Raw genomic sequence first — 72,089 nt, forward strand, 5'->3', positions numbered from 1 at the left:
ACTAAAATGTCAATGTTAAAATCACCACAAATAATTAATTTTTTATTACATTTTGAGGTAACATGAGGTATTGAGATTTCTACTAGCGAAAGCTATTGGTCGTCTATCGTTGTTACATAAAACAGTGCCTAAAGCATATCCTGAGGCATCCGTCTGTAATATGAACTCGTTATTTTCTGAAAAATCGGGATATTGAAGTATGGGGGTTGTCGTCATACAGTTTTTCAAAGTTTCAAAAGCTTTCTGGCACTCACTATCCCAAACAAATTTTGTATTTTTCTTACATAACAGATTTAAAGGATAAGATATTTGTGCAAATTTATCAATAAATTTTCTATAGTAGTTAGCGAATGCGACGAATCGTCTTGTTTCATCGGCATTTTTTTGGTACGGGATAACTTTTAATAATTTAATTTTTTTCTGGGTCTGGCAATACACCGTCACTCGATACGATATGTCCTAGATACAATAATTCTTTTTTTAGAAAATTACATTTAGCGGGATTTAATTTTAAGTTTGCGTGCCTCAGTCTATCGAAAACAAGTAAAAGATTTTTATTATGATCAATTAAATTTTTTCCCATTATTATCAAATCGTCAAGGTATACTAAACATTTTTCGTAAGATAAACCTGCCATTGCCATGGTCATCATACGAGAAAATGAACTGGGACTGGTTTTCAATCCCATGGGCATTCTCCGCATTTGAAATTGAGAGCCTGCGCAAAAAGATGTAAATTTTCTACTGTCTTTCTCAAGATCCACATTAAAAAATCCTTGATTTAAGTCTAAATGACTGAAATATATACAGCCGTTAAGCGAATCTAATATTTCCGTTATATTTGGAAGTGGAAATTTATCATCTTGGATACAGTTGTTCAATTTCCGATAGTCTATGACCAAGCGCCACTTCTTTTCCCCACTTGAGTCAGATTTTTTAGGGACCAGCAAAACTGGACTGGACCACTCGCTACTGCAAGGTTCTATAATGCCTTGCTCCAATAAATCATTAACTTGTTTTTTTTGGCTAGGCTAGGCTTTGTATACACTGGAGTAACACCGGGTTTTAAAGTTATTTTATGTTCGTATAATTTAGTCGTAGTCAATTTATCGCCTGAAAGAAAATATCGGAATATTTAGCACAAATTGATTCAATTGAGTTGCGCTCTTCTTTATTCAAGTTATTAAGATTTATCGCGTTTAATAATTTTTTAACACGTTCCGCTTTAGTACTAGTTTCCTGAAATATACACATCTCGTAATCACTGGCTTTAAGTAAGGTGGGAAATACTTCTTTTAAATTTAAATCCGATTCAGTAGTGTTTAAAATGCGAATAGGTATTTTTCCATTAGTAGGTTTTACTAAAGAACTCGCAATAAAGATCCCATCTTGCAGTTCTGTCGCACTAACCACACATTCCTCAGTTTCACACGTATCGATAAAATGTATAGACTCAGATCTTGAAGGAACAGAAATATTTGTGTTGTACATAATTATAGGTAATGATAAATTAATGTTGTTATTCAACAATAGTAAGGTACGATTACCGAAATTCAATACCGATTTATACTTGCTTAAAAAGTCTTGTCTTAGAATTCCATGCGCTGTAAATGGCAAGTTATCAAAAACATAGAACTTGTGTGTCAGTGTTTGGTTTCCAATTTGCAACTGCAAGAATGCGTATCCAATTGATTGAATCTTGCCTCCAATTCCGTTGACTAAGATATTCTCGTTATGGATTGGAATATTTTGTTCCAAAACATGTTTATGTTTGATTGCAGAAATGGAAGCTCCGGTATCAAGTAATAAAAGATATGGATAAGAAGTTCGTGACTGAATAATAACATAACATACATTTTTATTATTAAAAGACAAAATATAATTTTTAGTCACGAAAAAAGTTTAAAGAAGAATCATTAACTATTTCTGATTCCTGGCTAGGTTGCGAATCTGACAAAATATGTATGCGCTGGTTATTTGGGTACTGCTTCCTGTAGGAAAAATTGTTATTGTTGTACCTACCTCTACCTCTGTGAAATGACCTGGGTGTTGACCTGACATGCTGGGCACCTCTCGAGTACTGTCCATCACGTTGGGGTTGTCGCCCCGGTTGGGAGCCCCATGACCTGCCTGTCAAGTACCGACCTCTTCCTGCAACGCGGCGAAAGGGTCTGCCTCTAAAATTCATAGTTAAAATATCATTTGACGGTGGAGATGATGCAACCTCCTCGTCGACTGCCGCCTGAACAGCGTCCTTAAGGGATGAATAATTTCTCGCTGTAATGATGGTGCTGAGCCTGCGATTCCGTAATCCGTCGGAAAAACATTTAACTGCCTGCTTTTCATTGAGTGGCTTTAAAACTTCAAATTTTGAATCATTGCCTTCGGATTGCGCAGTCGTCAGCTGGACAAACATTTCAGTGATTTCCTTCCCGAAATCGTCAACTGATAAGTTATTTTGTCTAAAAGTTTGTAACTTGCGCTGAATAGCGGAGGCCGATTTTTTCGGTAATAAATGCAATTTTAAATCAGCAATAAAATCATCAAAACTGCTATATGTTTTGGATAGTTTTAGTTTAGATGCTTGAGAAAGCCTGTTTTTTAATACAAAATTCATCAATTTAATGTGGGAAGACTCCTCCAATTCAGACCTATAATATTCTATCCCATCTATCAACTGTCTTATACTGGATTCATCGTCAGAAGAAACTGGTAATAAGTGTAAAGCCGTTTTTAAATCGAATTTAGAGGTTCCTGCCATATTTGAGACTTTAGGTATTTCACAATCTTTTTCAGAACACAAGTCTAATATTTGATCATATAAATTATTAAATTCACAACAAAGTTCCTCTATTTGGGTACATACACTACTCTCAAGTGTGCTTTTTAACCCAGAATATTTATTTAAAAATGTATTGTACTCTTCTACTAATTCGTCAGCCTCTTTTATCTTTGACACAATGATATGGCCTTTTCTACGACTTGGGCCTATTTTAATAAGATATTTTCTTATTTGTTGAAGGCTGGAATACAATAATCTTAAATTGTCTAATTCTGCCATAAAAAATATTTAAAAATATTACAATACATACCCTTAACTGCTTATATAACTATACCGCGATTATATATTATTTTTTTTATATACGAGTAGATACATTACACACGCAAAACACGAATACGCGCACTTTATTCACTGTTTCACCACTTTTATACCATCTCGTCTTCTTCTTTCTTTCCCGCTAGGCTACGTCTATCAGCCAGTCTCGTCCTCTGCCGGAATAATGATCTCCTCACAGCATCTCGATTTAACTCATTGAGAATTAATCTCTTGTGGTATTTTCGATATATTTTGAAAATGCAGTAAATAAAAGTCAGGGCAGCTAGAGACAACAAAATGAGCAGTATAATATTCGTTGCGCTCATATGAAATGCCAATTGCCGAATATCTGCATTGTTTGCACCTGCTGCTGCGTTTTGAGCAAGGATGACCTCTTCCTTAGTGTTTGTAGAGCCCATTATCATATATAAATTAAAAAAAATAAGTGAATAATTCGGCACAATTAGAACACCGCACGGGGATAGGCAAAGTCCACGAATACACATTGTGAATGTAATGTTCACTTCCAGTCCCTATATGGTTAAAGGAATTTAAACACTGTCACGGTCGCCATGTGAGGTTCGGGTGTAGGGTGGCTAAGTGATACAACGAGTGTTGAGTTAATACTGACATTTATTCAATAGCCTCATCTTATAAATATGTTACATTCATAATCTTAGCTCCACTACACCAGGTTTCCTTTGTTTTATTGGGAGCATTACTTATTTTGTGTTTAATGTACAAAGATTTTGCTTGTACATAGATATACTTTTTTGAAAATTTTCAAATCGATACTGTTTTTGGGCATATAAATCGTACAAAGTCTTTCTACTTTTGTAGATGCCAACAGTAGCCCATTCATTGAATTTAAAGTTATTATCGCATTTCCATTTCTTTTGTATAAATGTTTTAGAGTACGCGTCTGAAATCGTTGTAAATAACTTATTATAATGACCATTAGGATCGCTGCCCGTGTAAGTTACTGCGCAAATCCTATTTTCTAAAGAACTTTAGGTCTGCCCTTAATTGATTCATCTCATGTACTATTTTTAGTGGTAAAGGTAACAAATTTATCACAGTGATCAGAGGGTAATTTACTCAATACTTTTTTATTATTTGGTTTTTGTTCACTAAAAACATTACATTTAGCAGATGTGGCAGTGAAGCAGGTTGGTTCCAAGAACGCATTATCTTGGTTAAAATATTTAAATAGGTTAAGGACCTGTGTTGTCACTGTGAAGCTAACTAATTGGTCGATGTTAAAATCACCGCAAACAATTACTTTCTTATTACTTTTTGCAGCTACTCTTAGAACTTATTCCATTAAATTCAGGAAATTCATAATATTACTATTGGGTGGACTATAAATACAAATAATAATGTGTTCCACAAACTCGGTACAAGATACCTCAACACAGCGCTCAAGGGAAAGTCTGACTATGTCGTGGCGCTTCTTAAAGCGATGACCATTCTTTACATATATTACACAACCTTATTGCCGACCCTGTCCTGAAGCAGCTCACCGCATCAAAATTGTTAAGACTGGGCATCAGCTCACTCTCCAGGATCCAATGCTCAATCAAACGCACCATATTTACATCCATTTTTTCATTAAATAGATCAATAATAAGTTTTTGCCAGGAAGGCCCTGTATATTTTGGTGTACAATTTTTAATTCATTTGTCCATCCTGTTATCCTAGGGTAAGGTTTAAACCACATGTTGCGTCCATCATCATCATCAATCATCAAATTTTTGTTATGATGATTCTGTGAACGCAACATATGGTTTAAACTAAACCCTAGGATAACAGGAAGGACTTTCATTATTCTTCTTCTTCTTAATATACCCCATTTTTGTAGAATATGTCAAAAATTATTTAAAAAAGTTGGCAGGCAAGCCAAGTCTTTTCACATTAGTAGAAAAATAAACAACGCACCAAATAAAATTAAAGAAACATGGAACGTTTTTAATAAAGAATCTGGCATAATCAAAGTTAGAGACAGTATTAACCAAATAGCATCCGGTAGCAAAAATATTTTTGAAACTAGTACTGGACATAGTAAATGCTTTTGATAATTTCTTAACAAAAATCCCTGTAGAGCTAACTTCTGACGTTTACTCTAGTCCAGTCTTTCCCAAAGTGGGCGATAACGCTCCCTTGTGGGCGCTGCAGGTCTCAAGGGGGGGTAAGAGACCCAGAAAGAAAATGGGGGCGTTGTGTAGAGGCGGGGGGAAGTGATTTGTTATTTTATTTAGCTAGGAGGCCTCTTAAACAACGACGAGTCTCGTTTGGACATCGGACGAAGACGGTCGTGCCGAACACAATAGATCCCATCACATCTGTTGACCACTCGCACCGCCTAAACGTCACCCGGGCCGAGCCTCATACGATAAGTTTAGTCGCGAAATTAAGAGACTTTTTTAGTTTTAGATTCCTTAAACCATACATAGTGCAAATTGTGTCGTGTTTTCAAGTGTTTTGTGTTGGTGCAGCGTAACAATTGCGATATTTATATGTGCTCGTGCTGCAGAAAACCCGGTGAGATCGTTTCTATATACTTTAACACCTGCGGTACCAGAGCTCCCAAGAAAGAAAACTATGATAAGAATACGTCATTTTAACCCAAACAGAACAGTCCCTACATTCAATTATTTATAACTAATAAAATTAAAAGTAAATACCAATTCTGCTAACAATTTGTCAACAATATATGGCAAGCTCAATTCTGTGTAAAAGTTAAATGACACAAATCAAGTAAACAACACAATAGGGCCTAAGAAACTTCAAACATTTAAACACATCGAGATCAATCCAATAACAACCCCAACTACATTTTAAACTATAACAACAAATAACATCATTAAATTCACGTAGGTTTTCTTTAACAACCACTAACACCCCAGTATCGTAGCTCCCGCTATTATTATCAAAAAAGGTCAAACATCTCAAAGCCAATTAATATACCAAACCATATGAACCAGCTAATGTAAGTAATTCATATATGTTAACAAAATTAAGGAACCTCAATGACCAGACCTAATAAACCTTGTCCATTTAACAATTATTCTATCTTCAAAATACACAAAAACTCTAAAAAAGAGAAAAAACCTAAACAGGGCCATCCGTAATAAATAAATAAAACCATCGGCGTCAATGACAGCGCAACACTATAAAATAATCCTCCTACAAAACTTTCTCGAAAGTCAATGCCGAACATGTGCGAGCATTGCGCAATAAACAAAAATTTTAAAAAGAAATAACAAAAAGAGGGACCCTAAAGAAACAACAATTTCAATGAATCCGACAATAAAAGCCAAAGAACGCACATCTGGCCAAAACGTATTACCAACCTAAAAAACAAAACCCTGCAAATACACATACTAAACCATAAACTATTATAATACTTAATAATGAACCATTCTCTCCACAGCGATTCTAGATATTAAGTTCTTTTTACAGCTAAAAATACATTGCAAGAACAAACACAAAAATCATATCGATAAAGGAAATAATTCGAGATGGCAACTGCATATACAGAGCAATCACTCAAAAGCAAAGCTTACCAAATAAATGACTTATTAGGCCTAACATTCGATCACTGTGCGATTCGTCGAGACCTTGCAAAATATACGGAAGAAAACCAACACGACAAAAAACATACGCCAAGAAATTATAAGCAACCTGAACCATCAAACAGATATTTCAGATTTAGAAACACAAATCAAGAAATACACAAAATCCCAATTCACGGAAGGCGTATGAGGTGGAACCGACATTCTAATAGCTGCCGCCGAATACGACATCATCCACGTCAAAGTATTTCTCGGCACCCTCTTAACCTCCTGAGTTCCAAACATATTTTTTTTTAAATTATGTTTTAAGACTTTGAGAATGTATTCATTGGGTGATATCATATATAGGAAAAATGAGGAAAAAATTTTTTTTTTCTTGAAAACGGATTTTCACTATGTTCTACATATAGGACATCAGATAATTACCATCATGAGCTATGTATAGGACATATATGGGGAACATTCTACGTTATTTTTATTTTCAATAAAACAAAGACACTTTTTCACCAAGTAATAGTTTAATATATTATTAGACTCAAAATCAACAAAAACATATTCTTACCACTACTAATAAATCTTGATAAACCAAATATCTTTTAAAAGAAAAAAATGAGATTGACGATTTTGTTGATGGCATCCATTAAGCACACGATCAAACAGCGGTTGAATTTTCCAAATCTTTTGTATTTTTTGTTCCGGCGTCACATCAGGGTCATAAACACATTTTAGTCTTAGTCTGATAAAAAAGAATCTATTACGAGTCATAGCTTTTACAATCACAGGATTTTTCCATTTTTCAGACCAATAATAGGAAATTTTTGGATACTATAAGGCTGACATGATCATTGTAATTCCAATATACACTTTAAGTTCTTTTAGAGTCAACCCCATCGATTTTCCAGTTTCTAAAACATGTGTTCTGTTGGTACAGTCTACGATTGTGTTCAGAATATCGTCATCTATATATTGATCATAAAATTGGTGCCATTCCCAATTTTCAGTATATTTATTTATATATGATGGCTGCATCAAATCGTTTATAACTGTATCCAACTTCTCATGTATCCAAGTATCTTGAACGTCAGTATTATTTTGCCTATTTCTTATAGCGATTTGTCGTGTAGACACGGATTGCGACCTGGCGGCTCGACCACGGTTGCGACAACGAGATGTTCCTCTGGCTCTTCCTCTTGGTCTTGCTTGTGTGGACGATACTTCTGCCAAGCTATTCAAATCATCCGAAAACGCTGGTGAAGCTGTTTGAGGAGTAAATATACTGGTGTCATCATCTGAGCTACTGGAATCACTATTGCGACGATCTTGCTTTGTCTCTTCTAAATTTGGTGGCAGAAACTCAGGATCTCCATCTGAATCGTCTCCGGAAAAGTCAAACTCGGATTCATTTAAAATGCCATCGATTTCTTGCTCAGATAAACCTTAAAAATAAACAAAAGTCTTACAGCCTACATAAAGGACATTGGAAGACAGAGTCTGAAAATAAATGTAAAGTTCCAATGTACTTCGCAGAGGACATAAAAAAATACATCAAGGTCACAAACACCTAATAAGTTTTTAATAAAAAATAATGTAGTATTTTATTTGATTGAAACCTAAATTTGTCTTTTGTAGTAAAATACAGCATAAATAATTCACCCTTGCAAAAGATGATAGAGGATTTACTTACCCTTGCGCAGCCGCACATCAACATGTCTATCTCCCGACGCCATTTTTAGAAAAAATGACGAATGTTATTTGACTTTTAATTTTTTTTCATAAATATAAAAGATTGCCATATCTCGTTGAAAAAAAAGTACAGAGCTACCAGTGAAAATCAAAGCGTAAAATTTTTAAATTTTTAACGTTCTATGTAAAGAACAGATGTACTCAAGAGGTTAAAAGAAATAGCAGAGTTTAATCTTCAAAGAAAACCACTACGATTGTTTCGAACACCATATGGGCGCAATGGGCCCAATCATAACTCAAGACACACTAAGCTCTAACGATCACACGCCGATGGATGCCGCCCAGACGAGACAGGCCACAGACTTATTCGTCCCAGGCGACCGAACCTAAACCACGACCAGATCGATAATAATAATCTCAACATAGCAACATGGAATGTAAGAGGCGCTACAACCCTAACTAAGAAATTGGACATCGACCAAACACTGGAAGATAAAGCAATGCCTATAGCCTGCCTTCAAGAAACGCACATAAAATCCGGCACCTATGAATCTAAACACTATAACTGGATTTTGAGCGGCAACAAAAGTAGCCGAGGGCTAGTCATCCTGACAAAGAAAAACTACAATATATCGACTGACTGGATGAAATCCAACATTAACAACATGGCAGCATTAATCAACGTCGGAAGCAAAACTAATCTACTCGTGATCACAAAACATTGATCAAACTCAACATCCGCAGTAACTAACGACCTCATACGAATCCGAAAACTCATAAGAGTATAGCCAAACAACTCCAACCTGATAATTCTAGGTGATTTCAACGCACATGCCGTAAACCAAGACACTAGAAAACAACGCGCCTTAAAGAGCATAGAGGAAAACCTCCACCACAAACACAAAAATACCACGGGAGAAATTCTAACAAACCTTATAACGATTGAACAACTTAGATTAAATACATTAATCGGCAGAGCAAGCTGCAAAACCACGTGGATCTCAGGCAATAAAATCAATGCTGGGATTTGGAAAAAATACGACATATTAGAATCAAAATTGAGTGCTAAATAAAATTAAGTACTAAGAACTGGAGAAGTCATATTGGAATCAAGGCTACGAGCTGGAGGAAATACTGAAAACCGATATATTTGAACTAATGCTGCGAATCTCAAAAAACATGACTTATTAAAATCAATGCCGCGAATTTGAGACAACACGACGTATTGAATTAAGGCTGTGAATTCGAGAAAACATGATGTATTGGAATTAATGCTGCGAACTGATAGATGTCATATTGGAATCAAAGCTGCGAACCTGAGACAACATGACGTATTGGAATCAAGACTACGAATTTGAGAAAACTTGATGGACTGGAATTAATGCTGCGAACTGATAGAGGTCATATTGCAATCAATACTGCAAACTGATAGAGGTCACATCGGAATTAATGCTGCGAACTGATAGAGATCATATTGGAATTAATGCTGCGAACTGATAGAGATCATATTGGAATTAATGCTGCGAACTGATAGAGGCCATATTGGAATCAATGCTGCGAACCTGAGAGAACACGACATATTAGAATCAAGACTACGAATTAGAGAAAACATGATGGATAGGAATTAATTCTGCGAACTGATAGAGGTCATATTGGAATCAATACCGTGAACCTGAGATAACATGACGTATTGAAATCAAGACTACGAATTTAAGAAAACATGATGGATAGGAATTAATTCTGCGAACTGATAGAGGTAATATTGCAATCAATGCTGCGAACTGATAGAGGTCTTATTGGAATCAATGCTGCGAACCTGAGGTAACATCACGTATTGGAAGCAAGACTACGAATTCGAGGAAACGTTATGTGAAGTGATAGAGGTCATATTGGAATTAATGCTGCGAAATGATAGAGGTCATATTGCAATCAATGCTGCGAACCTGAGAGAACACGACGTATTGGAATCAAGACTACGAATTAGAGAAAACAAGATGTATTGGAACTAATGATGCGAACATGATGTATTGGAAAGAAAGAGAAAACATGATTGGAATTAATGCTGCGAACTGATAGAGGTCATATTGGAATCATTGCTCCGAACCTGAGAGAACAGGGCGTATTGGAATCAAGACTACGAATTAGAGAAAACATGATGGATAGGAATTAATTCTGCGAACTGATAGAGGTCATATTGCAATCAATGCTGCGAACCTGAGAGAACACGACGTATTGGAATCAAGACTACGAATTAGAGAAAACATGATGTATTGGAATTAAAGCTGCGAACTGATAGAGGTCATATTGCAATCAATGCTGCGAACCTGAGAGAACACGACGTATTGGAATCAAGACTACGAATTAGAGAAAACATGATGTATTGGAATTAAAGCTGCGAACTGATAGAGGTCATATTGCAATCAATGCTGCGAACCTGAGAGAACACGACGTATTGGAATAAACGCTGCAAATTAGAGATATCACGACGCATAGAATCAATACTAAGAACCTGATGAAACACGGGCATAGGAGGCGAAAATGAGATCTGGAAAAACTAGAGTAAATAAAATCGGAATCTATGCTACGAACTGGAGAAACACGACGCATAAGGGCTAATGCTGCAACTGGAAGTGTACAAGAAACACGACACTTTAGAAACAACACTACAAACGAAACGTGTGACATCAATATCTCAAACTGGAAGTACTCACATTGGAAACAACGCGGCCAACTTGAGAGAAAGCCACAGGTTGAAGGCAAATTTGGATGACAAGAATAAAGATCTGAAACAGCCGACCGACCAACCACAAAAACCATCGAAACGGGGATAAAATTCCTACATAATAACGAAGGCCTAATGAAATCCTACACTACAAATTCTTTAGAATGGGCAGACATCGCGACTAATAACAAAAATCATCACAGCAGCACGAGATTCCTACGAAATAAATGAAACTGATAACGAACCGTTAAAACAAGAATTAGATACAAGGAAGAAGGAAACACGCAACACATCAACGCTCTCCTCCGTCGAAATACCCGTCTTCCTTAATTCCTATATTGGCTATAGGCTGTATAGTCGGTCGATTGTGGTCGACTGGTTGCGGTTGGTCGGCCTTCCTCTCCCATCCCTGAGCGTGTCACTCCCTATAAAATCTGTGCCCCCTGGTGTATCCAGCTAGACTGGGTCAGGCTTTGCTTGGCTGGGTGTGGTACCAATGTTCATGTTCATGTTCATGTTCAGGAGGCCTCTTAAACAACGACTTCAAGAGCTCTCGACTCACAACAACAACTTGTGAACATCAACTAATATGAATTAAAAGATTGCTCAAACTCGGTTCTATATTTCTCTTCGCGTAGCGTAGTATATAAACTACGTACGCCGTAGTTCATATATCTGTGCTATTTTATTGAATGTAGAAAAAATTAAAAGCATGTCAATCGGTCGCTCCGTTTCGTAATGAAAGTAGACACAAACAAACAAATGAAAAGGCAACAGACACACTTTCAATTCGGGTTATTTAACAAAAACGTGCATTCCTGTATCAATCGGCTGGTTTATTGAATACTTGTTCGGACTTGTTGAGTACCATTGAGCGTCGAATGAGATAAACGAGTTTATGCATGTTTTTTTATTCTTGTCGGTGCGTGTTGCCTAAGCATTCCTATATAAACAAAGTAATATTTATTTTATTTTCATTTGTGGTTTCGCGCGCAATAGATCAGTAGTACTTACGCCTCCTTTACACTACTCGCGAAGTTGAACGTATTTCTCAAAGCAAAACAATGTCGGAAGTAAAAAAGAAGAGACGGCAATACAGCGCGGAATATATCAAATTCGGATTTATTGAAAATCCCACAAACCTATCGTCGCCTTTGTGTCTTCTATGTCTAAAAACATTTTCGAATGAAGCAATGAAGCCTTCAAGGCTGCAAGATCATTTGAAGACCTAGAGAAGAAGCATAATACTCAGCCAAGTGTAGCAAAACTATTTTCGGCGGCTGCTAAGCAAGATGACGACGGACTTCGAGCTTCGTACAATATCTCTTTGTTAATTGCTCAAAAAGGCAAACCACATAACATCGGAAAAGAGTTAATATTTCCAGCAATAAATGAAGTAATAATTACTGTGCTTCATAAACCGGCCGCAGATATTATCCGAAAAATTCCTTTGAGTAATAATTCTGTGCAAAGACGAATTGATGAAATGGCTGAAAACATTGAAGAATCATTGTGCGATCACCTGAGGACAAGTCAATTCTCAATTCAGCTCGATGAGTCCACTTTACCAACTAATGAAGCATTGTTGTTGTCTTACGTGAGGTTTATTAAAGATAAGAAAATATGTGAAGAACTATTTATTATTTGCTAGAAATTTAAAGACCTATACAAAAGGTGAAACCATATTCAATACATTGGAAAATTTTAGCGATGAGAAAGGGATTCCTTTGAAAAATATTATTTCAGTTGCTACGGATGGCGCTCCGGCTATGACAGGGTGCCATAAAGGCTTCATAGCGTACTTAAAAAATAAAATTTCAGATGTCCTTGCTGTACATTGCGTTATTCATAGACAACATTTAGTAGCTAGAAACTTAAGTGAAAAACTATTTCAATCACTGCAATATGTCATCAAAGCAGTCAATAAAATCCGCAACAGCTCTTTGAATGATAGATTATTTCATCAGCTTTGTGTTACTAATGACGAGGATTTCAACCGTTTGTTGTTTCATACTGAAGTTCGTTGGCTATCAAGAGGCAATTGTCTGACTCGATTTTACAACCTGTTTGACTCTGTTATAGAGTTCTTGGAAACTAAAGATACAGAATTGAAAGACAAGCTCATAACATCAAAGAATGATATAGCTTACATGACAGACCTGTATAAATTGTTCAACGACATGAATCTCCAACTGCAAGGCGATAAACCAAATTTAATTAAAACAAAAAACGTCGTTGCTGCTTTCGCGGCCAAACTGCTTCTACACAAAAAGAATCTGGGCAGACGTGAGTTTCACAATTTCCCAAATTTATCAGTATCATGCAGTAACGACGAATTGTTTGCCTACTGCCAACATTTGGAAAACCTCCACATTGATTTCACCGAACGATACCAGGACATTTTGAACTTGGAAATACCAGACTGGGTGTTAGATCCGTTTTCACATGTCACCTCAGCTGGAAGAAGAGCTTATAGAATTGACAACAAACGAGGAAATAAAAATCAAGTTCAAAAATGGTTACCAAGAATTTTGGCTACAAAAACCGATCCCGCAATTGTACCCAGGATTGTGGTCAATCGTTTAACGATTCTTGATAGCATTCCCATCGTCATATTTGTGTGAACGTGGATTTAGTGCTATGACAACACTGCTTACTAAAAAGAGAAATCGTTTGCTTGTTACCGAACGTGGCGACTTGCGACTGTTCTTGAGTAAATTGGAACCTGATATTAACAAACTTATTAAACAGCATCAAATTCATCCATCACATTAGTTTTTATATAACGATTGATTATTTTAGTTATATCCATCCATACATATAATAAAACTGTAACTGAACTTTGTCTGTACATTGAAGATATTTAAGAAAAAAAATTATAAGGGGTCTTTTTAGGGTCAATAGAAACCAAAACAATGTTTTTTAGAATTTTTGTCTGTCTGTCTGTCTGTATGTTTGTACGTGCATCACGCAAAATCTACCGAACGGATCTGAACGAAATTCGGCACAGATATAGTTAGTAACCTGGATTAGAATATAGGCTACTTTTTATCTTGAAATTCTATCCCAAGGGGATAAAATAGGGGGTGCAAGTTTGTATGAAACGCCGTCATTTTATTGTTCGAATTGAAAATTTATTTTTGAGTTGAATAGACCATTTATCGAGAACGGCTTTAGGCTATATAATATCACGCTGCAACTATAAGGAGCAAAGAAATAATGGAAAATGTAAAAATTACGGGGAAAATTATTCATCCTTGAGGGCTTCAATGATGCCCAAAATAACTGTTCCACGCGGAAGAAGTTGCGGGCACAGCTAGTTTTTAATAAAAGATACTCTGTTTTAATACCATAATATTGCGTTTCAATAATCATTCTTATTGGCAGGTGGAGCCCGTAAGAGTTAACTTGAGACCTAAGCGCCGTTGTATGTTACCTACTGCGCTCAGGTTTTAAGTTGCGGGTTATAGTAAAAGTTTCGTTAAGAATTCTCCGTTACTATACATACATATACATTATATACATATATAGGTCACAATAATTAATTAAACTAATTTGAAGTTAAAGTGGTTTTTAAATAGGTGAAAAAATGGGGGTGCTAAAAAAATATTTATTCTCAAAGTGGGCAGTAGACAAAATAAGTTTGGGACTCTCTGCTCTAGTCCATTGCGCGTTGAAGCCCTACTTAATAATAACAAGACTCCCATCAAATCTGTCTTTAAATTTAAATATGTTAACTCTGATAATATATTAAAGGCGCTTAAACAACTTCATTTGAAAAAGTCTGAAGGGGTTTGTCTGGTAGTATTATAAGTCAAATCGCAATAGCGAAAATGTAACTTTGGTTAATAATATAATGTCGGCCATATCTATGTGGTTCTCAACCAACAATCTTCTTTTAAATGCTAATAAGACCCAATACATTAAATTTACCGACCAATACCGACATAATACTGGAAGGTCAGAAATTAGAATTTGTTGAAAATACAAAGTTTTTAGGAATTATAATTTAATAGATGCAAAGCTACAGTGGGGTGCTCATATTTCTAAACTTTCCAATAGACTTAGCTCTGCCGCTTATGCTGTTAGGTTGATCCGACAATTGACAGATGTTGCTACAGCTAGACTTGTTTATTTCAGCTATTTTCATAGCTTGTTATCTTATGGTTTATTTTTATGGGGTAGCGCCGCTGATATACAAACTACTTTTATAATTCAGAAAAAGGCCGTTCGCGCAATTTTCGGTTTAGGAACAAGAGACTCGTTAAGACAACTCTTTCTTTAAATAAATATATCTACAGTAGCGTCCCAGTACATATTTGATCTTATAATGTAAGTTAGGAAAAATATCTCTTTTTTTCAAAAAGTTAGTGCTACAACTGATAGAAATTTACGTAATAAACATAAATTAGTCATGCCGTATATGCCTAACCAATAATTCAAAGAGTATATAAAGAAAGTACTTTGTGAGAAGGCTTACTCATATTATAGGACTGATGATTACCTGAATGATAAAAAAATCTGGCTTGAGCTTGGCACAGGAACCTCGTAATGAATTGTAGTTTGATTTGAACCTAAATCAAAATTCAGTACACACTGTACATAAATCTATTTAAAATTAGCAATTCATTAAAGAATTTATATATTTTTTTATTTATTATTAAAATCTCATATAAATAAATTTATCTGAACACTGTATTCTCTTGTCCACATTCTATTCTAAATTTGGATATTTGTGAAGTTGACGTTGTTGAAGCAAATGCTGCAGTGCAGTTTGTTACCGCTTCTTCTGCACTGACGCCTTGGAAGCGGCAGTAAGCTTAGTTTTAATTAATTTATTTGACGTCAACCAATGTTTTTTATTTATTTATTTATTTAAACTTCATTGCACAAGATACAAACGTATAGCACAATTGGCGGACTTAATGCTAGAAGCATTATTTACCAGTCAACCATTGGGTCTTACAGAGAACTTCATGTGGGGTTAAACTAAATAAATATATTTATACCTACACAAAATATAAAATAAAATAATTATAATTACATACATAAAAACTACAATAGATAAACAATATACATAAATAAATAGGTGCAGCGATTAGCGAAATGAGTGAAAAGGCGATATTAAATACCCTCGCGACTCAAGAAAAACCCGTATACCCGCGACAATGTTGTGAAACCAAAAGATTTGAAAATGATTAAGCGATATGAAGGATCCTATAATAATCAATAAATATGTTGAATTTTTAATTTTGAATTGGTGTACGCAAAATAAACTGGATCCAATGAATAAAGTGGCGTAAAGAAATTGAAAATAAACTTATTCTTACGACCCAGATATAAGTAAACATCTATTACATACATACATCCTCTTTCGTCCAAGCTGCGTTACAAGGCAGACGTGCTACGCGCTTAAGCAACAAATATTTAAAGTTATATACGCTAATTACGCTCATAAATTGAATTACTATTAGTGTTATATTCCTATCTCCGAAACAAGTATATTTCCGCATCAAAATTAAATACTCGCGCAAGTGCGGAGCGTACTCCAAGGTCACGGCACGGAGCAGCGACGCGCGCAAGAGACGGACAATATTTTCATCACGCTCTGACTATCTACCTGGACTGACCGTGCGCCGGAGGGGAGTGCTACGCCACGAATAAAGATCGACTCGACACTTCATTCATCGCAATCACCGCAAGTATTGTACATACTATATAACTATACATACTTGCATCAAGCTACGCGCTACGCGCTTTATGTAAACAACCGCTCTGTTAAGCCGCTGAGAGTTGCGTGTGTTTTTGTCTATTAATCAGATCATGGATGGTGTACTGAATAAATCGGCATCGGACTCGAATTTATCTACATTAGAAACTATAAATGACATCACCCCTCCTAGTAGTTATGTCTCTCAACGGTCTAAACGCAGAAGAGAGTGTGATCACGACTCCGAATTAAAATTATTCAAAGAAGACTTGATGAATGTGATGAAGTCTCTAATGTCTGAGCAAGGAAAAGAAATCAAAAAAATTACTCCAGCGCTCATGGAGATAAAACAAACTAACTCTAATATCGAAAGCTCTATTAACTTTCTTACAGAGCAAAATAGAGAATTAAAAAATAAAATTGAACAATTAGAAATTCAGACAAAGAAGGACAAAGAGTATATAGTGATTTTGGAGGACAAAATTGAGGACATGCAGTTATTGAATAGGAAAGGAAATTTGGAAATTAAAAACGTTCCGAAGATGGAGAAAGAGACAAAAGAAGACCTAATAGACATGGTGAAACATCTTTCAAAAACGATTGATTGCGAAATCGACAAAAAAGATATATGCGATATTTACAGGGTAAAAAATAAAAAAGACAGTAAAGCAAACTCGCCCATCATCGTTGAAACTTCCTCTGCATTATTAAAGTCTTCAGTACTGAAAGCATGCAAAGCTTTCAATATACGGCACAAAGAAAAACTCTGTGGTAAACACGTGGGACTACGAAAAAACGAATATACGCCAGTATATGTCTCCGAGCAGCTGACGGCCAGGGGAGCCCGGCTTTACTTCCTCGCTCGTGACCTAACTAAGTCGAAGAAATACAAATATTGCTGGACTTCGTATGGGAAGGTGTACGTACGAAGGGATGACAACTCGCCAATTGTTTCTATTAAAACGGAGTCTCAGGTACAGAGTCTCATACAAGAGTCTTGACTATGTATTTGCATGTACATAAAAATAATATTGTCTTGCACGCCTCCTAGAACAAACTTAAAGTATTACTTAAATATATTTTTGTTGTATTTGTTCCCTGTATTTATCCTTACAATGAGACTCAAATTACTCTGTGAATACATACATTTATTATATTATTTCACGACACTTCGCCAGAATACTACAACTAGCCCTTTTCAACATAAATTAAATGAAATTAAAATGGATTTTTATAATCTTTGTCTATCTAATACTTATTTACACACCCCTATGACAAATTTTAAGCCTCAGAACTTGGTACAGATGTTAAGAATTAATAGTTATATCATCTGCTTATACCCACATTATGACACAATAAAATTATCTAAAAAAGCAAAAATTTTACTTTCTAACTTACACTTTAAAAATATCTACATACATTTTAGAATACTCAAATTAAAGATCGCAATAGGTTCAAGGACTCACATTATAATCTTAGACAAAAAAATATTATTTAATATAGACGTCGGATCAAATACCACAAATATATTCTTATTAATTTACAAATATGGATAATACCTTAGTAACTATGCATGAAATAGATAATTTAAATGTAGCAAGATCGGTTGCTTGTGATTTAGCAGAAATATCTACACATTGTCAAATAAAGAAAACGGATTTAACAATAATTGCGCAAAATATTTGTAGTGTCTATCATAATTTCGATGACTTCATTACCAACATTTCGACACTAACGTTTACAACTGATATTATAATTCTGACTGAATGCCGCCTTGATCCAAATAAACAAATTCCACAGCTTGACAATTACATATCTCTTTTCACTATGGCCCGGCTAAACCAGAATGATGGAGTGATTGTCTACGCAAAACGTACTTTAAAACCGAAAATTGAAGAAATTAAGCTTACCCATGCATCATGCTTACAAATCGATATTCCCAACCACACAATTCTGGGTATTTACCGTTCTCCGTCGATTTCAAACCCCGAAAATTTCATAAATTCACTCAGCTCTCACTTAAATAAAATTAAATCTTCCAACAATATTATTTTAGCTGGTAATATTAATATAAATATTCTACCCAAACCAAATGAAAAATTACACGAAATAAACAACAGGTTGTCTTACCTAAATATGCTTTCAAGTTATGGTTTACTACCGGGACACAATTTGCCTACACGTAAAAATAGTTGTTTAGACCACTTCTTTTTGAAAATTAATCACAAAAAACATTCGGCTTTCGTTGCTATCCTGAAAACTACAATAACTGACCACGACACTACTTTCTTATCTATTACTAAAACTAAAAATGAAATATCTTTACCTAAAACTAAGACTAAAACTGATTTTGAAAAATCACGTAATCATCTTATTAGCAAAAACTTAACTGAATTATTACTTTGTACAGACCCCAATAGAATTACAAATAATCTTATATCTATTATAAATGAATCATTAAAGGAAAATTCTATAATAGTAAAAATTCCAAAATGTCAACGGACAGTCAAACCGTGGATGACCAGAGGTATATTAAATTGCATTAAAAATAGAAACAAATTGCAAAAACAATTACGAAACGATCCCGATAATGCTATCAATAAAATTACATTTACTAGATATAGAAATTTTTTGAATAATCTGATTAAAAAAACTAAAAGAAATTATGAACGTAGTCTAATTAAAAGAACAATGAATAATAATAAATTACTATGGAAGAATATAAAAACATTGACATATAAAAACAAAAACAATAGCTCTAACCTTGAATTAATTGAAATAAAATCTACTCCACTCGAATCAGCTAATTACATAAACAACTACTTTACGAATATTGGTGAAAATCTTGCGAATAATATTAAATCTACACTAACAGAAAATGATACCAACCAATATCTACATGACCTACCAACTCAATCACAATCTTTTGTTCTGTTAAATGCAGATGTTGATGAGGTTAACGCAATCATAAATAATTTAAAAATAGATAGTGCTCCTGGATGGGATAATATTCCTACTAGGTACATAAAATATATAAAAAATGATATAATTCCTATTATAACCCATCTTGCGAATGTCTGTTTTGATGCAGGTACTTTCCCATCTCTACTTAAAAGGTCTGTTGTCACTCCAGTTCATAAAGGTGGAAATGGAGAAGACGTCAACAATTATAGACCAATCTCAATTATTACTGTATTGGCTAAAATATTAGAAAAACTTTTGAATAGTAGACTTTTAAATTATTTGGAAAATAATAACATCTTATCAACCTCACAATTTGGATTTAGAAAGGGTTTGTCGACTGAAGATGCTGTAACTTCCTTAACTTCAACTATTGTCAACAACTTAGATAAAGGCAGAAAATGTGCTACCTGTTTTGTAGACCTCAAAAAAGCTTTTGACACAGTCTCCATTTCCATCCTTCTGCGTAAGCTGGAAAAAATTGGTATTAGAGGAAAACAGCTGGCATTATTTACTGACTATCTCACAGGACGAACGCAGAGACTCAAATTAGATGACACCCTTAGCGACAGTGCAGAAGTATCTTATGGCGTGCCCCAAGGTAGCGTGCTCGGTCCTACCCTCTTCCTCATCTACATCGACGATTTGTGCAACATGTCTCTCAAGAATGCCAAAATTGTTACTTACGCAGATGACACCGCAATCGTTTTCGATGGTTCAAATTGGGATGAAGTTAGGAAAATCGCCGAGGAGGGTATGGCCCGGCTCGCGGACTGGCTTAGGCATAATTTACTTACCCTCAACATTGACAAAACAAACTACATCTGCTTCTCCATAAACTCCACAACTCAGCCTAACCACAACTTTGTCATAAAAATTCACTCATGTGGCAACGTAACAAATTGTAATTGCAGCTGTCCTCCTATTACTAAATAAATAAATAAAATAAATAAATATATACGGGACAAATTACACTGATTGAGTTAGCCTCGAAGTAAGTTCGAGACTTGTGTTACGAGATACTAACTCAACGATACTATATTTTATAATAAATACTTATATAGATAAACATCCAAGACCCAGGCCAATCAGAAAAAGTTCTTTTCTCATCATGCCCTGGCCGGGATTCGAACCCGGGACCTCCGGTGTCACAGACAAGCGTACTACCGCTGAGCCACAGAGGCCGTCTAAACTAAAGTAAGTAGTGTAAAATATTTAGGTATTATGATAGATGAGAGACTGTCTTGGTATCCTCAAATCGAGCAAGTGACGGAAAGAGTTCGGAAATTCATATGGATGTTCAAAGCCTTACGGCATATTTTACCAAAAAAACTTCTGAATGAAACCTACATTGCCTTGGTACAGTCAATAATTAGTTACTGTATTCGAGTTTGGGGTGGTGCTTTGAAAACCCGTTTTCTGGAGGTGGAGCGAGCACAAAGAACCCTACTAAAAGTTAATTATTTTAAAATGCGAACCTTTTCCACGACTGAATTGTACAACATTTGTGATCTTTTAACTGTAAGGAAGCTATACATTTATTATCTGGTATTAAACAAACACAAAAACTTACCTTACTTACCGATTATTGAAGGGCGTAGAAACAGGAGACGTGATGTTGCTTGTGCTCCTTTTGTACTGACACAATTTGCAAGAGTCCAACTTGAAACACGAGCTGCACGTATTTATAATAGACTAAATAACATACTTCATATATATGAAAAACCATATCATGAGTGCAAAAATATTCTAATTTCTTGGCTTAAATCTAAATCTTATGTAGAAATAGAAACTTTTATGAGTAATCCTCCCTCATAGATTTCACCCAAACACATCATCAATTTACCCTATTATACTACATATATACTTTTATATTATATTTATGTATATACGTAAATTCTATTAATTATTAATTAATCAAATAAATCAATCTTTTTAAGCGTTTACTCGGTTGCACTCTCAGTACCAACCGAGGAAATAGGTTCCGCTGATAGAACCATTCTAGTGGTTCTAATATAAATCTATTATTGTATAATCATAATTTTTGTGTTAGTAAATTATGAAATTATTGTATATATCCAAATTAAATTATTGTATCTCAAATATTTAGAATTGTATTAGTTATTTATTGCATGGTTAATATAGTAAAATGAAATGATAATAATTGGAGTGTAATAGATTTTATATTTTGTATTTAGAATTATATGGAATGTAAGAGCGGAGTTCTCCTGGCACAAGCATATTTTTGCTTAAAAGGAGGCTCCAGTAACTAGCACTATTATTGTAATCTCTAGATACTGAATAAACAAAATTTTTATTTTTTTTATTTTTTATTACATAAAATCTGAAAAAAACTAAAAAAAATACCTCTTTCCACTTGCCACGATCTCTGCATACTTCCTTCGCTTCATCCACATTCATAACTCTTTTCATGCAAGCTCGGCGGTTTCGGGTACTCTTGAACTTCTGGGTTATTTTTGACGCGGTCGAGATACGATCATAATCGAGACGACATCGAGAATCAGTAATTTAGTAATCTGGAATAGTGATGGGTAATTTTCCGAAAAATTTCAAAGCTTGGAAAATTTTCAATAAATTTTTCTGAAAATGTTTAATTTTGAAAATATGGATGTGGATGGAAATATATTTATTTTCATATTAATCAGTTTCATTGAAATAGTAAACATAAAATATGGTTCATATTAAGTAGAAATTAAAAAGCTTGAATGGTTTAACATGCTGTTTAAAAAAATAGAGTGCAAAGTTATATTAATACTACGGATACATGTATTGAAATAACAATTTGAATTAGTTTAGAAATAATAACGTTATTATCGTACTAAAAGAACGTTCACACGCGGCAGACGTTACAGGAGCTGTGAAAATAACTTCAGCCACACACTTTCTTAGTTTCGTGCATTTACATATGCCTTGCCACCAAGAAAGTGGGGTGACATTATTTATTGACGACCACACAAACCGGTTGCTCCAAAAGTTCGATTTTGACTTAAAATCGGATACTTCCGCCATTATATTTTCGATATTTATGTAAGTTGCTAATTCATCGATAAAATTCAGTGCTGCAGCATCTTTTCACTACTTAAATTATCACCACAGTTCTTGGGATCTAGCAAACATGCAGCAAAATGGTTTTAAGACTGTTCCTTTTCTGGATTAAAATTTTTTAAGCAGACTTTGCTTTTCATCTTCATTGAGAATATTGGTGTGAGCCAAAATTTTTGTAAGTTTTAATTTTAAGGTATTCCACACAGGAACTGTTTTCTGAATTAAACAATCGTTACCTTCTAGTTGGAAGATGCTAACAGAGATTGGTTCTACAATTGCAGCAACTTCGTTTGTCATTGTCCAAAAACTTTCATCTAACAAATTTGATTTGTTTCTGACGATAACTGTATTCGTTCATGTACTGCCAACGTTTGCATTGCTGGATTGACAAATTTCCACATTGCAGCGTTTTGTGTACACTGCTCCATCTAGTTTTGACTGGAAGCTTCAATTTTAGGTTGTATGTAGTTCTTTTCAATTAAAATTTTCGTAAAAAGCGACGAGAGAACTTCGTTAAAATGACTATATTTTATTTCCTTCTTAATTACATTAATTTTTAGAACGTCATCTGTCAATAAATTCAATGTATGTGCTGTGCAACGCAATGTTATTATATGTGGATATAAGTCTTTTACATTCAACAGGGCCCTTTGAACATTATTTGCGTTATCACCAATTAACACGAAGAACTTTACGGGGCCAATATGATTCATCACTCTGAAAAACTCTGTGGTCAATTACTCTGATGTATGACGATTATCAAGCGTGTTTACAAAGTCTACAAGTAAAGGAACAGGTGTGGAGATTAAGAAATTTATAATACCTTCATTTTTTTATATTGGACCAGCCATCTAGCTGAAGATGCAGTGTCGAAAGAGATTTCAAACTAATATCTTGACTTTTTTTCATTTCTTCATAAATGTTATCCACGTATGTTGTTAAAGTTTTTCGTATTGATAATGTGTAGGATGGCGCTAAAGCAGAAAATACTTTTTTCCATAATGCATGTTCTCCCTAAGAGATAGGAGATCCAGATACTGTAGTTGCTAAGGCTATCAATTTATCGATGTCTTTTTTATTCATGAAACAATCGGCTACTGAAGACACGACGGAAGAAATAGAAGGTGAATTTACGAACGAATCAGCTTCTTTTGTCAAGCTAACATTTAAAATTTTCACATCTTGTGGACATTTCGTACAATTTGCAATATGAGACCACATACGAGTAGCATTCGCATGTCGAAACATTTTCTTACAATATTTACAATTGACACTATTATTCCGTTTTTCAAACGAATTCCTCACTTGAGTATCCTTATTACGACCCATTTTTGTCCCAAACTTGCAAGAATTAAGTCTTCAGAAAGAAATATTATAACACAACACTTCGTTATAACGTATAATATATGATCAAACGAACTTCTCAAGTGAAGTTCGATCGATATTATATGAGTCGCTTCATTCGAAGATATAAGATATTCACAACGTAGTCCCTTCAACCTACAAGGTAGCATCGCACGATTTTTAAAGAAAGAATCGATTATTTTTTACCAAATCGATGCATTCGTTCTCCTTCAATCATTCGCCGTTCGCTCACACCGGACATCTACATTCAGTCAGAAAAGTATCGGGAATGGATTATTTATTTATGGTTCCAAATTCAAATTTTTGTTTTTTTTTGTTGTTGTTAGATTGGCACAACTGTTTTCCATTTTGGCGCGGAGTTTGAGTTGCATCTGTTGTTTACATTAAATACAGTGCTATTTTTAGTTATATCATATCTAGTGTGTATTGCTAATTTCATAATGGATAAAAACATCGAACAAAGAGTTTGTCTTAAATTTTGCATTGCCAATGGAATATCGTGTTCGGAGTCACTGAAAATGTTACAGAAGGCTTACGGTGAATCGACTTTATCAAAAACTCGTGCTTATGAGTGGTACAAAGCGTTCAAAAGCGGTCGAGATGTGATGGAAGATTTGCCTCGCTCTGGTAGGCCATCAACGTCTGCAACTGAAGTTAACATCGCAAAAGTAAAGGAAATAGTGACTGAAAATCCTCATTCAACTTTGAGAGAGATAGCCACCGAACTTTCTGTATCTCACGAGTCGATCCGTACCATTTTAACTAATAATTTGGGTATGAAACATGTTGCCGCTCGGCTAGTCCCAAAAGACCTAATTTTTTTTAAAAACTCAATCGCATGAGAGTCGCTGAGGACATGCTAGAACGAGTCAATTCCGACCCAACATTCATGAAACGCATTGTTACTGGTGACGAGACGTGGGTTTACAAGTTTGACATGCAAACTAGTCAACAAGCTTCGGAGTGGCGCCTTCCAACTGAACCGAAACCGAAAAAACCACGCCAAAGTCGTTTAAAAGTCAAAGTCATGTTGACTGTTTTCTTTGACTATCGCGGTGTTGTGCACTCGGAATTCTTGCCGGAAGGTCAAACGGTAAATAAGGAATATTATTTGAGTGTTATGCGGCGTTTAAGAGAGCAAATCCGACGAAAAAGGCCAGATTTGTGGAAAGAAAATTCTTGGATTTTGCACCATGATAATGCACCTTCGCACAAGGCCATCATTGTGAACGAATTTTTAACCAAACACTCAACAAATACCATCGAGCAACCACCATATTCACCAGATATGGCTCCAGCCGACTTTTTTCTTTTTCCTAAACTCAAATTACCACTTCGTGGCACCCGTTTTCAATCGGTAGAAGACATAAAAGAGAATTCGCGGCGAGAACTGACCTCAATTCCGGAAACAGCGTTTAAAAAATGTTTTGATGATTGGATTATTCGTTGGCGTAAGTGTATCGTTTCTAAAGGAGCATATTTTGAAGGTGATAAAATAAATTTGGATGAATAACAAACAGTTTGTGTATTATTGATCTTTTCCTGCTACTTTCTTGACAGAGTAGTATAATTCATTTTCTTTAGAGAGATACCGCAGAACTTTCAGATGGGGCTTAAGGGAGGGTGGGTTCTTATATCTTCGAATGAAGCGACTCATATAATATCGATCGAACTTCACTTGAGAAGTTCGTTTGATCATATATTATATTTCGTCGCTTCATTCTCGATATAAGATATTCACAACGTAGATGTTTAGAGATGAAAGTTTTGCGTTAAAAATAATTGATAATCAAATTAATGGTTTTATTGAAAAACTAAACACGTATAAACTTCTTAATTTAGCATGAACAGATAAATTATATATCACTCTAGATTTGAGTGTGGCAAACCAAATACTGATCTGGCGAAACGGTCTTCATCGAGCACTATTCTATTATAAAATTTAGCGAATGTGCACAATGTGTGGGACCAGCCTGCGGCCTTCCGGATGGCCTCGACTGAGACGCCCGCCGCGCCCGCCGCCGACGTGGCAGCGTGGCGGGTGCTGTGCGCTTTGAAAACGGACGCATCCACGCCACTCTCCGACAAAACGGTTTTAATCCACCTGCTGATGGTTTGCGGTGATGCAGTTTTATATGGTTTTTTGTAAGTTAATAGTAGACTATTATTCTCGCCCCGAATATCCTTGGTTCTAAATAAATAAGCATCAAGAGTTGTGGCAGGGCAAATGTTCAAGTTTTCTCTAAAATAAGGGAGAAAGAGCACCGGTTGTTCTCTACCAGGGCCTGAGGTTTTAATTGAATTTGTAATTTTAATATGAATACCCATTAAGCTTTTAGAAATATTATCAACTTTAATCAAAGACAAAGTTTGTACTCTGTGCGCAGTGCACAAAGCTAGTAAAATTACTAACTTCTTTGTTAGTTTCTCCATTTCAATTTCTTCATGAGGAACCCAGTTTGCGACACAAGAGATAACTATTTGTGGATCCCACGTGGAATTATATCTTGACGCCGTAGGTTTTAATTTATAAACACCTTTTAATAAGCGCTTAACTCGCTCATCCGTTCCTACATCACTCTTTAGTAAAGAGAGGGCAGAGCGATGACTATTGAGTGTACCGTACCTAGCTCCCTTATTGAACTGCTCTGTAAGGAATAATATGACGGCTTCATTTGAACCATTGAAAGGATCAATATTGTTTGTTAAACAAAATTCCCACCACAACTTGAGAGATGAACCGTATTGTTTTACCGTATTGTCGGAAAGCGACGCGAGTATCAACTCTACTGACGCGGCTGGGGTTCCTTGCTGGATGAAGGCCGTCCGCAGAGCTTCGCGACACCCAGGGTAAGTCGCTTGTACATTGGATGATGATCTCTGAAAGGAGATTGTAAAAGATGTTTATGAGGCTCTAGTAATAAAATATCTCTTTTTAATATTTTTTGAAGCATGGGGAACCATGCCTGTGACGGCCAGTATGGAAACACAAGAATCCCTTCAGCCTCATCATCGATGAACTTTCTTATACATTTCAGTAACAACGCAAAAGGTGGGAAAGCGTAAAAATAGTAATTACTCCAATCGATAGTGAAAGCATCTACGGTCATTGCATCGGGATCTTGTTTCCATGAAACATATAGATCAGATTTGGCATTGGAGCGGGATGCAAATAAATCTATTTCGGGTTCACCAAATGCCTCTGTTATTTGACCGAAGGCTGACGTCGAGAGTTCCCATTCGATATCAGGGTTGATTCGACGGGATTCCTCATCAGCCTCTTTGTTGTCTCTGGTATTTATATAAGAGGCAAACAACCAAATATTTCGTGTCTCGCACCATTGCCAAATTTGCCTGGATATGTTGCTCAGATGAGGGTATTGGATACCACCCATTCTCTATGGCTAAAGACATGTCGTGTCTTTCTTCCGGTAGTATATGACTAACGGGTGCAGAGTCCTGTGTTACTAAATTCTGAAAAGGAACATCAAGGCCATCACGAATCCATTTCAAAATCTGGGGATTATCGGTTATTTTCTGCCAACAGTGGTAGAATAGGTGTATGCGGCCAGCGTGTACCTGCGCTACTGTTGCCGTGTCTGTCCGCGTGTCTGCGGCTTGCTGGTGGCCTTGGCCGCAGTCGCGGGAGCTGATGACGGCGGCTTCCTTGGCGCCGGATTTTTCTTGGCTCATCCCCGGCCGCCCTTCGGGTAGCGGGGAGGCGCTGACCAGTTTCCCCGTGGTGGAGCCGGACGGGAAGATGTAGACGCCGAAGGTTGTAACGGTCCAAGATATTTGCACACGTTATTTCATTCTCAAATATTATATCACAAATATATTTTAATATTTAAATCAATTTTATAATAAATTTAATTCAAATAGCTGAACGTGGCCGTTCGGTCCTTTCGGGACTGTTGGCTCTGTCAGGCCGCAAGGGATGTGGACGTGACCATATGTATGTATATTTAATTCCGCCGTGCAAGGACAAAGGGCTTGCTTGACAAAAACGTGTGAAACGCTAATTGGTTAATAAGTTGGTGGCGTCTTAGTTAGGGTCACGCCCATATTTTAACAAAAACAAATTGGAAGTTTGCTAAAGGATCATTCGATTCGGAGTCGGGATGAGGCAGGGTCAGAGAGTCGATCTCAATCGGCCTATGAGTATCGGTTAGGGGTCGGGGATGCTGAATCCGTGGGGTTCAGTCGCGAACGGTAGAAACAGACGGAATCTGGCCAGATAACGGGGTAGACAAGCCTAAAACGCGATAGGTTTGCGCACGCGCGGGAATCGATTTCGATATTAACTTAAATTAATATAATTTTATTCGATAAGTGATGAGTGAAGTGGTTCCTGGGAGGCGGTTCCTGGAAACGGGTGAAAGAATTCCATTATTTTTATTTTATTATTTACTAGCTTATGCCCGCGGCTTCGCCCGCGCAAATGTATTTATATTATAAGGATACGCCATAAAATTTCACCCATTTTTTTATCCAGTATCGTGCGGGGCTGTTTTATGTTTATATTTGGTTTAAATTCATATGGCTTCTCCCGTCTTGTCCCGTCTCTTCTCGTTCTGTTCCGTCCCGTCCCAACCTGTTGTGTCCCGTCCTGCCCCGTCCAGTCCTATCCTGTCCCATCCCATCCTATTTAGTGCCATCCTGCTTTCCGCAACTGATACGTATTTTTTACTAACCAATATTTAAGACTTCTCGCCCTTCGACACCTATCACTATCAAAAATATCAAATCTAATCAACAAATCAAAAATTAACTGAAATAGAGAGTAAAATAAGTTAAATAAGTCAAGTTAAAAGTTAATGAATCAAACAAATAATAATTTCAAATCAAAATATTTGTAGTGTGTAATATGTAGTTTCGCGTATGTCCGCTAGGGGCGCTGCTAAAATTACACGATAAATTAAAATATTTTACGCTACCTAGCTAAATGACGGTAACGAAACCATAGCGCGATCTATCTCGATGCCAACGCCATCTATCGAGCATCGAGACAACTCGTGATAGTTAATAGAAAATAAAATTCGGGTGTTTTATTTATGCATACCGATTACGCCGCGATTTATGGACCGATTTACGTGATTCTTTTTTTGTTCGGTAGAGTATACTTTCAAGTTGGTCCCGTTGTTACCTAGTCAGGATCTGATGATGGTATTCCAGGGAAATCAAGGGCAAACCTCAAATTTACAGGCAATTACGTTTTTGACAATTTCATAGATCTGTTTAAGTATTTGCGTCTGATAGTCATCATCCCATGTGAATGAGCTGATGATGGAAGGTACAACTCCTCAACGGTTAGGAGTTGAAAGAAAATTCTTACGAAGTTATACGTACATGTGAGGCTATTAGGTTGACCTGATAATAAAAAGTAAATCTCATTAACGTTAAGAATTTAGGTGAAAATGGACGCGGACAAATTTCGTAGCTGTTTGTATGGGTAGTGTTAACACATAATAGGGATTTAAAGGCGTGATGTTATTAATGTTATGCATGTATGTACATAATTATGTATGTTATTATGTATGTTAAAGAGACGACTGAAAGTTGTCATATTCAAATTCAAATTCAAATTCAAAAATATTTATTGTGGTACACAGGTATAAAAGATATAAAAATGATAAACATGTAAGGTGTCACTGTGGCCTGTCTATAATAGACGTACAATAATTAAGGTACTTAGTCTCTAAATTAAAAAAAAAACAAAAAAAACTAATTGCTTCCAAACCATAAAAAAAGAAAAAAAAAACACATACAAATATATCCCAAAGTAATTCGTCAAAGTGGCTAATTCCAGTCCTTTAAATCGTCATTTAGAAAGTCATTTATATTATAATAGCATCTGTCTGTCAAAAATGATTTCAATTTATTTTTAAATGTCACAATATCGAGAATTTTAATGTTGTCGGGTATTTTATTAAAAATTATGGGAGCCATTCTGATAACATTTTTATTCATCATGGCAGTTTTAAATCCACCAGTTACCAACTTATATTTGTATTGGGGTCTGATGTGATCTACCCTCATCCTAATGTCGGAAAGTTTTTTAAATAAATTCGAATTCAATTTCACAAAAATACATAATTCTAATCCATATCCATACATATAATAAAACTGTAACTGAAATTTGTCTGTACATTGAAGATATTTAAGAAAAAAAAATATAAGGGGTCTTTCTAGGGTCAATAGAAGTCAAAACAATTTTTTTTAGAATTTTTGTCTGTCTGTCTGTCTGTCTGTCTGTCCGTCTGTCTGTCTGTATGTTTGTACGCGCATCACGCAAAATCTACCGAACGGATTTGAACGAAATTCGGCACAGATATAGCTATTAACCTGGATTAGAATATAGGCTACTTTTTATCCTGAAATTCTATCCCAAGGGGATGAATTAGGGGGTGCAAGTTTGTATGGAACATCGTCATTTTTGAATCGATATAAAAAGCTATAAATAATTAATCCATACATATAATAAAACTGTAACTGAAATTTGTCTGTACATTGAAGATATTTAAGAAAAAAAAATATAAGGGATCTTTCTAGGGTCAATAGAAGTCAAAACAATTTTTTTTAGAATTTTTGTCTGTCTGTCTGTCTGTCTGTCTGTCCGTCTGTCTGTCTGTATGTTTGTACGCGCATCACGCAAAATCTACCGAACGGATTTGAACGAAATTCGGCACAGATATAGCTATTAACCTGGATTAGAATATAGGCTACTTTTTATCCTGAAATTCTATCCCAAGGGGATGAATTAGGGGGTGCAAGTTTGTATGGAACATCGTCATTTTTGAATCGATATAAAAAGCTATAAATAATTAATTATCATATTTATAATGATGATTAAAAAAATAGCATTTTATTGATTTAATTCATTATGCTTTGTTTTTTGATTAAGTTCCCGTGGTTTAGACATTTATTTTTTTCCCCACCCGATACGAGATGGCGCCTCATGAGAATTTAAGAAATAACACGATTGTAGCCGTTGGCAAAATTTTCAATTTATTAGAAATTCTTTTTTTCATTGATTTAGTTTCGCCAGTACTTACCGTTTCACCACATCTTTGAGAAGATTTTTTTTTATGTAGGTAGTTTGACGCGCCCCGCATCGGCGACAATGCATCGCTCAAGATTAATAACACACAATGTAGTAACGCCAATACTTACCGTTTCACCATTGATTTAGTTCCCGTGGTTTAGATATTTATTTTTTGACTACCCGATACGAGATGGCGCCACATGAGAATTAAAAGTATTATTATAGTTTACAAAAAAAAGGGCAATTCGAGCTATCTACGGCTTAAAACAAATAGATTCACTTAGAGATTTTTTCAAAACCCTTAATATTTTAACATTGCCCTCACAATACATTTTCGCTTCATAACAATATTATAGAAGCTAAAATTCTTACTGGTTGTGCAGCTGGTGAAATTGTTTTTATACCACGCATTCCCCTCATTCCCAACAACTTTCCATTTCAATTTAAGCGTGTTCAGCTTACAATGGCTATATGTTTCGCGATGACAATTAACAAATTGCAAGGTCAAACGCTTGGAGCAGCCGGAGTCGACCTCAGGACGAATTGCTTCTCACACGGACAGCTCTACGTCGCTTTCCGCGGGTCACCAGCTGTGACAGGGCAAATAGCAAATGGGCAAGATAGCAAATGTTGTATACAAAGAGATACTTTAACTTTCCATTATTATAATTTCCTTTTTTTGTCTTTAGAATTTATTTGTTTTTTAACAGCTGCGCCCCCGGCAAAGTCCCGGGGACTTTTGTAAGAAAAATAAACTATGTTCTATTCCAGGCATTATTCTTCCCGTGTACGTAAGTTTCATCAAAATCCATCCAGTAGAATTTTCGTGATTGAATAGCATCCTCAAACACGCACTCACGTAGGTACATCAATTTTTTTGCATAATCTATACTAATATTATAAAGCTGAAGAATTTGTTTGTTTGTTTGAACGCGCTAATCTCAGGAATTACTGGTTCGAATTAAAAAATTCTTTTTGTGTCTAATAGAGCATTTATCGAGGAAGACTTTAGGCTATATATTATCACGCTGCAACTATTAGGAGCGAAGAAATAATGAAAAATGTGAAAAAAACGGGAAAAATTATTCCTCCTTCAGGGCTTCAATGATGCACAAAATAACTATTTCACGCGGACGAAGTCGCGGGCACAGCTAGTATAAAAATACATGGAAATGTCAATAATTTCAGTGATTTAAATATCGGTACACAACTGTCTGTACTTTGCAAATTGCACATCGATCTTAAACACCTTTTTTGTGCCTTAAAAACTTTGTCATTACCACTCGAGTTACCCCAAAAAATAACGCCGTATCGTAAATGAGGTGTAACTAAACCATGGTAAGCAGTTAATACCACTTCAATGTTTACTTTTTTTGACAATTTGAACAAAGCATGTACTGCTTTATAAAGTTTTTTGCATACTTGCTCAGTGTGAGAGGACCATGTTAATTTGCTGTCAATCGAAAGTCCTAGAAATTTTGTTGTTTGTACCTCCTCCAGCCTGTAGCCATTATAATTTATATTCAGATTAGGTGGTAATTTTCTTTGATGAAACTGCATTAATTTAGTTTTTTGCAAATTAATTTTTAGATTGTTTGAGTCTAACCACATTATAATATCATTTAAAACTTTATTTATGTCACATTCGTATTCATTCGTATTGTCACATTTGATTGTGGCCGTACTGTCGTCAGCAAATAAAACCATTTTATGTCGTATATATTTTGGAAGATCATTGATATAAATTAGAAACAGCAGTGGCCCCAGTACGCTTCCTTGAGGTACTCCGAATCTATTTATTCTAGATTCAGATCTGTGAACCTCTTCATTCTTTGATTTTGAACATAAACTATTTACTTCTACATATTGACTCCTATTAAGAAGGTATGATTCAATACTATATATTCTTAATATAATATTCATACAAAGTCTTTTTTTTTAAGGATGGGAAATCATCAAATGACCTCTCCCGCTCTGGGTGGAACGGAAGGGAGTGTCAGACTTTTACTGACTAAAACCCACCTCGTTCCTTCAGTTGCCCTTTGCGTTCCGGGGCCACGGTATCTCGTTAGAACTTTCCCGCAGCCCCGGCTCAGTTTATCCCGTTTCCCCCCCTTGGGGGTTGACATTTCAAAAATCCCTTCTTAGTGCTCACTTATGTTACTAAAGGAACCTCTGTTCAAAATCTCAGACTCCTATACTGAGCGGTTTCGGCTGTGCGTTAATAAATCAGTCACCCAATCGCACCCCCTAAATCACGATTGGAGGGTAGTTTGAAAAAACTTATAATGTCAAACATATTTACTTGCCTATGTACGTGTTCATGCCAAGTTTCAAATTTATAAACCCAAGGAATAAGATTTTTCATAGAAACGTTTTTACCCCTTTTCCCCCCCTTGGGGGTTGAATTTCCAAAAATCCTTTCTTAGTGCTCCCCTACATATCCCAAGGAACCTACATTCCAAATTTCAGCTGTCTACGACCAGTAGTTTCGACTGTGCGTTGTCTGTCAGTCAGTCACTCAGTAACGGAAGAGTTTTATATATATAGATTTGAATTCGAATAATGAAATTGATATAACTATGTGTTGAATCTCTTGCTTGGGTTGAAAGTTGATCCAAAGTCAATAATATATTATCTACTGTGAAATTTGAATATTTCTGGCTTGCTTGGTCTTGGGTGAAATGTTCTTTGGAAAATTAATATTAATTAATTATTATTAAAAAGGATGATTTCCGGATTTTGAGAGCTATGATCTGATCTGATCAGTGAAACTGGTCGTCCGTAATTCTTCGAGGCAAAGCAGTGGAGTTGGACATAGATTTAGATTATACGCAATCAAGTCTAGAAAGTCTTTTATCTGTATTATTCTCATATGAGATCATCTCAGGGGAAACACCCTTACAACTTTTAGTGAATGAAATATTTTCACTTATTTTATACAACCTATGGTTTTATATGAGAAACATTCAGACACTTATCTACTTTTGTGATCATTTTGCCAAGATTAACCAAGTGAGGAAATACATTTATAACGTATGTTTAAATAAATAAAGCCATGAATGCTTTGGATATAACTATCAACTACTTATATTTACCACATAATCTTTAAATCATTAAAATGCAGGGTCTATTGAAGGCCGATTCTATAAATTACCTTCGTTTATTCGAATCCAAAATAAGTAATGAAAACTTATTGCAATAAGGTTATTATCTAATAATATATAATAAATATTCTAATATTTTATCTAATATTCGCATGTCTAGGAATTACACCTATTCTTGCTATTTATTATTATACCTAAAATGATTGACTACCCCTTTGGTGATTGACTGTATTGTGTATTCTCCTTCGGAGATTTGATATTACCTTTCCTGATGACATATCAAATATTAAATTAGTTAAATATATTAAATCAGCTCATTGCAATGTCAAGCTAATGCTGCATTGTAGAATAAGGTAATATCGCTTGGAGACATTTGGTCTCTCCTCTCGTCCCTTGACAGGACTTTGACTTACTTCGACAGTATCGACATATAAGACTTACAAGGTCTCATTGAATTTTATTGACTTGAGAAAATATGAATGAGCTAGGGGGGAGGATTACCCCGTCTGGTGACGCGATCCACCGGTAGCGACGGGGAGGGGTCGCTGCCTATACCCGAAAGCTCAAATGCTGGGAACATGTCATGCTGTATTTCATATTAATTTATATAAACGTATGCCTATACCTGAAAGCTCAAATGCTGATGTGACGTCATATCAGTACCTCAATATTTACCTAATATAGGTATGCCTATACTCGAAAGTTCAAATGCTCATTTAAATATCATACCATTCTGTAATTCCATACTTAATAAATTACCTATAACTAGAAGCTCGAGTGTTAAAGTCAAATACATATATGCTTTTCCAATCTGGATAAAAATATTGGAAAACTTGAATATTTAATTACTCTCTATTTATCTACATTATAAGTTCCTATTTATAATTTTAGTAATCAGACAGAGTTAGGTCATATAGGTTCACTAGGGTCGTTCTAGGATATGTAGACTTCGTAGAGTCTGAGGTTATATCGGCTATACAACCAGGGAAATACCACTAAGATCACGTGCTATTGGCCATATTAAGAAATCATATTAGGAAATAAGAAATACGGAAAGGTTAATTAAAAAGGGTCCTTAGGTTTTGCGTAATATTATTTATTACGTTGGTGTCGTAAAAAGAGCGTATTAAATTATGATAATATTTTAATTATTTATTTGTTAGGGCGTTGCAATTTGGTGTCGTTTGTGAATAAATAAATAATAAATAAATATTAAATATAAATAAATCGTTAGTAAATAAATAATAAATAATTTTAAATAATTTAATAATAGTAGAGGGGGGGGGGGGTCGTTACAATTTGGTGCCGTGACCAGGATGAAAAAAAAAAGTAGTGACCAGGATGAAAAAAAAAAGTAGTGACCAGGATATAAAAAAAACGTAGTGACTAGGATATAAAAAAAACGTAGTGACCAAGATATATAAAAACAGTAGTGACTAGAATATAATAAAACATAGTGAACAGGATATACATATAAAAACCGTAGTGACCAGGATATATAAAAAAAAAACGTAGTAACAAGGATATAGAAAATAGGTTATTTAATAAGAAATTTAGTTTTATTGAAAGTGTAACGTTTATACAGGTTTTTCTCAGATTTGTTTCCTAGATTGTTATAAAATAAATAATTTAGATATTGTTTTAAAACGCTTACAAGTTAAATATTATTTATTTTATTATTTTTATTTTAGCTTGATTTCTTATTTGGCCAATTAAAGTGGCCGATTACATTTAATATGTAAATCGGTCACAATTTGTTGCCGCGATGTGTGATGCTAAGTCTACATAAAATGTTTAATTTATCTTCTAATTTTAATAAACTAAACCTATTATTAATAATATCTAAAAACTATTTTATATTGCTCGTTATATAAAAAAAAAAACTTGTAGCTTTTAATAATTACTTATATTTTCGGGAGCGAAGTTTCGGTCAAGATTTTAGTTCATTTATTTCTCAGGAGTATGATTCTATGAATCGTTAATATTTAAGCAAGCTTGCAATTTGAAGCCATGCCTACGACGGGAACAAAGAAATAGTTCATGTGGGTCTTATCACATGGGAATGTTTATAAAAAACAATAGGTCTGTTCATGGGCCGGTTCTTAGATTACAGCGGGTTACAAAAACAGAGTCAAGTTGTACCTCGACATCTTTATGGTCACCTCTCAGCGTGTGAAATAAACAAAAAAGGGGCTGACTAAGTACTAGAGCTCACTTTTCGTGTTGACGTGTAGAAGTATAATAGTTTGACTAATTTATGACTACAAGTGTTCGTTAGAAAAATATGACGATAAGAAAGAATTGACGATCGATATGGGGTCGAAACAAAAAACTAAATTACGTAGCCCAAATCAATGTTGTAAGTGGAGTGCTTATTTATGACGTTGCACATGTTTTCTTCCGAAGTTAGGGTGACCAGATTTTAGGAAGAGAAAAAAATGTCATAGGTTTTGGAATCATTATTGAGATCATTTAAGTTTATTACGTAGATGATAATGATAGGAGGATAATAATTAGGTTTTACTTTTGATTTGGAAGATTTACCAAATAGTTAATAGAAAAAAAAAAAATTTTTTATACGACTGTACAATTTGGGGTCGCGGTGTTTATATTAATCAAATAAGTTACAAAAAAAATATTGAGAAAATTAAATTTAGTTTAGTTTTACTTACAGAGTTTAACAGTCAGATAGCTTGGGCACCCTATTATTTATTATTACGAGTAAGTTACTTGCATACGTCTCCGTTACGTCTGTCTCTTTGCGGGGTGGACGGAGTCAGCGATCTTGGACGAACTTAGAAGTTTCGTTTGGATGAAAAGTTAATAGTTTACCTGATCTTAATATTTTTTTTATTAATAAAAAGATTTTTGTTAATATAATAAGAAGAGTGGAGGTAGGTTATCTGCTCACCTTGGTACTTATGGGGTTACTAGCGCGGGGTCGGAAGATTTGGATACAGAAGTATATTTGTGATATACGGTTATTCGAATTTGTCGTTGCGGGGTGGACAGAGTCAGCATTCAGTTGTGCTACTACGGTTAAAAATACTTTTCTAGTAAAGAATTAATTTAATTGTACTTATAGATGGATGATTTTGTGTAAGAGTGGTTATGGTGAAGTCCAAGATGTTCTTCAAATCCTTGTATTTATAATACTATACTGGTGTGGGGTCGGGATTTTTACAGTCCTGTTATTCCATGCTGGAATGATAGTGTGGGGTCGGACATTAAGTGTTTCGTTCATCCTGGTGTTGAGATGATAACGTGGGGTCGGACATTATATGAACGATATTTGAGATTATAGATAAAGGTTATACGATTAATTTATTTTCTACACCCTGGTGTTGAAGTAGTTTCAGAGTTTGCTAACCTATTATAATAAAGAACAATGAGATTGGATGAATTTACGTAAAAAGTAGTTATTAATCTAGTAAAGTTATCAGGCGTCAATGGTTTTTACATATGATAATGATACAGTGTTTAATTTTAATTACTAAATATTAGGAAACTGCTCCATTTGTAAAAGGAAAAGTTTAATCAAATTTATTAGCGATTCATATCAGTATGAGTGTAATGTGAAAAAAAAATAATTCTCTATGTTGTGTTTATGTTTATCAATTGTACATATGACTAAATAATTAGGTAGTGAAAAGGAGTACGGTATGAATACGAAAGGGCAAAGCTAGAAATTTAAATAAATTTCTGTAAATTATTACAGATATATAAGTAACTCAAACTCGGTCGGTTACATAGGACGGCATGATTGAGAGAGAGAGATTTCTAAAGATGAGAGAGAGACTTCCGCAGATGAGAGAGAGACTTCCACAGATGAGAGAGAGTTGTAAATTGATCTAGGGAATGGTTATTATTCAAGAGTCAGTACTTGATCATAATAGTTTATCATACCAAGATGAGAGTTAATATTATCGAGTAGAGAGAGAAGCAGTAGAAAGCAAATGACAGGTTGAGAGAGATTGGTAGATACAGTATAGGTATTTTTACATAAGGAGTATTTAATTTAAGAATAAATTATGTGTTAGTTGTATACTTAATAATACCTAAGTAATGCCAATGCCAAATTCAGCTGTATTATTATATAAGTACTAGTCGTTTGATATTTAAATATCGAGTTCAGTTAGTTTTCACGTATGTTTCAATTTCGCCCTGCAGTCATTCTTATATCTATTGAAAAAAAATACTCGTAGGGTGTAATTCTAGCTGCCTCGTAAAGGATAAAGACGTGAATTATATTTGGACGTATGTATATGTGTTTTGGTTTTAACAATTTTAAGGTTATAATGGGTAAATTTATTATGAATAATTATATTTTGGTTTAGTACTATAGTGGTTAAATAGGACAAAGTGATTATGGAATGTGAAACGAATGGGGTCGTAAATGGGTGTACTTTTAATAAACTATGTGTGTAAGTGCGACTTAAACTTAATTTGATGAACTGGTGATGATACGAATATGTAGTTATTGAGGGAAAAATCAGTTACATCAATTATAGTAAAAGTCATATAAGGAGTTTGAATCTAGCAGAACACTGGAATCGATTTGGCAAGTTGCGTCAAGATATTCGTAGTTAAAGTAACTGTCGTTACAATTACAATAAGTGATTAGATGATTGTACATATCTAGTGTAGTCTTCTACATCCATACAAGCACGATAGTTGAAGTATTAGGAAAAGAAGTTATCTGACTGATTATTACAGGAGAAGAATAATAAATAAGTAATCTTTGTGAAGGTTTATCTTTTTGAAATATAGATTATTAATAAAGTCTGAAATACATTTAAAAAAAAAATATCTACCGACCGACGACATGATGGATTCATATTCATGCTAATAATAATAATATACCTATATCTATGGAATCAATGGGGTATCTATTTAAAAATCAACAGTTTATATGTAAAATTTAACATTAAAACCAAAAACGTATGTACCGATATTGTGTTTACATATGGAAAACAAATTAAAATTGTATCATACTGATATTTCAAAAAAGAACAGTAAAAGAAATGATAATCTTTTGAGATTGAAATAATTTAAGTTTGTAATAATGTTTGAAATAATTGAAGTAAAACAAAGTGTTGACAGATTTACTGGTTTGGTGGAGGGGTAATTAATTGAAACATTTTATAGTGGTTTTTATGTTGTAAATTTGTGTAAAATAATGTTTTATCGTAATCAGGTTATGGTTGTGACATATTCTCAAGTGGCGAATGGTGACTGATTTAAGGTGGTGTTAAGATTGAAAAAAATTTGAGAGGGCTTGGTTTATGTCACGTTGCTGAGCTTGATTACACCCATATTATTTACTCAAAGCAAAGAAGTACACTACACAATGAATTTGGTACAGTGGGAATTTGGAGTTAGGTTTACATAAAAATATATGCTTCAAAATAGAGGTATATATTACATCCCGGTGTTACAACAACTGTACGAAATTCCTCACTGCACAAAAAGCTAAGACGATAACTAGTACACTGCACATTCTCCAAGGAAGTGTTGGTGTTGCTCTAAAGTTTTGAGAAAACTTTTAGTACATGGGCACCTTTGTCTCACCGTTATATAGATTTGACCTTGATTCGTGGGAATGTTACGTAATCAATTCAGAAATAATCGGAAGATTGGATTAATCTGAGTGGATAACCATTACTACTAGAGTTGGCAGTCTCACACCCTGTTTCCTATCAAGATCATTGTCAAAATCTGGTTGATCGAGAATGGTCGTTCATTGCAAAAGTAAGAAGCTCAAAGCTTGCTTTGGTGATTTCTGATATTCCCTTGGTTGAAATACACCTCACACTGCTCTTTTCACCCACACTAGGGCATACACATTTCCTTGTGTTTGAGAAAATAATATTTTGTTGAATATTCTTCGGTAAGAAAAAAAAAGAAGAATATATATTATAATGACCTTATGTTCAAAACATTTGAGAATTGTGAGTGGTGAAAATTCTACTCCGGTTTCAAGGACGTTGCCTTTCCACCTGTGTATAATTTTGGGGTCGATTGTAACGGTCCAAGATATTTGCACACGTTATTTCATTCTCAAATATTATATCACAAATATATTTTAATATTTAAATCAATTTTATAATAAATTTAATTCAAATAGCTGAACGTGGCCGTTCGGTCCTTTCGGGACTGTTGGCTCTGTCAGGCCGCAAGGGATGTGGACGTGACCATATGTATGTATATTTAATTCCGCCGTGCAAGGACAAAGGGCTTGCTTGACAAAAACGTGTGAAACGCTAATTGGTTAATAAGTTGGTGGCGTCTTAGTTAGGGTCACGCCCATATTTTAACAAAAACAAATTGGAAGTTTGCTAAAGGATCATTCGATTCGGAGTCGGGATGAGGCAGGGTCAGAGAGTCGATCTCAGTCGGCCTATGAGTATCGGTTAGGGGTCGGGGATGCTGAATCCGTGGGGTTCAGTCGCGAACGGTAGAAACAGACGGAATCTGGCCAGATAACGGGGTAGACAAGCCTAAAACGCGATAGGTTTGCGCACGCGCGGGAATCGATTTCGATATTAACTTAAATTAATATAATTTTATTCGATAAGTGATGAGTGAAGTGGTTCCTGGGAGGCGGTTCCTGGAAACGGGTGAAAGAATTCCATTATTTTTATTTTATTATTTATTTGAATTCGAATAATGAAATTGATATAACTATGTGTTGAATCTCTTGCTTGGGTTGAAAGTTGATCCAAAGTCAATAATATATTATCTACTGTGAAATTTGAATATTTCTGGCTTGCTTGGTCTTGGGTGAAATGTTCTTTGGAAAATTAATATTAATTAATTATTATTAAAAAGGATGATTTCCGGATTTTGAGAGCTATGATCTGATCTGATCAGTGAAACTGGTCGTCCGTAATTCTTCGAGGCAAAGCAGTGGAGTTGGACATAGATTTAGATTATACGCAATCAAGTCTAGAAAGTCTTTTATCTGTATTATTCTCATATGAGATCATCTCAGGGGAAACACCCTTACAACTTTTAGTGAATGAAATATTTTCACTTATTTTATACAACCTATGGTTTTATATGAGAAACATTCAGACACTTATCTACTTTTGTGATCATTTTGCCAAGATTAACCAAGTGAGGAAATACATTTATAACGTATGTTTAAATAAATAAAGCCATGAATGCTTTGGATATAACTATCAACTACTTATATTTACCACATAATCTTTAAATCATTAAAATGCAGGGTCTATTGAAGGCCGATTCTATAAATTACCTTCGTTTATTCGAATCCAAAATAAGTAATGAAAACTTATTGCAATAAGGTTATTATCTAATAATATATAATAAATATTCTAATATTTTATCTAATATTCGCATGTCTAGGAATTACACCTATTCTTGCTATTTATTATTATACCTAAAATGATTGACTACCCCTTTGGTGATTGACTGTATTGTGTATTCTCCTTCGGAGATTTGATATTACCTTTCCTGATGACATATCAAATATTAAATTAGTTAAATATATTAAATCAGCTCATTGCAATGTCAAGCTAATGCTGCATTGTAGAATAAGGTAATATCGCTTGGAGACATTTGGTCTCTCCTCTCGTCCCTTGACAGGACTTTGACTTACTTCGACAGTATCGACATATAAGACTTACAAGGTCTCATTGAATTTTATTGACTTGAGAAAATATGAATGAGCTAGGGGGGAGGATTACCCCGTCTGGTGACGCGATCCACCGGTAGCGACGGGGAGGGGTCGCTGCCTATACCCGAAAGCTCAAATGCTGGGAACATGTCATGCTGTATTTCATATTAATTTATATAAACGTATGCCTATACCTGAAAGCTCAAATGCTGATGTGACGTCATATCAGTACCTCAATATTTACCTAATATAGGTATGCCTATACTCGAAAGTTCAAATGCTCATTTAAATATCATACCATTCTGTAATTCCATACTTAATAAATTACCTATAACTAGAAGCTCGAGTGTTAAAGTCAAATACATATATGCTTTTCCAATCTGGATAAAAATATTGGAAAACTTGAATATTTAATTACTCTCTATTTATCTACATTATAAGTTCCTATTTATAATTTTAGTAATCAGACAGAGTTAGGTCATATAGGTTCACTAGGGTCGTTCTAGGATATGTAGACTTCGTAGAGTCTGAGGTTATATCGGCTATACAACCAGGGAAATACCACTAAGATCACGTGCTATTGGCCATATTAAGAAATCATATTAGGAAATAAGAAATACGGAAAGGTTAATTAAAAAGGGTCCTTAGGTTTTGCGTAATATTATTTATTACGTTGGTGTCGTAAAAAGAGCGTATTAACACTAGAAGGGTCGGGGAAATTGCATACCTTCAAAGACCGCGACCGTCAAATTGACGGTATATGATAATAACGGAGAAAATATGATTGAAATATGTACCTATGTGTGTCATAAAAACAAAATTACGAATTTTAATTAATGCTTTTAATTAAATACTTTGATTAGTTACATAAAACATTTATTACAAATAATTTTTTTAAATACTTTTTTTACACATTGACCACAAACAGCTTTCTGGCAAATAGTACATAAGTCACAAGTGCGGTTCTTTTTACATTTTGAATTAATTTGACATTGTCGTCTTTTTTGTGATGTAGAAGGCTGTTCTTCTTCAATAGTTATGTTATCCAAACGTTGAAAAGCTGATGCACTTTGTTTTTTATTCACGTACTCTGCGCGAAGTTCACTTACAAGTTGTAGAATATAATTATGACGAGAAATGTTTTCACCTGTAACTTGGCGATAAATAATCCATGAATTTATGGCGGCCAAATCTAGAATATTATAGAAGACGTGGACTGGCCATCTTCGTGTTCCAGCTCTTACAGTATATTTTCGTGCCATTTGGTCAATTATATCCACGCCTACCTTAGTTTCGTTATAAAATTGTATAGTCTCCGGTAGTTTTTTTTTTGACTCAGCATCAATATGAATATTTTCGTGTAATGTACTCAATACAATTACATTTTTCCCAGGTTTACCTTGATAAATTGTTAGGGTTGTGTTTGTTGCCGATTTCAGTATAAAGGTTTCATATCTCTTTGTACGAATGTTTCTACAATTCGCTGGTACTTCTCGTCTTGCCCGTCTCATTGTTCCAACAATACTTGTACTTTCAGATCTAAGCTTTTCTGCCAATTTTAGAGATGTGAAAAAATTATCCGTTGTAACGTTCCGACCTTTTTTGAGGTAAGGTTGTAACAATTTCATAACAACATGTTCTGGTAACGACATATTACTTAGGCGCTCACTATCTTTTCCTAAATAAGGAAAACCCCCACACAGATATTTGCTCTCAACATCCACTAATAACCAAAACTTTATTCCAAATTTATCAGGCTTGTTCGCAATATATTGCAAAAAAGGGCAACGTGTTTTCGATGGAAATAACTGCTCATCAACAGTCATATTTTCACCAGGAATGTAACACATTTGGCAATTTTCTATAAAATTATTCCATATATCAGAAATCATTGCAAATTTGTCAGTAGATAAACGTGTATTACGCGTGCTTCTCAAATCAAATCGTAAATATTTTATTATTTCTTTGAATCTATTTTTACTCATAGTATTTTTGAAAACTGGCGGACCCCATTCTAAGGACCATAAAATGTCTAGGTCTAAATGGCTCATGTTGTAAGCTCCACGTGCATAAATCAGTCCAATGAAAGCATCTAATTCATCTAAAGAAATTTCCCACGATTCATCTTGACATTTGATACGTGCTTCAGTTTCAGTGCACAACTTTATGCGTCGTAATATAAATTCTTGAATAAAAAGACGCCAAGAAGTAATAACTTTTTTGGATTCTACATACCGCTTAGCATATGGAGTGGGACCTGGGTTTTCTCTCAGTACATTTTGCCGACTTCGACGGCCCGTCGTTCCAACACTAAAACTAGGAATACACGTCCATTCAGTGCCATCACTAGCCACTTGTCTCATACCTATTTCGGGTAATGATGACGTTCTGACTTGCCTCCCACCACGTGTTATACTTCCCGAATGCACTGCTCTTCCGCTGGATCCAGGTCTTCTGCCACGACTTCTACGTATACCACGTTCGCTGTGTAAATTACTGTCCTGCGTTTCACTGTCGAAATGACTTTCAGTTGGAATGTCGGCTTCTGAATCCTCAGATGTAGAACTTTCTTGGTCTAGCTGAAAGTCTTCATCTTCGTTATCACAATGCGTTACTGATAATTCATTGCCACTTTCATCACCTGAGTCATCTTCTTCAATATTACAAAGTTGCGATAACTCTCGTTCTATTTCTAAACTCGAGAGCTGTTTGGAACGCCGATTGGAACTCATTATAAAATAAACACACGACAATTCTCTTCAAATAATCAGTTGAAACTGTAAGTCATGTCAATAAACACAACATATAAATATATAGGTAAGATAAGAAGGTAGAAACAAAACTTTTGTTTATAACACTTCAAAGTATTCAAGTGCCGTCAAATTGACGGCGTCCGGTCTTATTAGGTATGAGTAAGCATACCCCGCATATCAATCATTATTTATTTATTTTTATTAAGTTAAAACTTATACAATCATAAGTTATGAAAAGTCATTAAATATGAATACAAACTGAAATACAGACAAAAAGTTATTAGCCATCAAAATTATTTTGCCGTCAAATTGACGGCCATGGCCCTTCTAGTGTTAAATTATGATAATATTTTAATTATTTATTTGTTAGGGCGTTGCAATTTGGTGTCGTTTGTGAATAAATAAATAATAAATAAATATTAAATATAAATAAATCGTTAGTAAATAAATAATAAATAATTTTAAATAATTTAATAATAGTAGAGGGGGGGGGGTCGTTACAAGGTGCAGGGTTTGGTGTAGTCTTCTTAATTTGAAAACCTTGCTTTTCTATAGTCTTCGAGGCTTTTATTTTTTCGGACAATTTGTTTCCGAACAGGGTCTCATCACGACGTGAATCTTGAACGACGTTCACAAAGCTTTTGTCTAAACTTGGGGTGATGAGCTTAATGCGAATTTGTGTTTCTGTATAGTGCAGGTCGCAAAGGTTAGTTTGATGTCGTTTTCGTTGCTCAAAATCAAATCCATTGCTCTGTTGACAGCGGTTACACCCGCGCCTAGCTGTTGCTGTGCACTGAGCACTTTCTTGTCCCGATTTCGGCTGCTCTCAGTTATCGCTGCAGATATCTCCGGATTGAGCTTGGGTGCTTGCAATAATGTACAATTTTGAGGCACCAAATATTCTTTTAATAATTTTTCCTTATCCTCCTTAGTGAGGCCCTTTTTTAACAAAGGGGTCCAGAGCTGTGCCAAATTTGCATGAATATTGTCCCCGTACTCGGGGCCGTCTTCTGTCTTGGCGCCGAGCGCCAGTAACACCTCGGGATCAAGCTCCGGGGCAGCGGCGTCGCCCTCAGTGGTTTCGCTCTCGTTGGGCCCTGCTCCCTCTCCCAGCGGCGGGACGCTTTCGACGGCCGCGTGAGGATGAGTATTTGGAGGGTCCGCTTGAGGTCTTTCCACAATGATCTCCGGCTCGGTGTCATCTATGACCACAAACATCGATTTTAGGTCGTTGCAATACCGTTAAATGACACACATAAGTACGAGTATATTACGTACTCATAAATACCCCTACGTATAAAGACACTTTTTTTTTTTTTTTTGTGGGTATATGCAAAATAATTAAATTGTTTTATATTGCACACTAGCTGTGCCCGCGACTTCGTCCGCGTGAAATAGTTATTTTGTGCATCATTGAAGCCCTGAAGGAGGAATAATTTTTCCCGTTTTTTTCACATTTTTCATTATTTCTTCGCTCCTAATAGTTGCAGCGTGATAATATATAGCCTAAAGTCTTCCTCGATAAATGCTCTATTAGACACAAAAAGAATTTTTTAATTCGAACCAGTAATTCCTGAGATTAGCGCGTTCAAACAAACAAACAAATTCTTCAGCTTTATAATATTAGTATAGATTATGCAAAAAAATTGATGTACCTACGTGAGTGCGTGTTTGAGGATGCTATTCAATCACGAAAATTCTACTGGATGGATTTTGATGAAACTTACGTACACGGGAAGAATAATGCCTGGAATAGAACATAGTTTATTTTTCTTACAAAAGTCCCCGGGACTTTGCCGGGGGCGCAGCTGTTAAAAAACAAATAAATTCTAAAGACAAAAAAAGGAAATTATAATAATGGAAAGTTAAAGTATCTCTTTGTATACAACATTTGCTATCTTGCCCATTTGCTATTTGCCCTGTCACAGCTGGTGACCCGCGGAAAGCGACGTAGAGCTGTCCGTGTGAGAAGCAATTCGTCCTGAGGTCGACTCCGGCTGCTCCAAGCGTTTGACCTTGCAATTTGTTAATTGTCATCGCGAAACATATAGCCATTGTAAGCTGAACACGCTTAAATTGAAATGGAAAGTTGTTGGGAATGAGGGGAATGCGTGGTATAAAAACAATTTCACCAGCTGCACAACCAGTAAGAATTTTAGCTTCTATAATATTGTTATGAAGCGAAAATGTATTGTGAGGGCAATGTTAAAATATTAAGGGTTTTGAAAAAATCTCTAAGTGAATCTATTTGTTTTAAGCCGTAGATAGCTCGAATTGCCCTTTTTTTTGTAAACTATAATAATACTTTTAATTCTCATGTGGCGCCATCTCGTATCGGGTAGTCAAAAAATAAATATCTAAACCACGGGAACTAAATCAATGGTGAAACGGTAAGTATTGGCGTTACTACATTGTGTGTTATTAATCTTGAGCGATGCATTGTCGCCGATGCGGGGCGCGTCAAACTACCTACATAAAAAAAAATCTTCTCAAAGATGTGGTGAAACGGTAAGTACTGGCGAAACTAAATCAATGAAAAAAAGAATTTCTAATAAATTGAAAATTTTGCCAACGGCTACAATCGTGTTATTTCTTAAATTCTCATGAGGCGCCATCTCGTATCGGGTGGGGAAAAAAATAAATGTCTAAACCACGGGAACTTAATCAAAAAACAAAGCATAATGAATTAAATCAATAAAATGCTATTTTTTTAATCATCATTATAAATATGATAATTAATTATTTATAGCTTTTTATATCGATTCAAAAATGACGATGTTCCATACAAACTTGCACCCCCTAATTCATCCCCTTGGGATAGAATTTCAGGATAAAAAGTAGCCTATATTCTAATCCAGGTTAATAGCTATATCTGTGCCGAATTTCGTTCAAATCCGTTCGGTAGATTTTGCGTGATGCGCGTACAAACATACAGACAGACAGACGGACAGACAGACAGACAGACAGACAGACAAAAATTCTAAAAAAAATTGTTTTGACTTCTATTGACCCTAGAAAGATCCCTTATATTTTTTTTTTTTAAATATCTTCAATGTACAGACAAATTTCAGTTACAGTTTTATTATATGTATGGATGTTTTACCGAGAATTATGAATTCTCAAGATACATGTTAGCAAAAGAAGGTAGATGAAAAATATTAAGGTTTTGCCTTCGTGTTGGTTCACGACCAATACCCGGGCATGACAGTGCCGATTTTTAACCTTCGTGTTGATTCTCGACCAACCCCCAGGCATGTTAGACACGTATTTATACCATCGTGTTGACTCACGGCCAACCCCCCGGTTGAAATGGGTATTTTTAAATGTTTTTCATTTAATTCACAACTAAAAAAAAAAACTTGTGCGATTAAAGAAGAAAGCATGGCTGGATTTGTTAGCAGCAAAAGCTAACTTAAGAATGCAAGAGGTTATAGATGAAGATGTGAATGAAGCACGTAAGGAATATAAGAAAATGAAAGATTTGGTTAAGAAAGCTGTGATTAGAAAGAAAGAAGAGTATAAAGAGGATTTTGATAAAAGGCTATCAGAAGACTTTCAGTCAAATCTGAAAGTATTCTGGAAATCCGTAAGGTCAGCCCGAGGAAATACTATAACCAGAGAGCTGACTAGGATCAGATGCCAGGATGGTAGCGTTGTGAAAGGAGAAGAATGTGTACTAAAGATATGGAAGGACTATTTTGAAAGTTTATTTGAAAAAAAGGAAGGAAATAAGAAAGATTTCTGCTATAGCGAAGAAAAAGAGAATGAGATGGAAGGCGAAATTGAAATGTTCGAAATTGTGGAAGCACTTAAGAGTATGAAAGCGGGAAAGGCTGCTGGGTGTGATAGAGTGTCGGTCGAGATGCTTAAAGCAGGAAAAGGCGTAGTAGCTAGTCAGTTGTACTGCCTTTTCAATTTGTGTTGGAGAAGCGGCCGAGTACCAAAAGATTGGTGTAAGGCTGTTATCGTGCCACTTTACAAAGGAAAAGGGTCACAGCTGGACTGCAAAAATTATCGTGGTATAAGCCTGCTTAGCGTCGTCGGCAAATTGTATGCTAAGGTATTGATTAATAGAGTCAGGAATGAAACTGATGACAAAATATGGGATGCTCAAGCGGGATTTCGAAAGGGAATGGGATGTACTGATCAGGTCTTTTCCTTGCGGTGCATAGCCGAAAAGTTTTTGGCCAAGAGTCAAAAAGTCTATTACACATTCGTAGATCTGGAAAAGGCCTATGACAGAGTTGAGAGGAATGAATTGTGGTCAGCACTTTCTATGCATGGGGTGAGCAGTCTCTTAATACGAGCACTGAAATCCTTATATGAGGATTCGAGTGCTTGTGTCAGGATAAACGGAGCGCACACTGAGTGGTTTAAGATTGAGAAAGGCGTTAGGCAAGGATGTGTTGCGTCACCGTGGCTGTTCAACCTATTTATGGATAGCTGTTTGACAGATTTGAAAGAGTCTAAAAGTGGATTAAGGATGAATGAGTTACTCGTCAAATGTCTGCTCTATGCCGACGATCAGGTTATACTGGCGTCATCAGCGGAGGAGTTACAGGAGATGGTAAACTGTATGCATGAAGCTTTAAAAGAGAAAGGAATGAAAGTGAACGTAAGTAAAACTAAAACACTGGTTTTTGAAATGGAGAAAGAAATGACAGCATGTAATATTTTGATTGGAGGAGAAAAAGTGGAGCAAGTGAAAGAGTTTGTATATCTAGGATCAAAGTTTACATCAGATGGCAAGTATGATAGTGATATTGAAAGGAGAGTGAACGCGGGGAACATGGTGAATGGAGCTTTGCATGCCTTTATGAGCAGTCAGAAACTATCCAAAAAGGCTCGACTGGCTGTGCACAGGGGCGTGTTGGTTCCGACATTAATGTATGGGAGTGAAAGTTGGGTATGGCAAAAGAAGCATGAAAGCAGAATAAATGCAGTGGAAATGAGAGCGTTAAGGAGTATGATGGGTGTGAAATTGAGTGACAGGATAAGGAACAGCGTGATAAGGGAATGTTGTGATGTGAAAGAAGATGTAGTTACAGGAATAGAAAAGGGTATGTTAAGATGGTTCGGTCATGTGGAGAGGATGAATGAAAGCAGGTTGACTAAGCAGATATACAAGGAGAGTGTGGAGGGAAAGGTCGGAGTGGGAAGACCTAGACGAACGTATCTTGATCAAATTAAGGACGTCCTGGTAAAGGGTCAGGTCAAAAGTACCCGAAACCGCCGAGCTTGTATGAAGAGAGTTATGAATGTGGACGAAGCGAAAGAAGTATGCAGAGATCGTGGCAAGTGGAAAGAGGTAGTCTCTGCCTACCCCTCCGGGAAAGAGGCGTGATTTTATGTATGTATGTAAAAAAAAAAAGTAGTAATGTAATGTATAATGTACTTACTGTGACTTTTTTCGGAGTCTGATGATTCTGAATCCGAAAATATTATTCGTCTTCGACGAGATGACTTCTGCTTTTCTTCCAATTTCCGTAATTTTCTCCTATAGTGTGAGATTTTTTCCGTCTGCACTACGCTTGGTCATTTTTCTTTGCTAACAAACTGTTGTAGGTAGTTTAAATTACGTTGACGGTAGGAGACGTGTGCTTGCTACCTCGCACGAAAAAGGAATGAATTATAGATGTCCGGTGTGAGCGAACGGCGAATGATTGAAGGAGAACGAATGAATCGATTTGGTAAAAAATAATCGATTCTTTCTTTAAAAATCGTGCGATGCTACCTTGTAGGTTGAAGGGACTACGTTGTGAATATCTTATATCGAGAATGAAGCGACGAAATATAACACTATTTTAATGTCCAAAGTTGAATGAATGCCACTCAACTACATAAATATAGCTACAATTCTTAAGTGGTTAACTTAAACACAGCGGGGAATTCCCGAACATGGAAGTATCATAGACATAAGTTTACTGGACAACCAGTGTTGCCAGGTTAGTAAATCCATTTTCTACTGTAAATCTAACAAACACAACGGGAATCCCCGAACATAGATCACATTCATATTACGTAACACAGACTAAAATCTACTCGACAGTCTATGTTGCCACATAAGTCAATCCATTTTCCACAACGGTGTCCTTAATTCACGTATTTTAAGTGTAGAAGTAGCCAGAAGCCAGGCCTAGGGGGCACCAAGGTGGCACACAACACGGACGCTAGAGCCGCCCCTGCTAATGTGGCAACACTGACTGTCGAGTTGATTTTAGTTTATGGTACGTAATACGTATGTGATCTATGATCAGGAATTCTCTGGTGTGTGTTTAGATATTTCTTAACGTTACCCTCATAAATTATTTTTTTAAAAGTAAAACAAGTTAACTGGAAGTTAAAAACAATGGAAAGGAAAACTGCCAAACTTGACCGCTAGTGGCGCTGATATTAATTTATTTATTCACAAACTTTATACTTATCCTAACAGTATTACACTAATGCGATAAGTATACTTACAATGATTTACATAAAATAATAATAAAAAAAGAAACAAAATAAAAACAATGTACCCAATTACAAAATACTACTCTGTCAAGAAAGTAGCAGGAAAAGATCAATAATACACAAACTGTTTGTTATTCATCCAAATTTATTTTATCACCTTCAAAATATGCTCCTTTAGAAACGATACACTTACGCCAACGAATAATCCAATCATCAAAACATTTTTTAAACGCTGTTTCCGGAATTGAGGTCAGTTCTCGCCGCGAATTCTCTTTTATGTCTTCTACCGATTGAAAACGGGTGCCACGAAGTGGTAATTTGAGTTTAGGAAAAAGAAAAAAGTCGGCTGGAGCCATATCTGGTGAATATGGTGGTTGCTCGATGGTATTTGTTGAGTGTTTGGTTAAAAATTCGTTCACAATGATGGCCTTGTGCGAAGGTGCATTATCAAGGTGCAAAATCCAAGAATTTTCTTTCCACAAATCTGGCCTTTTTCGTCGGATTTGCTCTCTTAAACGCCGCATAACACTCAAATAATATTCCTTATTTACCGTTTGACCTTCCGGCAAGAATTCCGAGTGCACAACACCGCGATAGTCAAAGAAAACAGTCAACATGACTTTGACTTTTGAACGACTTTGGCGTGGTTTTTTCGGTTTCGGTTCAGTTGGAAGGCGCCACTCCGAAGCTTGTTGACTAGTTTGCATGTCAAACTCGTAAACCCACGTCTCGTCACCAGTAACAATGCGTTTCATGAATGTTGGGTCGGAATTGACTCGTTCTAGCATGTCCTCAGCGACTCTCATGCGATTGAGTTTTTGAAAAAAATTCAGGTCTTTTGGGACTAGCCGAGCGGCAACATGTTTCATACCCAAATTATTAGTTAAAATGGTACGGATCGACTCGTGAGATACAGAAAGTTCGGTGGCTATCTCTCTCAAAGTTGAATGAGGATTTTCAGTCACTATTTCCTTCACTTTTGCGATGTTAACTTCAGTTGCAGACGTTGATGGCCTACCAGAGCGGGGCAAATCTTCCATCACATCTCGACCGCTTTTGAACGCTTTGTACCACTCATAAGCACGAGTTTTTGATAAAGTCGATTCACCGTAAGCCTTCTGTAACATTTTCAGTGACTCCGAACACGATATTCTATTGGCAATGCAAAATTTAAGACAAACTCTTTGTTCGATGTTTTTATCCATTATGAAATTAGCAATACACACTAGATATGATATAACTAAAAATAGCACTGTATTTAATGTAAACAACAGATGCAACTCAAACTCCGCGCCAAAATGGAAAACAGTTGTGCCAATCTAACAACAACAAAAAAAAAACAAAAATTTGAATTTGGAACCATAAATAAATAATCCATTCCCGATACTTTTCTGACTGAATGTATAGGACCGAAATGTGATCTGATATGGAACAGCAAGCGGTAGGCAACTGAGTTCATTTACCCACAGCCCTCAGCACCATAACAAATCACACAGTGAGTTACTCTTGTGAATTTGCTTACAGAATACGAGAACAAATCTACCAATTCCGCCACCTCGTTCAATAACAATAACGTGCGAACAAACGGAGATTTTTGAACTAGGCTAGTACGCCCTCCCGGTACCTCAAATAAACGAGGCCTGCGTCTCCGCAGCACGTACTTATCAGGAACCGACAGGCTAATATTAGCCAGAATTTCTGAATTAACCGCTTTGCCCCTGATTAAACTAAACACAATTCGTGCTAATGCAAAATCTCTTCTTACCTCTAACTTATTGTATCCAACCATACCAAGTACAAATAGCGTGGGATACATGAGCGGGTAAAAGGGGTAAACACCATATAGATACCTTGTGAATTTATTTTGAATCCGTTCTAACATCGTGATGTACTTGTCTTCATGAGGAGCCTATATTACCGCATTATATTCTAAGTGGCTTCTAACCAAAGCGTCGTATAAAACTTTTAATGCTGTTATGTTCGTGAAAGTATTGGCCTGCCTAAGTATGAAGCCTAAATTCTTGAAAGCCATTTTACAGGCCCTAATTATGTGCTCTCGGAAATGCAATTGGTCGTTCATGAATAGTCCCAAGTGGCGTATTTCTTTTATACGTTTTATTAATGGCACGTCCCCCATTTTATATTGAAACCTAATAGGTTGGTGTGCCCGAGAATAGGTCATCACAACACATTTCGTCTCATTGAAAAATAGATTATTCACCCGACTCCACTCGATAACATTATTTATATCACTCTGCAACAATTGACAGTCATTAATATTTTTAATCGCGTAAATTAATTTTAAGTCATCTGCAAATAACAAGCAAGTTGCGTGATTGACAACTTTTGGCAGGTCATTGATCATCACTAGAAATTCGAGAGGACCCAAATTGCTGCCTTGACTCACCCCGGATCTAGTACAATATGGTTCCGATTGACATCCTGCATAGCTTACGAACTGTTGTCTATCGGTCATATAACTTGCGAAAAAGCGAAGAAGATGTGTAGTGAAGCCCATTTTAGATAAAAGTAAGACGGCAAATTGTATGCTAAGGTATTGATTAATAGAGTCAGGAATGAAACTGATGACAAAATATGGGATGCTCAAGCGGGATTTCGAAAGGGAATGGGATGTACTGATCACGTCTTTTCTTTGCGGTGCATAGCCGAAAAGTTTTTGGCCAAGAGTCAAAAAGTCTATTGCACATTCGTGGATTTGGAAAAGGCCTATGACAGAGTTGAGAGGAATGAATTGTGGTCAGCACTTTCTATGCATGGGGTGAGCAGTCTCTTGATACGAGCACTGAAATCCTTATATGAGGATTCGAGTGCTTGTGTCAGGATAAACGGAGCGCACACTGAGTGGTTTAAGATTGAGAAAGGCGTTAGGCAAGGATGTGTTGCGTCACCGTGGCTGTTCAACCTATTTATGGATAGTTGTTTGACAGATTTGAAAGAGTCTGAAAGTGGATTAAGGATGAATGAGTTACTCGTCAAATGTCTGCTCTATGCCGACGATCAGGTTATACTGGCGTCATCAGCGGAGGAGTTACAGGAGATGGTAAACTGTATGCATGAAGCTTTAAAAGAGAAAGGAATGAAAGTGAACGTAAGTAAAACTAAAACACTGGTTTTTGAAATGGAGAAAGAAATGACAGCATGTAATATTTTGATTGAAGGAGAAAAAGTTGAGCAAGTGAAAGAGTTTGTATATCTAGGATCAAAGTTTACATCAGATGGCAAGTGTGATAGTGATATTGAAAGGAGAGTGAACGCGGGGAACATGGTGAATGGAGCTTTGCATGCCTTTATGAGCAGTCAGAAACTATCCAAAAAGGCTCGACTGGCTGTGCACAGGGGCGTGTTGGTCCCGACATTAATGTATGGGAGTGAAAGTTGGATATGGCAAAAGAAGCACGAAAGCAGAATAAATACAGTGGAAATGAGAGCGTTAAGGAGTATGTTGGGTGTGAAATTGAGTGACCGGATAAGGAACAGCGTGATAAGGGAATGTTGTGATGTGAAGGAAGATGTAGTTACAGGAATAGAAAAGGGTATGTTGAGATGGTTCGGTCATGTGGAGAGGATGAATGAAAACAGGTTGACTAAGCAGATATACGTGGAGAGTGTGGAGGGAAAGGTCGGAGTGGGAAGACCTAGACGAACATATCTTGATCAAATTAAGGACGTCCTGGTAAAGGGTCAGGTCAAAAGTACCCGAAACCGCCGAGCTTGCATGAAGAGAGTTATGAATGTGGATGAAGCAAAGGAAGTATGCAGGGATCGTGGCAAGTGAAAAGAGGTAGTCTCTGCCTACCCCTTCGGGAAAGAGGCGTGATTTTATGTATGTATGTACTATTTTAGGGGATTCTGGATATGCACAAAGAGAATATATGATGACTCCAGAGGAGCATTATACTAAAATGCATGTGACAGCACGCAACACAGTTGAGCGAACTATTGGAGTGCTCAAAAATCGTTGGAGATGTTTGTTGGGACATAGAGTATTACATTTCCACCCTGATGTTGCAGCAAAAATCATTAATGCTTGCTGCGTGCTCCACAATATGTGTAACCGGGTTCATTTAATATTGGAACATGAGAACCCTGACAACATCAGCATACCGAGATTTGTTTTAGAACCTGCACAGCAAGATAGAGGTGGAGCTTCTATAGAGCTGCAAAGGCGTATAGAAGCTAGAGCAAATCTCGTGCGACAATAGGCTTGTGTCAACTAACAATAAAACCAAAGAATGAATGTTTCTAGCTGTAAATTGTAATATTTAAACAAGGAAAACTGTTAGTTTAATTATATGAAACCACTTCAAATATAATATTATTAAATGATTTAAAATAAGAGCACACTTATGCAGCCACACAGTATAGCGTTTATTTTTGAAGGGAAGAAAAGATACAAATGACATCGACACATAGTCACCATAATGGAAGGCGCCAAAATTTAAATATTCAACAGTCCTGCCAAATTTAAGCCTTCCACATGAGCAAAGAAATACAAATTACAAATCAAAAACTAAAGTTTACATTGAATCAACACCAATATCACTCAATTTTAACATTCCAAGTTTACATCTTAAATTTTGAAATTTTTCTTTAGTGAGAGCTTTAGTTAACAAATCAGCATACTGATTATTGCTAGGTACATAATGCAAATCAATAATATTTTCATTAAATTTATCCTTTATGAAATGATATTTTGTTTCTATGTGTTTACACCTTTTATGAAAATTTACATTTTTGATCACACTAATGGCACTTTGGTTATCTATATTAATACAAACTGATTGTTGATCATATTCACCAAGATCACACAGAAGCTGTTTGACCCACATTGCCTCTTTGGTGGCAGCACAGGCTGCCATGAACTCCGCCTCAGTTGTTGACAGTGCAACTGTATGCTGCCGCTGGCTGGACCATGTCACAGCGGCTCCATTTTTAATGAATACATATCCAGTGGTTGAACGTCTTGTTGTTAAGTCATTAGCATAATCAGCATCACTGTATGCAATCAATTTGGGAGATTCAGATGAACTATAGCATATGCCTAGGTCTCTACTGTTGCTAAGGTATTTAAAAATCTTCTTCACAGCCTTCCAATGGGCGTCAGTATAGCAATTAAAGAATCGACTTACCAGGCTAACAGCAAACATTATATCTGGTCTACATATTATAGCAGCATACATCAAGGATCCCACGGCCTCTCTGTATGGTGTATTCCTGTCTGGTTCCTGGTCGCTTTGCTCAAGCTTTGAGTGCGGGTCAACTGGAACACTGTTGGAGTTAGCATTTTCCATGTTAAATCTTTTAAGAAGTTGTGTAATATATTTTGTTTGATGTATAAACACAAAGTCCTTCGATCTTTCTATTTCCATACCAACAAAATTCTTTGGTTTACATACTTTCACATCAAAAATCATTTTTAGATCTTTTACAACAGCTTCAATAACATCTCCTGATTTTGAAAACAGGAGTCCGTCGTCAACATACATACAGAAATAGCATTTTTGACCTTTAATATTAGCTATATACACACATTGATCTGCTGAGCTGTTACTAAAACCAAATTTATTTAGCACTGAATTGAATTTCCTGTTCCAGCACCGTGGTGCCTGTTTAAGGCCATACAGGGATTTTACTAATCTGCACACCATATTAGGTGCACAACTTAGGCCTTCAGGGGGTTTCATATATAATTCTTCTTCTAGTTCCCCATATAGAAATGCTGTTTTTATGTCAAGTTGAAGCATTTCATAATTATTTTTATTGAGTCATACCTTACCGTTGGAGAGAATGTTTCCTTAATATCTTTACCTTTTACTTGAGCAAACCCTTTTGCACATAATCTGGATTTGAAGCGTGGACCCGTTGGCTCATTCTTTACTCTGAACACCCACTTGCAGCCGATGACTTTGGCGTGTGGTGGTTTGTTAACCAATGTCCATGTTCCATTCTTTTCATGTGCCTCTAGTTCTTCTTTTATAGACATTTTCCAGTTTTCAGCATCTGTGGAGTTAATTGCTTCTTCATAGGTAACAGGTATTTCATCTGGCAGTAGGTATTCATCACAGCAGAGGTATGTTATTTCAGTTGTTTTATCTTTATTTCTAGGTCTTAAACACGTTTTCTCCTTAGGAGTTTTATCAACAGTTGTTTTCTCAGGTAAGTAATCACTGTCAGAATCTGATTTACTTTTTACAGTGTTATATGAATTATCAGAATCACTATTTTCTTCAATACTGTCATTTAATTCATTCTCTTTCTCTTTTTCAGATAGTTCCAGTGCAGCATAATCTCTTTTCACCGAGGATTCAAGAAACACAGCATCACGACTTTTTACAATCTTTTTACAGTTTAAGTTTGTGAACCTATATCCCTTCGTGTTTTCACAATAACCTATAAAAATCATTTTCTGTGCTTTAGGGTCCCACTTTTTTCGTTTTTCTTTTGGTAAGTGGACCATGGCTTCACATCCAAACACTTTTAAATTAGACACATTTGGTTTCTGACCATTCCATACTTCCTCAGGTGTTCGGAAGGCTAATGACTTTATTGGAGAGCGATTTGACAGGTAAGCAGCTGTTTTTATGGCCTCAGCCCAATAGAGTTTAGGTAATTTGGCATTTAAAAGCATACACTTGGCTTTTTCTATTAATGTTCTGTTAAGCCTTTCCGCAGCACCATTCTGCTCAGGTGTGTATGGAGTCGTGGTTTGATGGATAATTCCATTTGCTTTCAAATAGTCAGAAAAAGGTTTGTTAACATATTCCAGCCCATTATCAGAACGCAGAACCTTAATCTTACATTCAGACTGTTTCTCAACTTCTAATTGGAATTCTATAAACTTTTCATACACTTCACTCTTACTATGCAGAGTATAAACAAAAACTTTCTTTGAGTGGTCATCCAGAAATGTTAAAAAATATTTAGCTCCACCTAGTGATGCAGTTTCCATCGGGCCACAGAGATCGGTGTGCACCAGTTCTAAATGTTGTGTAGAATGTGACACTTGACTTTTAAATGGTAGTCTTGACTGCTTACCTTCTTGGCAAGTAATGCATGTTAAATTACTGTTTTTGTTTGATAATTTAATTCCTTCAGTGCACTCAGTCATTTTCTTTAGGCTTTGGAAATTTAAGTGGGCCATTCTTTGATGCCATAAAAAGTTATCATCTTGTTTGACATCAGACATGCATGCATAACTTATTGTTATGTTAAGTCGGTACATGTTATTAATTTTTCTTGCTGTTGCTACAACATTGTTGTGTTTATTCATAATAATACATCCATCAGAATTAAAGCTTACTTTGCCACCATTTTCAGTAATCTGATATACAGAGATTAAGTTCACTGCCAATTCTGGTACATGCAGGACATTTTGAAACAGAATCCTATTAGACTGACCTTGACCATCTAAAGTTTCAATACTAATTTCACCAGTACTTTTCACAGCTAAAGTCTTGTTGTTAGCCACTTTTATGTTCTGAATTGATGGTGATTTAATATTTTTAAGTAAACGGTGATCTCCTGTCATGTGCATTGTAGCTCCGGAGTCTATATACCATGCAGAACTATCATTATCAGAAGCAGCGAGGAATGCAGCAGCATATGAACTACTTGAATTTGATGTATTCTTTGATTTCGGATTAGATTTGCATTGCGGACTCTTGTGTCCATATTTATTGCACTGATAGCATCTTGGACCTTTAGTAAACTTCTTTTTCACATTCTGGTAATTTTGAACATTATTCCTTGTGACAAAAGCAGAGTTATTGTTATCAGTTTTCACTTCTTGAAGTAACTTTGACTTAATGGAGTCTGCACTAATCTTCATTCCTGAGCTCTCAATAGCTAGAATCATCGGCTTATAAGTCTCTGGTAGACCGGAGAGCAGCAGTGTCCCAAGCCATTCATCATCTACCTTGAAGCCGATATTTCTTAATTTATGTGCCGTAGACATAATTTTGGTCACATACTCTTCTATATTATGGCTGCCTGAAAGTGTGGTGGTGCAGAGATCACGCAGCAGACCTACTCTGCGTGTAAGCCCCGAATCATCGAAAGCACGTGTCAGGTTATCCCATACTTCCTTTGCAGTTGTGGCTTCCTGGATATGCACATAATTTACTGGATCGACAAGTAAGATAATTTTCGTTTTCGCTTTTAAGTCTCTCTTTGGATCACCGCAGGTTGATTTCTCAACACAATCCCATAGTTCCTCATGTTGTAGGTACGTCTTTACTGCGAATTGCCATGTGGCATAATTGTCCCGACCAGTCAAATTCTCGATTAGTGCAAGCGGGCTATTTCCAGACATTTTATTTAAGAAAATAAAAACCGGCCACGTTTTCACTTTGTAGGTAGGTTAGGTTGGATTATTTTTACTGACACTACTTTTGCAACTTTGCACAATATTTTATTGTAAGGGCTTAACTGGGCTTATAACCTGTTAGTTTAATTATATGAAACCACTTAAAATATAATATTATTAAATGATTTAAAATAAGAGCACACTTATGCAGCCACACAGTATAGCGTTTATTTTTGAAGGGAAGAAAAGATACAAATGACATTGACACATAGTCACCATAATCTTGGGGAAGATCATTCCAAAGTTGAGCAAAACGTACACTTAAAGATTAGCCATAAGTTCGAGAGGAATAAGGAGGAATAAGTAATTTGTGATCATTATGAGACCGCAAACGACTATCCGTCTCACGGAACGAGAAATTTTCATGAAGATAGTGGGGGAAAGTAGGATTAAAAAGGACTTTAAGTCGACGTGCATTTTTTGTAACGTTAGTACCGATGTGAGGCCTGAGAGGCCGCGCATATTATATTGATTTTTTAAAGAAATGTATGAGTTAAATATTTGTCCTTGCATTATGATGAAAAATTAAGGGTTTAAAGAAAATACAAATAAAGAAAGATAATATTTTATTTATTATTGAAAGAAAAAACACCAAAATAGAACTTGGCATGAATTTTGGCAAAAAAATAGGTTGTTAGACATAAAAATTCATTAAACTAAAAATACTCCTATTAAAATAAATAAAAATACTATTTTTTACTAACGACTTATAAAACTCTAAGAAAAAAAATATTGTAGGAACATAAACCTTCTGAAAAAAAAACTGTCCACAGTCCAACTACACATTAATTTTAAGTCACAGTCACAGTCAGGGCACACTTGTATCGCGCACTGCAAACAAACGTGTTTTCTGCACGAATAGCAACCATATGTCGACTTTCTTTGGGGTTTAGGTTGGCATAACAGACAAGTCTTTCGTGTTTTGACTAATTACCAAAATTCGGTAAAAAATTGTCATAGGCCAGCGTCTTGAACGGCGGCTGCAAGTATACACAGAGCATTTCTTATCTATTTCATCTACAGCACTTTTTGTTAAATTACAAAATGTATTATTTCAGGTTTTCCTGAGTCGGTGTTTATCCCTTCATTATGATGCAATGATGCATTGATGAAGCTAAAATGACAGCTTTCCCTTTTTTGGATTAATTGTATTGACGTGAACCAAGTGTCACACATTATATTTTTTGTTACTGCCATGTAATGGTTTACTCAAACGGATTACCGCCTGCGTAGGAACTAAAAGCTTTCTTTCTTCATCAGTTAGTGTTTCTCCATATGAATTTTTCCCACAATACACATAACAATTATAGGAATAACCATTTTGCGCATCACACAAGCACATCAGTTTTAGTATGTATTATGCGGGGTTCTTTGCATGTATATAATCAAAAATGACTAGCAATCCCCCAAAAAAGATCTCTTTGAATTCTGTAAATCTGTCGCACAACTATTTCGTTTACTGCCGGAAGTCCCTGGTGTAGCCACAGTTCATAATATCAGTGAAAATAACAGTTAACTTTAACAAAAAATTAAACAAAAAACTTACGTAAGTACCGACGTGAGGCCTGAGAGGCCGCGTCGGAATTTCAAAGCCTAATAACTCACCAAATACGCGCGCGACGACAACCCTTCCTGTTTTGATGTCAACGTGGACACTGACCATGCAGCTACTTAAGAGCAGGGATCGGTGTTGTGCGGGGAAAGAGGTAAACTAGCAAGTTTAATACCTGCCGGGGCCTCTGAGACCGCACGTCGGTACTTAAAGGTTAAACAAGAGAGATAGTGTGTGAACATTACGTCTAAGGCGAATTGGGAGCCAATTTAATTGGCGACGAAACTCTGAAACATGATCGAACTTTCGAAGACCGAAAACAAAGCGAATGCCCTAGTTTTGTAAACGCTCTAACTTGTCAAGCAATTCCTCAGTAATGTTCAAACAAGTAACATCTGAATAATCTAGAATAGGAAAGAGAAGCGACTGGACAAGCACAGCTTTAGTGACGACGGGTAAAAATTTTTGCATTCGGCGAAGTGAATGTAACGACACATACATCTTACGGCTGATTTCTTTGATATAGGGAATCCACGAGAGGGTCTGGTCAATGATGATACCCAGATTAGTCACTTTGGGATTTAAAGGAATAATTTTGTTATTCAGAACCAAGCTAGGAACCATCACATTTTCCAATTTAGAAATATAATGCGGACTACCAATAACAATGGCCTGTGACTTGGCAGCATTTACTAAAAGACCAAAACGGCTTGACCAATCTGTAATTCTCTCCAAATCTGAATTAATGGTATTAAAAGCATCATTAATATCATCCAGACTAGCAGATGCATAGATCTGCAAGTCATCGGCATAAAGATGAAAATTAGAGGAAAGAGACGCAGTAATACCATCAACGAATATTTAGAACAGAACCGGAGAAAGAATGCCACCCTGCGGAACACCAGCTACTAGATCACACCAATCTGAGAAGCAATCATTCAATTTTACACGTTGTTTACGACCAGTAAGGTAAGATGAAAACCAACAGAGGGCATTTGAAGAAAAATTTAAAGTACGTAAAATTTCAACCAAAATATCGAAATCGACAGTATTAAAAGCACTTGTGAAATCAAGAAGAACAAGTACGGTAAGCTTTTTATTGTCAATAATAAGGGGCAATCAATTCCGCTATCGGTTTAATCATATCAAGGGATATAGCGTCATCACCTACTGCCCTTGATTTAATGGACTTAATTTTATTGCATCGTCAGTGGTAATCTCATTTATACAGAAATCGGGGAAATCACAAGAAGGTTGAACAGCCAGACTAGCAAGCGTTGCCTGTTTCGTTATTGACGAACAATTCTTAGAAGATGAACAAAAGTGCCTATTTAATTCATTTACGTCCATATCAAAACTCTCCTCAGGCCCTTGCTTACCAAAACCCAAACCCTTCAATAACTTCCACAATTTACCAGGGGGACAGTTTTCCACATTAGAATGAATGTATTTCCGCTTAGCATCCCTACATTTTTTATTGCAAACGTTACGAAGAAAAACATAAGCAGAATGGTTCTCAGCAGATGAGCACTGACGTAGTTTTAGTTTAGCTTTATCTCTTCTGGCCATGCACTTCCTAATTTCGGGTGTGAGCCAAGGAGCAGGGTTATTTTTAATGCGAACAGAATGAAAAGGAGCATGTTTATCGAAAAGTGATAATAAGATTTCGTTGAATTTAGAGACCTTTGAATCTACGTCTGGAGCCATTAAAACAGTGCTCCAGTCCGCATTATTAAACTCAGTTAAAAATAACTGTTCATTAATTGCCGTGAAATTACGACGGAATATAACTTTGTGTCTACACTTAGGAGAACGCAACTTAAAAGACGCATACAGAAGGTCATGAGCAGAGAAACACACTGCATTAAATTGGCCATGAGCTGACACAAGATCCGGGGAAGAAGTGATAATAAGATCAAGAAAAGATGGCGGACCATTATGTGGGAAATGTGTAGCGCTAAGAGGAAGGCAGTGCAAATTTAAAGAATGAAGAAGAGAAAGAAGAGATCTTGATCTTGAATCATTTTTAATGAGACAAGTATTAAAATCCCCCATTATAATAATGTGTTCAAAACGGCTACGATAATCCGACAAAAGAAGCTAAAAAGAGGAAAAGTTATTTATGTGAAGAGAAGGGCTATAATATGCACCAAGAAGAATTTTAGTATGAGAAAGAGAAATTTCTAGAAAAAGGTGTTCAGGATTTTCATATGCTGAAGGAGATTGAGATAAAATTTGACATGTTATATCACCTCGTAAATATACAGCGACTCCACCACATCTTACCATTTTAGAGACACCATTAGTGACGGTTTCGTAAATTCGATCATTTCTAAATAGTTTAAATCCCGGAAGGGGATACATAGTTGAAGGAAGAGAAGGTTTCAGAAAGCTTTCCGAAATAAGAACGGAAGAATTAGTAATGTTCAGGTACGCTTTGTGCATTTATGTGTACAACATTAAAGTTCTTGGAGAAAGAAGAAAAAGTAGCGTTCAAATTATCGCCTAAAGATGGCCCAAAATCGTCAGCACTGAGGAGACTGTCCGAGGAAGAGGAAAGAGAAAAATAATCATCTCCAGAACTGTTACCGAATACATCAGCCATAGAGTGTAACAATAAATAAATAAAATATCCTAAATAATAAAAATAGATTTAAGGTATATAAAACTAATTAAAATTCCTAAAATAAAACAATAGTACAATTATCTTGCCAGACATATTAATTTTGAACAATAAGAGTAAGCCTACCATATATGTGGGCTCTAAATGCTATTAAACAATTTATACAAGACACAATGACTTTAAAAAAAAAAGAATGACAGTTGTCAATGACATTGATTGTCATTGAAAGATCATGTCATAAACTGACAACTAAACAAAGCTACAAATTACCTACCCTAAAAATAAACAGAAACTTTTAAAACATAAAACAAGGTAGATATAAATTATTTGATAAAAAAAAAGGAAAAGCCATGGAAGTGCACGAAATCATCGGTCCAGCCCAGCGTTATTTTTTCGTTGATTTCGCTTGTGGCGCCATCTCTACGCCACTCGTCAACAACATCAAATCACACAACAACTGTCAATCATCTTGAAGAAATCGACGTGCTCAGCCAATAGCAGCGAAGAACCTAAATCGCGATTTCAGAGATTTCACGGATTGGAGCTATATATACAACCTCCGACACAACATCGTCGGAGCCGCGGTTCCCCAGGCATAACACCTAGCCTGGCGGAAGATCTTCCCTTTGATGGCGGTCGAGCCGAATCATCGCTCCCGCTACATTGGTGACCCCGACGTGATTGGAAGCAACCTTCTCCATCATCATTAACTCCAATCCTCAGCATCACTCCTCACTCTGCAAGCAGTCTCACAGCAAGCCAGCAACTGGGTATCGCAGCAGGTCCATCGCAGCCAATTCAACGAGCTTCCTGGTCCTGTCTCCACCCGCACTCACTCTCATCGACTTCAGCGACCGACGCATCTACCGCAGCCCACGCCTGGATCTTTTCGACGGCCGCTCTTCTCTCCAGCGTGGCAGCTCTGCACGACTTCTACCGGCGCCAACAAGTCGACTTCGCTCTCTACTGTCTCGACTCACCGCAGACTACGAGCAACGCAACGGCTCACTCCTGACTCACTAGGACTTCGAGCAACTTCCGACTCACTGGAAGACAACTGGCACTTGCAAGCTACTGAAGCACAGTTTGCACAGCAAGATCAAGACTTCAGACCTCCGGTCTTGGGGGGGAGTACTGTGGCGCCATCTCTACGCCACTCGTCAACAACATCAAATCACACAACAACTGTCAATCATCTTGAAGAAATCGACGTGCTCAGCCAATAGCAGCGAAGAACCTAAATCGCGATTTCAGAGATTTCACGGATTGGAGCTATATATACAACCTCCGACACAACATCGTCGGAGCCGCGGTTCCCCAGGCATAACACCTAGCCTGGCGGAAGATCTTCCCTTTGATGGCGGTCGAGCCGAATCATCGCTCCCGCTACACGCTTGTAAGCGAGCACTTATTAGGACGAGACTTATTATTTGGCGGTACGGCACTGGAAGAGGGTTGTGTGCTTTGAACTGGCTCATTACTGTTAGCCGCAGCAAGCTGATCAGTGATAGCATGCAGCTCCGCCATTGTAGTAATTTTCTTTCTTGCATTCTTAGTGGTCACAACAACAATCTTCCCGTCACTCGTCCAACAGCCATTCACGCCCAAAGCCTTGCGCGCCTCCACGAATACTGCATGTCGGGTTGCCGTGAGAAATTCAGAAACCGTCAAACTACTTCCCTTCAATAGTTTCTTCGCAGTCCAGATTGCCAGCCGAGTTGAAGAATTTGTACAGCGAATAAGAACTGGTCGAGGCTTACCAGTCTTGGGGATTTTGCCCATACGCCAACAAGCATCAATGGAATTGGGATTCACATCAACTTTTAACTTTTCACGACAAATCCTCCTGGAGGTCCGCACTAACATCTTCATTCTTGCTTTCTCCAAGACCATGCAATAACAAAATATTTGAACGTGATCGCATTTCAAAGCCATCAAGCACCGAAAGTATCAATTCTAACTGCTGGCTAAGTTTAGAAACGGCTTTCCATATGAGACTTTTAAAGGAGTGGTACTCACTAGATAGGACTGCATTGTGATCCTGGGAGCTCTGACTTCCAAGAGCCTCCTCAAATGAAGACATCTTAGATGCGAACATATTCTTCAGCTCGCTCATGTGCTTGCACAGAATGGAAAGAGTGTCCATGGTGGTGTAGAAAATTAGTGTCCAAGGTGAAAAGTGCTTTTGAAAATAGCCTGGCAAGTTAACTTTGTAAATATTTATTATTTTTACAAATTAAAATCAAATAAATATCCCCCTGGCCCCTCCACTGTGAACGCCAATCAGAAGGTATTACGTCACATGGTGGAATGCGCCATTGTTGTTGTTGACGCTTGGTTAACTTTTTGATACAACAGATCAAGTACCTAACTTTGTTTATTGTCTATTAATATAATTTTTCGATAAGTTGAGTGTTATTTCTGCCTACATCGAATAATATTAGTATAAACCTATGTACCTATTAGTATAGCCATGGAACCTGGATTTAGCAAAGCGAACTGGGCTGGGCCGATTTTTCGCGTCAAACACAGACTTTTGTTCATCGGAATTTCGTAATGTTAAATTTTCTATGTAAGTAAAAACCATACTAAAATACTGCTTATTATAATTTTCACTTATGTTTCACTTTAGCACGCAGTCAATTATTTTTGAAGAAATGTATACGAATTAATAGATTTTGAGGTTAGTATTATAATGTAAATATAGAGAGATGATAGAAAGACTTTGTCGTAGTGTTTCAAGGCCTATCGCAAGTTTGTGGAATAGTGTATTTTTAATTTTCTATTTCGAAAGTAAGAATTAGCAAAAAAATGATTCTTTGTACCCAGCATAACAAATAAAAAATATGAAGTAAATACCTAATAACAAATTATATTTCAGGTCTTCACGAGCTTCGTACTGTTATATTCATAATTAATATGCAGCGATTGATAGCATAAGCATTTTAAATTTATATAAAACTGTTTTTCAATAGCGTGACATGTCAGTCAGCCGCAAACCTCCCTTTAGATCGGTCCGTGTATTTTATAAATTTTCTTTTCTAGCAGTATATTTGTGTTTTTTTTAAAAGGACCCACGAAGCGCCATCCTTACGAATTTTGGTGTCAGAAGTGGGATGTGGACATGATCTTGGGAACCTTAAGTACTAAGATCATTTGGTGTTAAACCCGTCGTTAACGGACTTTCGCCTAACAACTCTTGTGCCTCCGTGAACTCTGTAATTGTGACAGTGTTAGTGGTCGACGATAAGATTTAGGCAACCGCCTAAACCCGCGCTGCTACGTTACGAGATCGACGATAAGTCTCAGCTGTTGAGCTCGAGCCCGCATCTCACAAGATCGACGGTAAGCCTCCGCTGTTGAGCGTGAGCCCGCATCCCAATAATATTACCCTGGTCGACTGTCAGCCTCCACTCTCGAGTGTGAGCCAGTACCGCTATTCCTACCCACCCACACATTCATTTTTGGACCTAAACATAACCTCAACGTAAACTATTTAAAAACAAAAATTATTCAATTTAGACCCTACGTAAAAAAACCTTTAAAAATTAATTTAAATATGAGTAACCAAAAAATAGAATACGTAGACACATTCAAATTACTTGGCATAATGATAGATACTCACCATAATTGGAAGGCCCATGTAGAGTTAGTTAAGTCAAGACTATCTAGCTTTACGTACGCTCTGTATGAGCTAGTCCAGAGCACCAGCACAGAGGCAGCGCTATCCGCATACTATGCATATGCCTACTCTCAACTCAAATATGGCATAATGCTCTGGGGTAACAGTGCGGATGTCGGAGATCTATTTATATTGCAAAAAAAATGTGTCTAAATAATAGCCCAAATAGATAACAGTAAATCATGTAAACCTTATTTTCAAAAATATAAATTGCTTACGTTGCCATCTCTATACATAGTATATGACATCTGCATGTTTACTCACCAAAACTTAGACTATTTTAAGAAAGTAAAAGACACACATAATATTAACACTAGACATAAAGGCAGACTTTATTTGCCTGCATCTAGAATAAAAGCGCTAAGTACAAGTCCACACCACATGGCAGTCAGAATATATAATAAATTACCAACATTCGTCAAAACCGAAAATAATTTAAAAAAGTTCTCAAACGCCTTAAAGTCCTTTCTTCTTTCAAAAAATTACTATTCTATTAAAGAATACTTTGACATGTAATGAAATTGAAATTATTGTTGATTATATTAGACATTTAATTTTAATGAATAATGGGAATTGTTAAATATATATATTTTATTTTTTTACTAGTAATAAATTCAATCTACACTGTTATTTAATGTATAAAGTTTTAAAATTAATAAATTAAATCAAAATTGTTTTATATAAGTAAAATAATTATCAGTCATTATTATTGTAATTGACTACATTTGCAATACTCACCGAGTTGCTATGATACGAGCAAAATTATACATACCACCTGTATTATATTTATGACTCATAGTTGGCAAATAAACGTTTGACTTTGACTTTGACCTGCTGACTCATTCATCATCAGCTCACCACGTTGGTTTCCCACGAGAAAACCAACTCACGGACAACGCAACGTGACTTCGTGGTATTCCGCAATACGACTCTGAGTCGCCGGACACCCGACGCTGCCGTTGACGTCATCATCGCGCAATACCCTGGGAAACAAGGGTTTTCTCCAAAATGTTCGTGATCTACTTTCTGTGAGTTATTTTCTATAATTAAAATAAAAAATAAAAAGTTTTAAGTGATTTCTAAAAAGTTTAAAAAAAAGTGTAAAGTGCAAGTGCAATTTTAAAATAACTTTTTATTCATATTTTACATTTATACAAGTTTACAAATTTTCATAATTTTTAAATTTTAAATCTTTATACATTTTGTGTGTATTTTTAATGATCTGTACTTAACCTTTTAATGTCGGATAGACGTAAAATAAAATCTGAGGAAGCTGAACTAACATCTGATAGCTCCTCATCTTCTGAAGAAAGTCCCGAAAAGCCCTTACCAAAACTCAAATTAAAGATGTCTGATAAAATTACACTATTCGTCCTAATTAAATTTATTAAACCTTATAATGGGGACCGCGAGTCATTGCCCGCGTTTTTAACTAATTGCGAAAACGCAATTTCTTTAGCAAGTACAGACCAACAAAAATTTATGGTTAAATATATTGTCTCACAACTCGAAGACAAGGCACAGCATGCTAGCATGTTGTTTGAAGAAATTTGAAAGCTGGGCTGAAATAAAACAATTTCTTAAAGATACTTTTGGGGAGAAAAAGCAGTCGACCCACTTATTAATTGACCTTCAAGGTTGTAAACAAATGCCTACCGAGGATGTGACGCAATATTCTCTACGTTTAGAAGCATGTCTTACGCGAATTCAATCAGAAATTTATTACAGCTGTGAAAATGAAAAAGAATTATTAGGCAGATTAGCTGCAATAGAAGATTTAGCTTTAAATACATTTTTATTAGGTATGAATTCAAATTTCTCACATACAGTGAATAAATACAATAAATATGCACTGTTTTTTATTTATTTATTTATTGTATTTAACAATAAATAAATAAATAAAAAACAGTGCGTGGTCGCAATCCAAAAAATCTGGCAGATGCCATAACTCATGCTATTGAAGAAGAAAAGCTCAATAAGGCCTCTAAGTTATCACAGCGCCCTTTAAAGCAATGCACTTTTTGCCATAAATCTGGTCACACGGCCAACGGCATTCTCTGCCAATCGAACCTTTGGATCAAACTGAGATGGACGTACGGGTGGTGCAATGAGTGTAAAAAAAAAATATATAATAATAATAAGAAAAATATGAATAATAGAATACCTTATACACTTACATATAATATAATTTACATACATAAGTTTGACGATAAATATATACAGTATATAAAATAAACATACATATAGTATACTACATAAGTTGGATGATTGTGTAGAGTTTAAAAAAAAAACTTCTGGTCAAAAAGATGTTTATGGACTTGCTCCCTGAATGCAAATCTGTTAGGCGCCTTCCGAATAGATTCAGGAAGGAAATTCCACAGTCGGATGGCTTGTACTTGGAATGAATTCGATATGAATCCAAGGCGGTGGGCAGGAGTGGCCAGAAGAAGGTTATCAGAAGAGCGAAGGGATCGAGCGTGGGTAACGCTTAAAAGTGGGAACTTCGATTTAAGATAATCTGGAGCGAAAGGGTTATTGAGAATAGTATACAGCATGGATAGGATTCTAGCTTTGCGACGAAAAGGAATAGGCAGCCAACCAAGCTGAGAACGAAAAGAGGAGACATGGTCATATTTTCGTAAATCAAATATGAAACGAATGCAATTATTGGCTAGTCTATCCAGCTTTAAGACAAGTGACTGATTCAAATCACAGTAACACACATCTGCATAGTCAATTAAAGGAAGGATAAGGGATTGACAGAGTAATTTTTTGGTGTTCTGAGGAAGGAAGTTTTTAAATCTGTAGAGAGAACGGAGTGTACCAGTTACTTTACGACTAACTTCGGTAACCTGATTTACCCAGCTGAGAGTGGAGTCGATATGCAGACCAAGATCTTTGACACTAGGGCAGTAAGGAATTATATTATTGCCAAATTTTATGGGAGGCACAGATTTAATATTTAATTTGCTAAGTTGCCCTGAACTTCCCACAATGATGGCCTGACACTTTTTCGGGTTCACAAAGACGCCCAACTCTCTTGACCACTCAGCAATGTGATACAGATCAGTTTTTAATAGGGATACAGCTGAGTCAACATCATTAGCATCGCAAGAATGGTATAGTTGAAGTGAGAAGTGGAAAGCCGAGTTGTAAGGGAGTCGATGAAAATAGAGAAGAGTAATGGAGACAGGATTCCGCCCTGAGGGACACCAGAAGACGGATCTCGCCACGAAGAAAGGGTCTGGTCGAGGCGGACAGCTTGTTGTCGACCGCGAAGATAAGATGACAGCCATTCTAGGACGGTCGTAGAGAGATTATAAAGTGACATACGGGCTAGCAGGACTTCATAGTCAACTGTGTTGAATGCGTTGGAGAAATCAATAAGGACAAGCACAGTTATCTTACTATGGTCCATACCAACTCTCATGTCTTCTGTAACCTTGAGCAAGGCAGTACTGGTGCTATGACCGAGGCGGAATCCCGACTGAAAATTACTAAGCAGGCTGTTAGACATGACGAGGGAACATAATTGGGATAAAGCAAGTGTTTCTAGAATTTTTGAAAAATAAGGCAATATATAAATGGGCCGAAGGTCACTTAAGGCGGTGGGATTGTCGATTTTTGGTAGGGTAACACAAAAGCTTTACGCCACATAGAAGGAAATGCTCCCGTACTCATTGAAAAATTTATTATGTTATATGGCATATAATTTATTACATGGCTAATAGCATCGTGACCAACAGCCTCAGATTTGATGGAAAGTAATGCTTTGTGCACATCGTCTAAAGATACCAAAGAGAAAGAGAAAGACTCGGAAAGAAGAAGTGGCATGGAAGTTATATTAAAAATGGTTTGTGTTCTAGTGGTGTCATCAAGGCAGGAGGCAGACGAAAAGTGAGAATTGATCTCATCAAAGAAGAACGGAAGGTTAATAGACTTGGATACACTTTTACCAAACCCAAGACTTTTGAGAAACTTCCAGGTGTCAGCCGCGGATAAGTTGGATATATGGTCATGAAATTAATGCCGTTTAGCTGATCTTACCATCTTGTTGCAACGATTTCTTGCCACTTTGTAGAGAGTCCAGTTTATCTCTGAGCGTTTGCGCTTAAACTTGCTGAATGCTTTATTGCGCTTTCTCATAGCCATTCGAACTCCCAAAGTAATCCATGGACATGGTGGTCTTTTAAGTTTAACTGTACGAAGTGGGACATGTCGATCAAAGAGTGATATGATGGTCTCGTTCAGAAGGCTTACCTTCTCATTAATGGAGTCGGCTGCAGCAATCATACTCCAGTCAGTGCCAGCGGTATCTATACAGAGGGCTTCCTCGTTAATTCTAGCATGGTTGCGCATCAACACAGCAGCAGGCTTGTGTTTCTTAGTGTGTATGTTGTAAGACGCATAGATTAGGTCATGTCGTGAGAACTCAGGAGCCGGATATTGACCGTGAAGAAGGACATCAGAGATCGAAGCTTCACGTTAAGGTCAAGTTAAGTGTCATCGGTATGTAGATTCTGATGCGTAGCGTTAAGATGGAGAACAGAGAGGTTAAACGAATTAAAGAGTTGAAGAAATTTAGAAGAGAGGGAGTCGTCTAGCATGTTATTATTGAAATCACCGAGCAATAAAAAATGAGAGTAAAAGGAAACAAAAGGCTCCAAGGCT

The 72,089-nt window shown here is 36.2% G+C and overlaps 1 protein-coding gene and 1 pseudogene across 1 annotated transcript; both read right to left on the bottom strand.

The window, feature by feature from the left end:
- Positions 1-7,181: 7,181 nt before the first annotated feature.
- On the bottom strand, positions 7,182-8,488 carry LOC132904279 (uncharacterized). The gene is made up of 2 exons (XM_060954209.1): positions 8,356-8,488; positions 7,182-8,107 (listed from the first exon to the last, which is right to left on the bottom strand). The coding sequence occupies exons 1-2, from the start codon at positions 8,396-8,398 to the stop codon at positions 7,497-7,499; spliced, it is 654 nt and encodes a 217-aa protein (XP_060810192.1). The 5' UTR covers positions 8,399-8,488; the 3' UTR covers positions 7,182-7,496.
- Positions 8,489-27,762: 19,274 nt separating this feature from the next.
- On the bottom strand, positions 27,763-45,943 carry LOC132904161 (uncharacterized; annotated as a pseudogene).
- Between the last annotated feature and the right edge of the window lie 26,146 nt (positions 45,944-72,089).

Source organism: Amyelois transitella, chromosome W (assembly GCF_032362555.1).
Source record: "Amyelois transitella isolate CPQ chromosome W, ilAmyTran1.1, whole genome shotgun sequence".
NCBI classification, from domain to species: Eukaryota; Metazoa; Arthropoda; class Insecta; order Lepidoptera; family Pyralidae; genus Amyelois; species Amyelois transitella.

Bases quoted from the DNA above. Each gene is read 5' to 3' on its own strand.
- LOC132904279 (XM_060954209.1), bottom strand. From the start codon at position 8,398: ATGGCGTCGGGAGATAGACATGTTGATGTGCGGCTGCGCAAGG. The intron at 8,108-8,355 runs GTAAGTAAATCC...TTTATTTTTAAG, and splicing joins TGATGTGCGGCTGCGCAAGG to GTTTATCTGAGCAAGAAATC.